The sequence below is a fragment of the Amblyomma maculatum genome, chromosome 4 (assembly GCF_055883805.1).
Source record: "Amblyomma maculatum isolate TAMU_Amacu chromosome 4, ASM5588380v1, whole genome shotgun sequence".
NCBI classification, from domain to species: Eukaryota; Metazoa; Arthropoda; class Arachnida; order Ixodida; family Ixodidae; genus Amblyomma; species Amblyomma maculatum.
Window position 1 is genome coordinate 56,043,286 of NC_139347.1, and position 72,089 is coordinate 56,115,374.

The 72,089-nt window shown below is 48.8% G+C and overlaps 2 protein-coding genes across 6 annotated transcripts in view; one reads left to right on the plus strand and one right to left on the minus strand.

Annotated features, from left to right (window-relative positions):
• The window catches only part of rk (G-protein coupled receptor rickets), a 162,421-nt gene extending 156,787 nt beyond the window's left edge, over nucleotides 1-5,634 (plus strand). The window contains exons 14-17 of the mRNA XM_084599881.1: nucleotides 1-297; nucleotides 1,581-1,757; nucleotides 2,289-2,527; nucleotides 3,430-5,634. The exon at nucleotides 1-297 is cut by the window's left edge and continues 2 nt beyond it. Coding sequence (XP_084456007.1) covers nucleotides 1-297; nucleotides 1,581-1,757; nucleotides 2,289-2,527; nucleotides 3,430-5,634 — 2,918 coding nt within the window. The remainder of the gene's footprint in view (nucleotides 298-1,580; nucleotides 1,758-2,288; nucleotides 2,528-3,429) is intronic.
• Nucleotides 5,635-34,907: 29,273 nt separating this feature from the next.
• LOC146191100 (uncharacterized) lies at nucleotides 34,908-59,106 on the minus strand. 5 transcript variants are annotated; one of them, XM_084601573.1, is made up of 3 exons: nucleotides 58,965-59,106; nucleotides 57,414-57,493; nucleotides 34,908-38,774 (listed from the first exon to the last, which is right to left on the minus strand). In XM_084601573.1, exon 3 carries the CDS (start codon nucleotides 38,738-38,740, stop codon nucleotides 37,361-37,363), a length of 1,380 nt encoding a protein of 459 aa, XP_084457699.1. In that variant the 5' UTR covers nucleotides 38,741-38,774; nucleotides 57,414-57,493; nucleotides 58,965-59,106; the 3' UTR covers nucleotides 34,908-37,360. The 5 variants fall into 5 exon arrangements, with proteins under 5 accessions (XP_084457699.1, XP_084457702.1, XP_084457701.1 ...); XM_084601576.1 differs by having other exon boundaries at nucleotides 57,414-57,457; nucleotides 58,965-59,055; XM_084601575.1 differs by lacking the exon at nucleotides 58,965-59,106 and adding an exon at nucleotides 58,729-58,878.
• Between the last annotated feature and the right edge of the window lie 12,983 nt (nucleotides 59,107-72,089).

Consider the following 72,089-nt stretch of genomic DNA (forward strand, 5'->3'; position numbering starts at 1 on the left):
ATCTGGCGGACAACGAGTTCCCGGCGATGCCGTATCGTGGTCTGCGCGGCCTACATCGGCTGGTCACGTCGGGGAATCGGCACCTGCGCAGCTTCCCGCCGCCCGAGGCGTTTCCACGAATCCAAAAACTGTACCTCTCTTACTCGTACCACTGCTGCGCCTACTTGCAGTCCACAGCGGGAGGGACGCCCGACGCTCCCGTCGCCAAGGACGCCGTGCTCTGGCTAAAGAAGGACGACATCGACATGGACAAGTGGACCAGCCTTAGCAACGCCTCAGGACTCGACGTGTTCCCCGGTGCGTACTTGGCATTTGTGTGTTCCAAAGCTATGGTAAATATGAGAGCGTAACGAATAAATAGCACATGACACACACACACACACACACACACACACACACACACACACACACACACACACACACACACACACACACACACACACACACACACACACACACACACACACACACACACACACACACACACACACACACACACACAGCGAGACTGTATTTCGTGTCAATGCTGCGTTTCTTTATTGCGCTCTTCAATTAGCACAAACCATCACATCTTTACGCATTTCTTGTGCTGTGTGGAGGGTTTCGATAGTTATTGTATACGTGTGCTTCAGGCCCAAAGTCAGGTAAAACGCAACCAAAAAATTTATAACCTCCAGCAGCACAGTGATGGGTATTGTCTTATCAGCGAGATATATAATCGCATGCAGCTTCTATGTAGTTGTTTCTCCAATGGTGTGGATATTGAAACGACATTCGCCATCTCTGCATTTGTTCCTTCGTTCTTTGTCTATGCTCCAACCTTGCCACACTTATGCTTACTTTCTATGAATTGGTTATGTTTTCGCAGCTTCAATTACTCTTCTTACAGCTCCTTTTAATATGAAAGTTTGTCAGGTGTCAGTGATGCTTTTTATTTGGTGCTCTGCCTTGTATTGCAATATGCTTTTTGTAGCCTTTCTTTATTTATGAGTTCAAATAGATTGAACATATATATATATATATATATTTCCTCCTCTCTCTGTAAACTTGTGTCGTCAACGTTTTGTCGTCAAGCGCTGTACCCTCACCTCAAGAAACCAAGCTGTACCCCTTCTAAACTATTTAAAGAATTAATTCCTATTGGATACATCATTACAAATAACAAAATTGGCACTGCAATGATTTTAGCTCTATGGCCACTCACTTTGTGTGAAACATGTAGGTACCTCATATTAATTTTTGTCACCCTTTCTCTGTGTAAATGGAGTAATCGGGTAAAACTCATAATGACATAAATGAGGCAAAACCTAATTATATACGCTTGCTTGCCATACAGGCTGGGACAAAGGAATGAATCGAAGAGGCTAACAGATTTAGTCACAAGAAAGAAATGGATGGGCAAGCTCATCTCAGTCCAAATATCGGACACCGCTTAATATTTTATGATATTGTGACGGTTTCTGGTTTCTCTGACCTCATCACTGACATACCTGCAAGGCCATATTGTCACCAAGTGTCAATGTACGATTATTTGAATGGTTACACTGCTATAATGCATCTCTTGTTATTCTCCTCCACAGATAACATTACATCGAAATTCCAAGAGTTCACTCACCAGCTCATCAAGGTCTTCGGCCAGGACTACATCATTCCGGACAACCTGGCCCAATACTACGGCGAATACTTGGAGGACTACAAGGCCCTCTACACGAGCGACGAAGAGTTCCAGTACCCCGTTCAGTGCATTCCACTACCAAGTGATTTTATTTCACTTCTTATAACTTTGTAGCAGTAAAGTGAAAATTTACTTCTTTTTTTTTCACTCATACTTTACTAAATGAAACATCATGCTGGCCTAAAGTTTCAAAACGATGGTTGCAATGATGAAAGAAAATTTTAAATGGTATGGTATGGTATGGTATGGTATTTTATGGTATGGTATGGCATAGTATGATACGGTACGGTATGTTTGGTATGGTATGTTGCTATGTTATGGTATGGTATGGTATGGTATGGTATGGTATGGTATGGTATGGTATGGTATGGTATGGTATGGTATGGTATGGTATGGTATGGTATGGTATGGTATGGTATGGTATGGTATGGTATGGTATGGTAAGGTATGGTATGGTATGATATGGTATATGGTATATGGTATGATACGATATGGTGCGGGATGACATGATCTGGTATGGGATTATACTATATGACATGACGTTGACAGATAAAATCTCAAAGAAGTCCATATGGCTAAATTTCACCAAGCGCCATCTGTCGACACGTCGCAGCCCCGTTCATGCCGTGCGAGGACCTGTTCGGCTGGTGGACTCTGCGTTGCGGCGTCTGGGTCGTGTTCCTGCTGGCCATGCTAGGAAACGGTCTCGTCGTTGTCGTGCTGTCGCTCGGTCGCTCCAAGATGGACGTGCCGCGGTTCCTGGTTTGCAACCTGGCCCTGGCGGACTTCTTTATGGGCGTCTACCTCGGGTTCCTCGCCGTCGTCGATGCCTCTACGCTCGGAGAGTTTCGGGTATGGGCCTTCTTACCCGGCATGCAAAGCAACCCTTTTCTGTTCCTGCTGGTAATCGTCTTTCTGTCGTTGGGTCTTATTCCGCTCATTTAAAACTGTGAAATTTAGGCTACCTCGCTTTAATTAGCATTATTTAAGTGGAACAAAAATAGAAAGATTTGCAAGGTGCACCCGTGCCACGAGGCAAGGAAAGATTGATATGTTAACTGCATGCGAAGAGGAAAAGCAAATATACGCACCTAAATTGCCAAGGCAGGTGCCAAATGCCTTACAGCCCGGGTGGCCTTGACAAATTATCGACACTCGGCAATTCTTGGCTCTTTATATTCACAGCTGCACTACGGTTAATATTCACAGCTGTACTACGATCCGAGTCTGGCATCTCTCACACATGAGGCTGGCGCTCAGATCTCAAAGCCATCGCTGCTGACATTGACGCTTTAGCACTCAAAGCATATCCTTATCTTGCAACCTTCGCAAATGATTCCTGAAAGTTACTTACAGAACGCCCTGACGTACGAGCAGAGCTTCACACAGCTACCCGCCTTGAAAAGAAACGCAAAGTGGCAGCCCTTGAAAATGAAAATTTATGAAAGCAAAAAAAGAAAGAAAAACCAAATACGGTGCTTTAGTGGAGGACTCCTGATAAATTTCCAACAGATAGGGTGCTCACCATGTCTCGCTTTCTTCTTGTATGCTGTAGGCAATCGTAGTCGTCAGATGAAATACAGCATCGTCGGACGTGTTTCCAAACTTACGGAAACGTTTTTTTTTTCTAGTTTTTTTTTTTATGCACGGTACACCTCATCTGTTCGCTTTTTACCTGTTTACCATCCCGATTTTCTGCTCTTTATTTTCTAGTTTCCGTTGTTGCACAGTATCGGCTCTCTGCTCTCATGCAGGTGTACGGCATAGGCTGGCAGATGTCCCCCGGTTGCCAGACGGCAGGGTTCCTTGGCGTGCTGAGCTCCGAGCTGTCCGTATACACGCTGTCGGTGATCACCATGGAGCGAAATTACGCCATTACGCACGCCATGCATCTTAACAAGCGGCTCTCACTCAAACATGCCGGCTACATCATGGGCTGCGGCTGGATCTTCGCGCTTGTCATGGCACTGTTACCTCTGCTAGGCATCAGCGACTATCGAAAGTTCGCCGTGTGCTTGCCCTTCGAGACCGAAGATTCTGCTACGTCATTGGCTTACGTCGTGTTTCTCATTCTCATCAATGGTGTCGCTTTCCTCATCCTCATGGGGTGCTACCTCAAGATGTATTGTGCCATCCGAGGCTCGCAGGCCTGGAACTCAAACGACTCGCGCATCGCAAAACGCATGGCGCTTCTGGTCTTCACGGACTTTCTCTGCTGGGCGCCGATCGCTTTCTTCTCGCTTACTGCGGTGGCAGGCCTACAGCTGGTCTCTCTCGAAGAGGCCAAGGTGTTCACCATCTTCGTGCTGCCTCTCAACAGCTGCGCCAACCCGTTCCTCTACGCCATATTCACCAAGCAGTTCAAGCGTGACTGCGTGCTCATCTGCAAGCGCATCGAGGAGTCCCGCGTCACGCGGGGCATCGGCCGCTGCCGCCACAGCTCCAACTTCTCAAACCGCCACACGCTGCTGGGTACCAACTCGGCCGGCGAGCGGCTCACGGACCAACCGGCGCCAGGGCCGTGCCAATGCACCCTGGCCAAGGCTACCTCGCGGGCGCCCAGCGGCTGGAAGGCGTTCGCGCTACGCTACCTCCTGTGCCGGGACCCGGAGAGCCTCCAGACGGACGTGGATGGCTACAACTACGCCCTGGCGCGCATCCAGCGCACCATGGAGCGCGGCGGCCAGAGGGCGTCCAGCATCTCGAGCGAGAACTTCTCCTCGCGCTCGGACAGCTGGCGCCAGGGCAGCATTCCGCTGCGGCTGCTAGGCCGCGGCGGCTCGTGGGCCGTCGTGGGCCGCAAGCCATCACAAGACTCGAGCCTGTCCTGCAGCAGGCCGGACTCTTCGACCTCCACCGTGCGCATGTCGCGTTCATCCGTCAGTAGCGATGGGACTGCTCGCGGTCCACCCGCAAGGGCCGGTGCCGATCCCGGTCGGCTTCTGAGGGCCTCGACGCGCGACAAGCCGCAGCTCTGCCGGCAGCTAGCCGTCGACGACTCGGCCAGGGCAGCACCGCCGCCCCGCTCGCCGCCGTACGCGCGACGGAGGAGCGACAACCTGTGTCCCGCTTGCTGCCGGAAGGAGGTGTCCCTTCCCTTCAAGAACAAGGAGTTCGAGGAGAAGTTCAACTGCTTCTACAATCGGCTAGCCGAGACGAGCCACGAGGACAGTAGTGAACTGTCCAAAGAGGAGCACGTGGTGCTCTCAACCGACCAGTCGGAGCAGCGTAACTCAGTCAAAGACGACACTACCAACACTTCCCTTCAAAGCGAGTCTGGCCCCAGTGGCGTCCAGCCGAGCACATCCAAGGCCGGTGCCGACAGCCAGCCGGAACACGAGCAGCTGCCGTCAGTCTCTGAGGAGCCCCGCAAGAAGAAGCGCACGCACGGCAAAAAGATGCACATCAGCGTGGACGACATCAGCAGCCAGGGCAAAAAGAGCACCCCGGGCTACTACCAAACAGGGCGCAAGGTGGTTTCGGACAACTCCCTAAAGAAGATGTCACTCAAGAACCTGCCACTGTTCCTGCGTTCGCTGTCTAGTCACAGCCCCAAGGGAAAAACGGAAACCAAGGAACGCAAGCTCAAGGTCAGAAGTCAGAGTCACCTGAGGCCCAAGTCCTCCGAGAGCCTGCCGTGCTCCAAAAGCGACACACGCATCCACAACCAGGAAGGAAGCAGCTTCCAGGAGTGGAGCCAGCTTGAGCCCATTCCTCACGACGGCAGCGACGCCGACCGCTCGGACTCGAACTCCGAGAACGATGAGGTATTCATCGAGTTCCGGGCGCGTAACTCCTGCTGCGAGCTGGGATCGAGGCAGGAATGTCGAGCGCTACTGGCTACAGAAGAACCGAAGACTGAGGATGGGAAATCCGAAGACGTGCCTCCAGCAGTGACTAGTAGTGAAGGTTCTCCCCTCCTTACCGGCGCTGTCACCGATGAGAAAAAGGAACATTGACTGCACGACTCTTTTTCATTGTGCTCGTTCCACGCGGTGTTTACCACATTCATTGTATACTTCGCTGTAGGTGAGTGTACTGCCTTCGTCTTAACAAGCGTAAAATGTGTCAGGGGTAAACAACAAAGCAATGAGTTATTTATCTTAGCTCTAACGCAGGAGTAGACAAGACGGATAGTGTGTAAAGGGAAGGAGCTGTCATGGTGGATAAACTCAAACTGCGTGATTCACATGGGATAAATACATTAGAGCAGTACATGAATCCAACTCAGGGTTCGCGATGTCGCAACGTGCCAATCACTTGCAGACTGTGAAGAGAATCAGCTAGCTAAGCTTGCAAGTGAAAAAACATTGTGGGAGGCGCTTAAGATCCCTTAAGAACGATAACGCGAAAGCCTCTGTGGCTAGTTCTAGTGTAGTATTTATTTGACAGTAGTGTTTCTTTCCTTTTTTTTAGGCACACTTAATCTTTCAACGCTGCTGCACAGAATGCCGAGCGAGAGTTATCTTTATATAAGGCACATGCTGGTTTCAATGTTTAGTTTGCTTTGTTTAACGTCCCAAAGCGACTCAGGCTAGGATAAACGCCGTAGTGGAGGACTCCGGAAATTTCGACTACCTATGGTTCTTTAACGTGCACTGACATCGCACAGAAAACCATCGAAACGCAGCCGCCAGCGGTTGGGATCGAGGCCAGGTACACCGGCACAATAGTCGGGCATCTTAACCACTGCACCATCGCGGCGGGGCATTTTAATATTTATCTCATTGATTTCTTTCATCTGTAACGATTGCAGTATTGTCAGAAACGATGCGGTATCTCCGTAGAACCATCGATGCACTCGGTCCAGCACCAGAATTAAAATTCATGACTATAGCTACGGTAGAGACAATGCGCCGCCATATAGTTACGCGCATCAAATGACATTGATCAAATACCGCGCTCCCACCACCCGATGCCCCATGATTAAGCGCCGCTGGTGCAGCGGCCCGCGCATGCGCGGGGTTGCAATTAGTGGCATTTTTAGCTTCCACCAGCCACACTAGTGTACCAAAAAACCATTGGAGGTATTGTAGTTTTGCTACACTGGTGTACCTGGTGTAGATTATTATAAATAGCCATATATCTTCTTTCTTACCTCTCCGCGGTGGCGTGCATACCTGGGATGCCTCCTTTCCTCATCTAACCCGATGACGGCGGCGGAGCATGCTCTGAATGAGCGCTTCCGTGCGTGCATGCGTGCGTGCGTGCGTGCGTGCGTGCGTGCGTTTGTGTGTGTGTGTGTGTGTGCGTGCGTGCGTGCGCGTGTGTGTGTGTGTGTGTGTGTGTGTGTGTGTGTGTGTGTGTGTGTGTGTGTGTGTGTGTGTGTGTGTGTGTGTGTGTGTGTGTGTGTGTGTGTGTGTGTGTGTGTGTGTGTGTGTGTGTGTGTGTGTGTGTGTGTGTGTGTGTGTGTGTGTGTGTGTGTGTGTGTGTGTGTGTGTGTGTGTGTGTGTGTGTGTGTGTGTGTGTGTGTGTGTGTGTGTGTGTGTGTGTGTGTGAGCGAGAGAGAGAGAGACGGGGAAGAGCGGGAAGAGAGAATAAAGGAATTACGCGGGTCTCAGTCGGGGAAACATTTGGCGAATACGGCTCTCCAGGCCTAACCGATCACCTGGCGCTGAAGGGGGAGCTCTATGTGAGCCAGCTTCGCCTCCCACTGCCCTTGGCTAAATTCCTGTAACCTGCACGTTTTGCTTTGTCTGGGCAGTTCTAAACCATGTGGACGGTGTCGGAAATATATCTGCGGGCCGGACAAAGACCTCGCTCGTCAGGAGCTCAATATATGGCGAAGCATGCAAGCCTGCACACTACCAAACCTAACTAGGCAAAACAAGATTTGGCCCGTGCAGTACCGGTATGTGAAGACTGGAACCACAAGCAAATATGCAAAAAGATAATTCATAAGTTACGAGGGGACTTGTATGATGTTCTTAATATGACTGAACAAAAATAATAGCCCAGCAAAACTCGCCTTTACGCGTGTTTTAGTGCTAGGATAACTGCATCTTATAACGGCTAGGGTACTGCCGCTACAACTCATTGCAGCTAATTGTTTACAGAAGCTAAAGCGCACCAAAAGACGGGGACGCTAGAAAGATGACAAAGCACTATGTCCCGTCTATTCTGTCGTCTCCACTTTCTTGCAAGCTTAAGCTTTTGACGAGGGCACCCAACTAGCCCAAAAATAGTCTTGTTGAATCAACTAACTTCATTATCTGTGATACTTTCTCTCGGTCCAGTGAATGAAATTAAGTTACTATACCTCTTATCACCCCTTGACCTTGCTCCCAAACCTAAACAATGCTTTCGCACTCTTTGTAATAGCGTAAAAAAAAAATATATTAATTTCTTATCTTTCTTCACCTCGAGAATGATTTTTGACAGCATCCTTGTTTTGTTATTTTTTCTTTTTCAGAGCGACATCTCCGCCACCATTCCATGCAAAGAAGCCATCAAGATGTAAATGTACTCGCGTGCAATGCGCACGCGAGTTATCATTGGGATCACGTAAACGTTCATAACTCATATCGACGGTGCGCGTTATTTATGCCTAAACACCCATCAAACATCTTTCGTAACTGTGGAGTGCATCGTTTTGACCATAAGAGAAAAAAGTTCGCGTGTTTTCAGTAACAGGGACCTTTTGGTGTCCGCTGACTGCCACGGAAAGGCCGCAGATGCGCGCCGGCCAATGCTTTTCACCTTATACGATGCAGTCGCCATAACAGTCTGTCTTTACCCATCTCATAAGCCCTACGTAGTCAAGCTGCATTACTTGAGCAGGGCGGTCGCCTTGGACCATCAGTTGGGGCCGCAGGCAGCATCAACCCCCTCCCCCCATGAAGTCAAGTGCTCTTTGACCAGAATAATGAACCGCATAGCTTTAAGACGGTTTTTAACAAACCAGTGGAAGGTCTCCAGCCGTCCCTAGGAGTAACTGTCATAGGCTAGCTAAAGTTGCAGACGAGCAACCATGACCAGAAGTCGCTGTATGACCGTCTAATGAAGCTGCAGTCTCGCCCGACCGGATCAACAAAAATATCCTGTACAGAGAGTATTCGACCCTCCAACAGAGGAAGTTTTTAATCACCTGATTAAACCAGATGGGGTTTGGACACCCTGTGGGACGAAAAGGTCAGATGCCCTTCAAAACATTTTGAGGGACTAGGCAGTACTAGACTAGGGGAAAGTACAGACTACCGTTCAGTCGTACAGTGGATTTAGCTTCTAACCATCCGACGAAGCCGAACGGTTCCGAGGTCGCCAATGCTCCTGTGACTCACACAAAACATGAATTTCCAGACGCCATCCGTGGAACCATGCCAGCCTATCCACGTCACCCCGCATGAACAGCAGCATTTGGCTATCCTTCCTTCGATTTTGACTTGTTCCCCACTGTTTCATTTTGCCTCTTGCTCAGAATAAAACCGCCGATAATGCACTGACAAATAGCTTTATCTGAAACACAATTTCAGTGATAAAAATTGTATGCCCTAATCTGAAATTTTGTTGCGTTCTTTTATTCACTTATTCACTTCGAACTTTTCAGTCTGTTATTCACCTATTAAACAGGGTAAAAAATGACGGCACGTAAACGACAGTGCATTGCTGTTGATGACAAGGCAGCGATCAGTCTGTTTGCTGCCTTTGCGGTGATGGATATATGACTGAGTGCACGCGACAGCAACTCCGAAAGCACGAAGACTTCCTCTCAGGCTTTCCGTTCATTTTTGTTTTTCGCTACTGTTCATGCATGCAGAAATTTTCGGCGTCACTGCCTTCGTGGTTATCCTCTTCCAATCGCGATATTTTTTTCCTGGCGTTGAAATGTCCGCAATGAACGCCTATCGTCCCGACTACCCAGGCTTGTTCAACGAAAAGCCGTCTTTTCCGGTACATTAAAAAATTCTGACGCAGGCATTGCCTCGCAATGAGATAGTAATTTGACACGCAAGGAAAATTCTGGCAGTTGAGAATACAATGTATCTTGAATTTGTGCATCTGCATTTCAAAATTGTAGCTGAAGGGGTGCGATCTATAGCTCGGAAAATGTCACATGGCTTTCATTTGCCGTTCAGTCGCTCTAACTGCAGTGTAATAGTAGCGATTATTTCTTTACAACCGCCCCCGCCTAACCTCCCAGATCGCACGCGCTGAGCGTTGCGCTTCGGTCAGCCGCCATTACTCGTGCATAATCCTCGCAAATAATGCTGAGCGCAGCCTGCAAGGTGCAAACGTTCGCAGCCATCAACGCTGTCAATTCTATATACCGTATACCATTTACTTCTCGGAAGGCATTGAGCAGTAAATAAGTAACCGATACAAACCTTGCACGTTTAATTTTACTCTTCAATGAGCCTGTGAGCATATGGACAATGGAATAGGCAGCGCTACGTAAGAGAAATTAATTTTCGGTTCAGACATGTCAAGTCCCTAAATGCTTTAACTCACAACTTCTACTCCGGAGTTATCCACAATTAATACTAACTAGGCGCGTTCAGACCTAGCGTGCTTGGCATTCTTTAGTGCATTAACTAAGCTTTGGGCGTGTGAAAAAGCAGTGCCATTTTAAACATCACTTACGACCATATATTAAGTAATATTTTTTTTTGTCGTTTGCTCTCTTTTTATCCTCACCACCTTCATTTTGCATATGTAATGAACTACTAAATTTATTGTTTAAAGATTCCATCTGTTGAAATTTATAATCGTTTAGAAGCCAAACCCAGACACGTGTGTACAGTATTATCTCCCTATATTCATTGGGAGAGGGAGAAAACAGCTTTAAGCGGATTTCGCCGAAACATTTAATGCGCCCATTGCTTTCTTTCTTGCGGACGGGCGAATCACTCAAAGTATGCAAATTCATCAGCACACAGTGCGAGGGCTTTAGGGACTTTGTCTTCAGACCGTAAAATGAGCAGTACTATGAACTATACGCGCCTCCAAAAATGTTTTTCTTTGTCTAGCAGAGAGTGGTCGAATGGCGCATATGTTGCACACTGTAGTTAGGTGCAGGCTCGCTTCTTTACAAGCGTGGCGTATAACAAGGTGCTAATAGTATAAGGACGACACTAACCAAGCTGGATTTCGTTCGCGCCAGTGACCCCTTCCTTCGCGATTGTGCATCGTGTCACTGATTTTCTCGTTATTTAAAAATAAAAAGGTGGCGGAGAGTTGAGAAAGACTGCCAAGTCGGGAATTTCTTTCGCTTCGCTGCCTATATCCCGACGCAAAACTTCAGTTGCCAAACTCACTGGTTATCGCATACAATGATAATTATCCTTGTGTTGCGGTTATACCAGCGAGAAATCTAATAGACGTATGCTGTTGATATCATGCTAAACTATGTCCTGCTTTTTTAACGACTGGCTGCATCGGGAGGAATATTGGTCCCTTTAACCTGGCTTTGCGACGCATGATGTTGGTACACGCTAAAGCGCGACATGAACAGGCGTGGGTGCAGTCTGGCGCACTTGGTGGTTCACTCATCTGCCTGTTCGTGACGGGCCGATGACCGAAGAGTCGCTCTGGTCCTCATCTGGGACTGCCTGACAATGAATCGTCGGCGTGTGTAATGGACTGTGATACATAGCGCACGACTCTTGCCATTCTATACACTGATGTATCATACGAACACTGCGTATTCAGTGCCATTTTGACGTGCTTCGATGTGGTTTTCTGTATACAAACCCACTTGTAAGATATACAGATGAAATAAACATCATTTTTGCCTCGGGCAAAACAAGGAGATATTGCCGTCGTTCGTGTAGTACTTCTATCGTTAAACGCCGTCACAAAGTTGCAGCTATCGACGACGGTGCATTCATTCGCTCGAGTGCTGGCCTTACACGAAGAGCGCAAATAGAAGCAGGCTTCTCTGTGTTGATTTACGAAGTACAATGAGAAGACATGCTGATAATTTAGCATCATCTGGTGTATTCTGCCGCACTCTTACACGCGGTGTAATGAAATCAAATGGGCTTTAGAGCTGCTACTCCCTGTCTGCCAAGTTAAAGTTTGCCGAGCGTTTGAACTTGAGCCAGTGAAGTGCAGGTGTGGCTGTGACATCATACCACGTGACTCACTATATACCATTGCATCGGACGAGGAGGAAGTCAAAACACCTCCTCTCTGGGCTGTTTCAAACCGGTTCCGCTGCCGCTTCCACCGCGTACTGACGTCAGGTGCACAGGGGGCTTTCTGATACCACGTGACCACACGAGAGGTATGACAGCTGCTTCGCTTCGCGTTCGCCTGCTTCGTCGCTGTAACTCCTCGTGACTAGAAGATGGTATAATAACAGCCATTTAACCGGTGGTTCCTCCTCCAGTTTCGCCATGGATTAGGCGTGCGCTGTACCGAGTGCGTCAACTCTTTGGTAGCGTCGTCAGGCCGCGTCCAATCATCCATCGGATAGCTCGCCGAAAAGGAGTACTGCAGAGGAAGCACCCTAAATAAGCCGCCGAAAATGATGAAGAACAAGGAACTCCTTTAGAGAAACAACGGCAGTATGCCCGTTAAAGACGACAGCAGAAAGTGATAGCGGAAACTGCGACTTTTCGCTCTGTGTAACTAGGTTTAGAGTCAAACCTCGCCATTTTTTTTAAATATTGCTCTGCTTTGCTTATGCTTTTAATACTGCAGCGCCACGCACCAGTCTCTTTTGAAAGCAAGCCTAGTTTGCTGGACTATGACCGTCATCTCGGGTTAATGGATAAATGGGTAATTAATCGCGCCAGTCGTAATATACGCAGGGACAGGAGCGGTGAAATTTTGTGAAGTGTTACAAAAGACGCAGTGGTATAAGCGTTTCTTCGATGGATGGATGGAAAAACTTTATTTTCGTCAGAGAGCATGTATGGATGAATCCGTGTTAGATGGCCATCAACCCATGGCTGACGGCGACCTGGGTGGCCCACTCCACGGCCCTGGTCTGGACGACCGGGTCTGAGCTGGCCAACACGGCCTCCCACTGCTCGAGGGAAGGATCACGCATAATATCCGCCGGTGGCGGTGCTATGCTACAGCTCCATAATATGTGGTCATAGGTTGCCAATTCCTGACACCATTTGCACTCCGGCTGAATGTCCGGGTAGATTTTGCTCAACACGTATGGGTTGAAGAAACATCTAGTCTGCAATCGTCGCCAGACGCATTCCTGCGCCTTCACCAATTGCTTGTCCGGGGGTGGGTAAATCCTCCGCTCAAGTTTGAAATGATTAGTAATGTCATGAAAGGATACCAGCCCATCTCTCGTGGACCTTCCCGGAACGTCCAGCTCACCTACTCGGCTGACGAAACCTCGAGCATTCATGTGAGCCGTCTCATTCCCAGGATTCCCAGAGTGTGCTGGTACCCATACAATTTCCGCCTCCGTAGTCCCTCGCCCCGTGGCCCGATTCAGCAATCGCGCCGCTGTGACAGATATTCTGCCCCTCGCCAAATTTCGGATGGCTGTTTTGGAATCACTGAAGATCAAGTCAGCATTACTACTAGTAATAGCTAGTGCTATCGCCGCTTCCTCTGCAGTTTCTGGGTAGCGGGTTTTGACTGATCCGGAGGCGATCAAGCGTCCCCGCCCGTCCACCACCGCAATTGCAAATGCGTCCTTGTCCTTATACTCGGCGACATCTACATAGACTGCCCCGTTGTACTTCCCGTACTTAACATGTAAAGCTTTGGCTCTTGCCTTCCTGCGGTCCTCGTGATGCATTGGATGCATGTTCTTGGGCAAAGGTTTTATGTACAAGCCCTTGTGCATTTCCCGCCTAATCTGAATTTTAGTGTCACCAGGTGGGGCGTCAACTCCAATGCCGATCCTTTCCAATATGTACGTCCCAGTGCTCTGTTCCGTCACAAATTTTCTTTCCATCTAGCGCAGCACAACCATTAGCCGAATGCTTTACAAATGTTGTTTTCATACATTTAGAGGGAGCTAAGTATCACGAAATCTTTCTCTTTTATAAACTTTAGTATCTTCTAACATTTATGGGCTTATCTTAAGATACCATTTGAGAACTATCAATTATTTACCGCTCTTTACGCTGTGTAGTTAGGGCGTATATATTGACCTTCCCATATATAACCTCGAGTAATAAATGCCACGCATCAAGAAAAAAGGCGTCTTCCGTGGCTCTATAGACCTCCTTCATGTTTGCAAACAAACAAGACGATCGAGGTGGCGCTGCTCTCGTTAGCGATCCCACGGTAGGCAAAAAGCACGACCGCGGCCGGTGTACAGTGGCTAGCCGGGGCACTGTGGCCGAGCTTGTCAAGGCCGTGTTATTGTGATTTGCAGGCGCCTTCTAGGCAGACGAAGTGACCATGAGCTAGTGTTTCTTGAGCCTCAGCGGTCAGAACAGAAGCGATACACTGAAAAACTCTACGTACACGGCGTGCAGCGTACGGACCCGCACGCCGTACCGATGGGGATTGGGTTCAAGGCGCACAAGAGAAGCGTTGCTGCCAGCCGAGGAAAATGAGCGACGTTTGCATCTATTTTCTGTTTTCCCCCAGAAAATTATGCATGGAACACATCGAGAATTACAAAGCTTCGGATGCTTACAACTACTTTGAGTCGAGTAAGCTGACGGCGATTTTTCTCGCTCATAAATAGCGCTCGCAAACCGCGTACGAATAGTCCGCTCGAAGCATCATAGCATAATCGGATGATTCTTCACACCGAGCGGCAAATGAGCGTTCTTGGTAAGCACGAAGCACCTCACTAGCGTCGAGCGGCTGTATGGTTAAGATGATTTAGGTCAGCGTGGCAACGGTAGCCTTGACACAGCACGGTTTGCGTATCATTGCGTTATTGGTTGAGATCACAACGCTGCGCATCTGTTATATTTGCTTTGTTCGTGGGCGGCTGTCGTCGTTAAAGGTAGCAATTTTATTACGGGTAGTCGTGCTGTTAGCTTGCATTACAATTACGAGCTGCAGCGGCCACTGTGGTTCCGTGGGTTCCGGTAAATACGTCCCAGGAAAAAATGGCCCCGGATAAAACCTCTCCAAACAGATGCAATGAACAACGTACTGCAAAGTCGAGCTTTCCCCTTGCCTGGTGCTTGGCTTATCAGCGATGAATTACGCTCATTGTAATCAACTTTCACTGTTTTTATCTTACATTGTGTTTATGGTTTTAGCGAACATTATGTATATTTTGAACCCCGCCGTTTATTTTTTTTATTTTTTTACGTTCTGTAGTTCTGTTTACTAAAAACGTAGACTGAGTTTCCTTGTGTCTAGCCGTCATAGTGTATGCTACAGTGCTTCTTTCTACCCGTCCGCTTGAAATTTGCAAAACATGGCACTGATGCTGTGTGTTCGCAATGAAAAAAAAAAAAACGTTATGGCGCCGAAATTTGTGCTGTCGAGGGCAAACACGTCTCTCGAATGTGTAATATTAGCCGGGTGATTAGACCTATATTAAAGAGCGATATTTCCCTGTTTGGAAACTGGGAACTATGCACTGTATAATACTCGCTGGATGCTTTAGTGGTGGGGTTCTTTTTTTTTTTCTTTTTTTTTTTTTTGCAATGCTTTCTCGCCAAGCCTTCTCCAGCTCCTGTAAACCTGTAAAACACCCAGAGGGCATACTGCCCAAACAGTGGTTACATCTATTCTAAAAAAAAAAAAAGAAAGGGCGTCCAATAAGATGTTCAATTTTTCGCGGAGTGAGTTCCGGGCAGATTTTCAGCCAATTTCTTCGGTGACATTTTTTCCTAGGGGCCGCTTCCTGATAGGACCTTTCTGGACGATTATTCCGGGGCTATATATTTCAGGTACCTTTTTTTCGGGACTGTATCTTCTGAGGAACTCTTTTCTGGGGCCGTTTTTACCTTCACCCGTGATTCCGTAGTTAGGGCGGCCCAGTTCGGTCTCGGCCACTGTGAGCGCGTTTCAATGTAGGATAAACCCCACAACTCGCATTCACAATCAGCCGCTGTGAATACAAATAAAAGCGCTCGGCATAAATACAAAATGCAGCTCCAATCCAAATCAGTAGCTGTCAACGTGAAGTGGCAATCTTCATCAGGAAGTAGATTAAAATAATTTGGCGTGAACGCGGCGAAGTTTAGCCATGCAATATGGTACATCACGGATCGAGGAGTGCTACACAGATCACTTGCGTAGCAGCTCACTGCGCTTACATACACAGCGAAAAAAAACGGGCTTGAGGAACAGTTTACAAAGGTAAAACATCTACGCATGCTCCAACAAAGAAACTCGCAGGTACATATGTTACCGCACCAGCACTAAAACAGTACCAAGATCCCATCACGCGTCGTAAAAAGGCCAAACTCGAAATATTCGCGACCATTGATCCGGTAGACCGCTCTGGCGTAAAGGTGAATAAGTTTCAGCTTAGCCGTGACGAAGCAGGCGTCGGTATCCAGCCTTGGCGCTGCACCGCGGCGGCCCACCACTGTTTACGGCGACCATTGTCGGCAAGAAACCTATGCAAGCTTACTAAACTTCCTCTTGTGTGTCTTTCAACACATGTCATAGCGACGCGATTAGTCGGCATGGTACTCTGCATTCCCCGGCAGCAGCAAGCCATCGCACAATCACGGTAGGCAAAGCGACTGAAGCGTGTTTTTGCCTACCACGCGAAAGTCACTAACGACGACAGCGCCACCGCATTTTCGTGACGTAGCCGGAGTGAAGGAGGGCCATCGGTTCAAATACCGCGTATAACTTAATATCCCTGAGCTTTTTTCCTTAAACAAACTTAATCGCTTTTTTAAATCATTTAGGCAATGCACGACCTTGAATTCAAATGACATGTCACGCTTAAAGCAATATAATTCCATGCGTGGCGTCACGCTTAACTTGAGCTTTAAGAAGTTGCTATTTCTTGTGTGACGCCATGACCTTTCTGACCAATCACGATTTTCCGCTTCCTGCCAGTAACGCCGACGCCGTCCTACGCATGCGCTGTTGTGCCGTAAAGTATGGCCCGTAGCTCACGTCACTCGTTTCGTGACCGAGAGTTGCCTGCTCCCTTGGCAGCGAAGAAGCCGAGTCAGCGTCGAAGAGATGAACAAAGACGTCTTTATACATATGTACATTGTAATCTAGCTAACGGTGATGTACGGGCTTCAAGGTAATGTACATTGTTAGCCACAAATTTTGGGAGTCCAAGACATAACCTAAGCGCTTCCCGCTCCAAAAGAAAGAACAGACGAATTTTGTTAGCAGGAGAACCAGAAAACAACAATGATCCAAAAAATTAGCCGGACGTACATAGCATAAATCATTAAAAGTGCATCTCGCCGCATTGCAGACCTGGGATTGCTTAACTTGCGCAACATACCCACAGCACGAGCCCCTTTCGCTAAAACATTGTGAATGTGAATCGCTCCATGTCAGATTATCATCATAAATGACACCCAGATACTTCAAAGACTTGACTTGAGGAATCGTTTTTTGCTGAAATGTTAGAGAAAGGTTTACCGGATCCGTAATTTGGAAAACAAGGACAGCGCACTTTTAATGGAGCTCAGGCATGATTGCAGGCGCACATTGAGGGTTTGAATGTCAGGTGCAGCCGTAAAGAACGTAATGTCATCCGCATAGACATATACGTACGAACTTCATGATGAGTGCGAAAGAGCTCAATAAAATGTTCAAGAGCACGGGCGAGAGAGCTGTACCTTGAGAGACACCTCTGGTTTGTTTATATCTGCCAGAATGCGCACCATTTAATGCACAATAAAATTGTTTGTTTTGTAGGAATGGTGATATCTACGCAATTAAATATCGCGGAAACTACAGAGTCTGTAATCTTTGCAATAAAATTCTGGGCTCTACAGTATCATGAGCCCTATATCCAGTGTCCCCAAAGCAGAATGCGTTTTCTGGCACCGCGCAAGGAGAATTCGACTCTCAAGGTCAGTATGCGCATTCCATATTGAACATTTTGAGCGAAAGCCTTTTTGACAGGGATGTAGAATATGTTTGCTTTTTCCCCCGCAAACCCTGTAACACGTAGGAGTACGACCTTTTGAATTAATTTTACTAAGTTAGATGTTAAAGATATTAGTCTAATATTGTTCAAAGTCTAACCACCACCATTATGTTTCAGTAAAGGAATCACTTAGCAACAAACAGCTTGACCCAAAGTGTTTTCCTTTGGCGTAGAGCCGTGCTGTTGCTTCTTTTTTTTTTTTTTTTTTTTTTTGCCTAAGGACGTCGTGATGACGGGTTAGACATCGGGGATCCACTGCGTTTTAGGATTCGAGTATCTGACTCCGCCATCTCTGCATCATGAGCCTCGCCAAGCTTATCAGAGTTTGCATAGGAGAAGCGGAAGGAGATTCATCTTGCGGGCTGGTCAGTCTTAAGGAGTGCTGCGATGTTAATGAAGGCACAAGTGCCGTGGGAGAGACCGTAGCAGTTTGCACAGCCTGAGTAATCTGCGCTGTCAGGACTTTGAATATACACTCTGTAAAGGTGGTTACAATCATATCAACCATTTTGGCCGTGGTTGCTTCCCAAGCAGATACTGTGGCTTTAGACAGCGAGGAATCTAATGTGGTTCCAGAACGGGCTGACACACCTGCATACCCGTCAGTTCTCTCTTTAATTTCTTGTATTGCCTCACGCCGCGAGCAGCGTTTTCGGTCAATTATGTCAAGAATTTGCATTTCATGAGCCCTAGAAGGACAGTTCAAAGAGTTCGCTGAGTGAATTCCGCCACAAAGACAGCATTTGACGTTTTGATCTGAGCGTAAATTCGATTTATGGGTATCGCCGCATTTACAAAATCGCCGAGGACTTACAACCACCAGCAGTATGGCCATAACGCCATTAATCGTTGCACCGTAGAGACTTTGATGGAAGAGGATCTACACGGAATATCAAAGGCCACGCTTTAATCTCTGATGGCCAAACAGTACCCGCAAAAGTGGCGATTACCGATTCTGTAGGCACTCGAACATTCATCTCCCGGCTGCAGCGATAGACAGCAACAACACCTGCCGCGGAGAGAAGGTCAGGGGTTTCTTCTGGATTAAGAAGGAATCTACACCTCGGACCAGACCTTTTGTGCAGGCCAGGTATGAAGGAATGAAACTGCCTACCGGATGAGATGCAAACGAAGAGCAGTTTAGTAGATACTTTACACATGCTAGGTCTGGTGAACGGCACAGAATCCACGACCAAATTGGCGTAACTCAGTTTATTCCTTCGTGGAAAGAAATGGCTTCCTGCAGAGCAGCTCGAACAGCCCCTGTGTGTTTCATTTTAGTGGTGCCACCATCCTTAGGAACGAGCGCCACAGGGATGCTGCGGACGCCGGAGCTCTGAAAATCTTTCAAAAGCAGATCATGACAGAAGGGAAGCAGACCAAAGGGAGCTCCCATGGCCGGGAGACTGCGTCGACATTACCTTAAATTGCCAATCTCACCTGTGTGCGTTAGCCACAGAAAACAAAAGATGCAAAGACGCAATGGGGAAAAACAAAACCAGGACCAGCAACCCAATACTTAGCCGATCGGCGTGTGAGCAGGCCGAGGAGCTCAACCAGTCCGGTACTCAGTGCCATAAACGATGTACCTTCTTTCTTCTGGCAGTCTTTTGAATTATTCTTCTTTTAACGGGCACCTTTCTTGACAGGTATGCAGGAGCAGGACATAAAGCCGACATCTTTCATCAATCGCGAATGCGACCGCTGTGGGCAGACATTTCCTTACATCTTCGTCGAAATTTGACGCTCCCACAGAAGGGGATGTAGCTACTGCCTCCTGCCGGCACGATGAAGAACAAGCTCTCACCTTTTGAACAGTTTGGTTTGGTTTGTGGGGTTTAACGTCCCAAAGCGACTCAGGCTATGAGAGACGCCGTAGTGATGGGGCTGGTACAGGTGGGTCACCGCCGCTTGCGGCGGGGGCTGGCCCGGCATCAAGTTTTTGTCTGTTGTGGGCCGTCATTGCACCCGCCGCCGCTGGTGGTGGACGGCGGCTGTTGTTGCGGCGCGCGTCTTTCTTTCCATCTTCCTTTTCTTTCTGCTCTATTTCTGTCTCACGAGGCAGCGGTGGTCGAAATTACTCCGTAGCCCTCCACTGCTGCCTCGTGAGGTGGTCGAAATTACTCCGTAGCCCTCCACTACGGCTCCTCTTTCTCTCTTTCCACTTTCACTCCCGCCTTCCTCCCTTCCCTTACGGCGCGGTTGCGGTGTCCACAGAAGTCAAGTGAGACAGTTACCTCGCCTTTCCCTTCCTATAAATAAATCAGTTAATCACGAGGCAGCGGAGGTGGCTCAGCTATAGAGCCAGTAGGCCCGTGCATTTTCTTTTCCTTCTTCCTACAGCCACAACAACAACAACAACGCCGTAGTGGAGGACTCGGGAAATTTCGACCACCTGGGGTTCTTTAACGTGCACTGACATCGCACAGCACACGGACGCCTTGCTTTTCGCCTCCATCGAAAAGCGCTCGTGGAACGAAATCCTATGCTCGAGAGTTGCGCGCGAGATCTGTCATATTCCTGGAGATGTGTTCTTTCTTGTCTAGCTTTCCTGCCATCTGCAAGCCCACAAACGTGTGCCATTGAAGCCACGCGACAAGAGCGATGGTGTACCGTCCAAACGAACACTTTCCGGAGAATGCGTGGCAGATACTACTACTTTCATTTCCTGTAAACCACTTAAGTTATATGTAGCACTGCAACGAACGCCGATAAGAGGCAAACGATGAGAAACATTGCAAATGATAGCAAAGGAAGGGTAGGCTTTCGCCATTCTCTTCTTAACAGACATCTAAGATATCCTCTCATTTTTTTTGTGTTCATTCTGATCATTCCTTAAAGAAAACGCAGCGCCAGCTTCGCTACGGGCCCCGCCGGGGTGGTGCAGTGGTAAGACGCCCGACTACTGTGCCGGAGCGCGGCGGCTGCGTTTCGATGGAGGCGAAACGAAGTGGCGTCCGTGTGCTGTGCGATGTCAGTGCACGTTAAAGATCCCCAGGTGGTCGAAATTACTCCGAAGCCCTCCACTACGGCTCCTCTTTCTTTCGTTCCACTTTAATTTCCATCTTCCTTCCCTTACGGCGCGGTTCGGGTGCCCACAGAGCAAGTGTGACAAATACTGCGCCTTTCCCTTCCTGTGAACCAATTTAACTTAACTTTAGCTTCGCTACGGCGCTTGCATGCGAATTATGACAGATGGAAAACAAACGGCAAAAAAAAGGTAACTTTCTCGTCTGTTTATTAAGGCGTCACAAGCACTCCAGTTCACCCTCCTCCCTCCCTTCCCTTGCGGATGTCCGCCCAGGAGTGTAACAAATACGGCGCCTTTCCTTTGCACCACCCTAAGAACGACGTTCGTATGGAGGCTCCGCTAGTAGCCTCCACTGCAACTGACACGCGGCGTAAGAATTAAGGTTGGTATCATGGTTTGGGATGACAAAGGTCGTCGATGCGAATCCCCAGCGTAAACTAGGCTCTGACTGGACTATAGTCTGATACAACTCAAGAACGGAGCGGTGGTGGCGGTGGTGGTGGTGGTGGTGGTGTACTCTTTTATTACGCCCAAAAACAGGGGACCAGTCAAAGGACCATTTGCGCTGGCTTAGAGGAGGTCGGCGGGGATCCCTTGGGATGTCGCGGCCTCCACCGCGCGCTGGATAAGCCGGCGTTGGTCTGCTGGCTCGGAAGTACGTAGGAGAGACACCCACGTCTCTGGGGTTGTTGTTGTGGCTGTAGGAAGAAGGAAAAGAAAAATTTGGAGGACGCTTAAGCTTCGCCTTCAAGAGTGGAACGCGATAGCGTTATTGCACCTCGTTCGCACCGTCCAGTGCTACCGGCACTGGTAGACGGCGCCGCTTCCATCACACGCGTCTCAAGAGCGAGCGCGCAAGCCCCTGCAATACAACACCCGTCGACCTGCCAAGCAGTGTAAGACAATGCGCTACCGCAGCAATCACTGATGAGGCGCCCCGCGTCGGACTTTGCACTCACGAATCACGCGGTGAGCGCCGAGCAACGCAGCGTTCGGCGCGGCAACGAAACGTGCGCCTGAGCAAGCGGAACGAACTAAAGAACTCGGTGTCTCGGAGGGATAAAGCCGGGCAGCGACGCGCCATGAAGGCGGACGCGATCATGGGGCTGACGCCTTGATGGGATCGTCCTCTATCTCGCTTGGGAGCACCACGCAGAAGCATGATTCCTCGGAAGCAGCTCGGCACACATCGCAGGGGACGCTTTCCCAGCAGAAGCGCTACGGTGCAGCGATCACACTAGGCGTCCGGCATCAGACGCTGCACCTAGCAATCGCGCTGTGAGCGGTAAGAGGAGCCGCGTCGCCTAAACACCACTGTTCGAGTGACGCACGCTGGATGTTGGAAGAGGAGAGAGCGAGAAAACTTATTAAACGCAAGGATATATTGGGGCATCCTCGCACCGGTACCTGCGCGGCCCGAAGGGGAGAAGTGGGTGAGCGAAGATAGTGATCTAAAGAAAGGAAAGACGCTTGATTCTACAACCCGAGAGGGTGCACGGCGAAACGTCAGGGGCGAGTGGCGCGCCACGTGTCGGGGCAGCGCCGCACATGGCGAGGAAGGGTTCTGTGCTTGCCGCAAGATGGCTCTGCATGTGCGCAGAGCGCAGAAGAAATGTAACGGAAACGTACTTCGCTACTCGTGTAACTGCGACTTCTGTAAGTAACATGCTCATAATTACCGATATACATCGCAGTTATAGTGATTCACTATAATCGCAGTATAACGTTCTACGGCACGTTTCTAAGGCAACACCGCATTCACTAGAAGCGCTTTTGTACTGCTTTCAAGCATCGAACTCGTGGCTGAGTGGTAGCGTCTCCGTCTCACACTCCGGAGACCCTGGTTCGATTCCCACCTAGCCCATCTTGGAAGTTGCTTTTTATTTATGAAGTGCATGCCGGGATTTATAGCTCACGGCCAACGCCGCCGACGCCGACGACACCGGCCTTTCTGCGACACGAGCTCCTTAACGCTACCGATTTAAAATGCACGGGCCTGCTACTGGCTCTGTAGATGAGCCACATCCGCTGCCTCGTGCGGACAGAAGAGAACTGAAACTGTCTCGCTTGTTTTCCGTGGACACCGCAACCGCGCCGTAAGGGAAGGGACGAAGATGGGAGTGAAAGTGGAAAGAGAGAAAGAGGAGCCGTAGTGGAGGCCACGGAGTAATTTCGACCACCTGGGGATCTTTAACGTGCGCTGACATCGCACCGCACTCGGACGCCTCTTCGTTTCGCCTCCATAGAAACGCAGCCGCCGAGGTCGGGCTCTGGCTCTGTAGCTGAGCCACCTCCGCTGCCTCGTGCAGATAGAAGAGAATATAGAGAAGAAAGAAGAGGAAAAGGGAAAGAGACGCGCGCCGCAACAACAGCCGTGGTCCACCACCAGCGGTGGCGTGTGCAATGACGGCCCACAACAGATAAAAATTCGGTTACAGTGAACTAGAAATGCTAGTTCACTGTAATTCGGTGCCAGGCTAGCCTCCGCCACAAGCGGCGGTGACCCACCTATACCAGCCCCCACGTGGTACTCCCATCAGGTGAGGGGAGTACCACGTCTCTGGGGTGTTTGAGCTGTCTGTGTTCTGGTGTGTACAAGTCCACGCCATGTGCATGAGAGTGGCCGGAGTTGATCAGTGTTTGCACATGGAGGGATGGAGGCTATCTGTTGCGGAAAGATCCTGTCGTATAAGAGGGGGTGGTGGAAGCTGCCGGTTTGTAGCTTGCGCCATTGAACGGCCTCGCGTCTTGTTAGATCGCGGTGTGCGGGAGGATATATGTGCATCTTTGGAATCGATAGTGCTGGAGTATGTCCGTGTGAGTGTCCGGTGAGTAGAGAAGCGCGTGAGATATTAGTGTCAGGGGAAGCAGGGTGACTGATCATTTAGCTCGGCAGCTGAGATCTCGAGCGAGTGTGCGCGCCTGGGCGTTTCCGCTGAGCGCCTCGTGGGCTGGAGCGCTGGTGAAGGGTGGCTGTTCCTGGCCCTACGCGGCTGAGACAGTAGGTCAACGCCGCTTGCGGCGGGGGCTAGCCAGCCACCAAATTTTTATATTTTGTAGGCCGTCATTGCACCCGCCACCGCTTAGGTGGTAGACGACGGTTGCTGCGGCGCGCGTCTTTCTCTCCCTCTTCTTTTTTTTTCTCTACTTTATCTCTGCTGTCTGCACGATGCAGCGGAGGTGACTCAGCCACCGAAGCGTGAATCCGTTCTCTCAACAGTAGGGTCCTCTGAGCAGTGTCACCTGGCGACAGATAGCGGAAATATTGTAAACATTAATAAAAGCACATTTAAAGCCTTTTCTCTACTTTATCTCTGCTGTCTGCACGATGCAGCGGAGGTGTCTCAGCCACCGAAGCGTGAATCTGTTCTCTCAACAGTAGGGTCCTCTGAGCAGTGTCACCTGGCGACAGATAGCGGAAATATTGTAAACATTAATAAGAGCACATTTAAAGCCTGCCGTACTCGTTGCCTCAGTGGCGCAGTGGATTAACATTACCTGAGCACTTAGCGAATAAAATATATGTTCGAGCACCGAATCAGTAGCAGGCCCATGCATTTTCTTTTCCTTCTTCCTACAGCCACAACAACAACAACAACATAGAAGTAAGCGAGATGTGGAATAGGGTGCAGTAGAACGAAGAATGTGTAACGCCTGGCAAGAGATACGGCAGACACCCATCAAAGGAGGCCCTCCTTCAAATGGCGTCGATCGAGCGCGATCGTTGCGATTTAATATCGCAGGCAACCTATTCTGCGGCGCTACAGAAAGCTAAAAGAAAAGGGAAGGAGACAGGCCTTTTTTACCATGCCGTGGCGCGCATTATTCGGAGTCGCGGTGCGTTGGTGTGAAGTTGGGGAGTTGGAGAGACGATCAATAGGGCCCCTTCTCCAAGGGACGGGGACAAAAGCCTGTCACCTCTCTCCTGCCGAGCCTTCTCAACAGAACCTCGAATACAGTATTCATTAACATTTCACGCTACGTGGTTAACCACCACGTCACGGGAACCCGCCTATATGGATAGAGAGCCTCCTTTGATGGGTATTTGTCGCTCCATTCTTGAGTTGCATCCGAATATACATTTGGACACAGGTAAAGAAAAAAGCGACAAACAGCCCTCAAAAGACCCCCCTCCACTGTGGCATCGCTCCAAATGTGTGACGTCGCGGCACACACAGGAAAAGAAAAAAAGTACAGAAAAAATGTGTTCTTCCGCGCTCACGGTAGACCGAGAGTTTTAGAATAAGGGGACCCAACCGGTTAGGGGAATAGGGTATTAGCGTGACCATTGGAGAAACCGGTTTGACTGGGCTGTTAAGGGGGGAAGTCATCAACACTTTTCTGTGCTACGATAACAACCCAGATCCTCAATATGACAAACACCATTCACCACTTTTTAAAATCGTCTTGCATGAAGCGATGCATGCTGGGTAATCTGCCATGATGATGTCACTAGCAGCAGTTGGCGGGAAGCGCAGCCAGGCTGAATGGAGCGTATGCCTTGTCGTTTTAGACGGTCCATCGAGCAAACAAACGGCTTTTCGTGAGCTGCCCTTACGTGCGTGCAAGATCTTGCAAGATATCAGTGAGGAACGTACGTGTCGACGCTGTGCCCGAAAAATCGGGCTGCGCTATGAAGAAATTGGCACAGCAGTGCGGGGCGGACCTGTTCACGCTAGGCGCAGACGACTGCATGGCTGTACTATGCGTTTGGACCTGTGGCCGCCCGTCGACATCGCCGACATTCATGACTCCTAGTTCTGGTGAGTAGTTTGATACTTTTCGGATTGGCGTCGATCTCCGTGTGTTGGCCCGTGCGAGCCAATCGCGTCGGCGACGCTAGAGGGATCCTTTGCCTTTCCGCACTCATGCAGACGTATTTGTGACGAACCCGCAGTCGGCCTTTCTGATCGCGCCAGCATCGTTCGTCTGCGCTCACTACGCGACCATGCAGACGAGGCTATAGTGTGAGTGACGTGCTGCTTCGTCTGGTCTGGTGCCAGCGGCATCTTCATGGCGGATTACTCAGCATACATCGTTTCATGCAGGGAACCAGCGGTGTCACCGGTGTCACCTCGTAGGGCTCTATAGGGGAGAAAACCTGGGCCAGGGGGCGCTGCGCCGCTCTGTGCGTCAGCGCCCTCCATGGAGACCCCGTCAAAATCTACGCGCAGCCCGGCCGCGTCGTCTGCTAGCCGCCGCATAGAAAAGCATGTTGTCGTCTGCTCCGCGCTGCTTTCTAGCACGTGTTTGCGCGCGCGCGCTCGGTTGTTTCTCTCCTCCTCCGACCGCATTGTGGCCACCGTCGCGCTCTAACAATGAAGAAGAAAGAAAGAAAAGAACTAGAATGAAAAAATGACGGCGCACTTTTTTCGCGAAGCTTGTGTGGAAACGGTAACGGGATGGTTGTGGGCATTTCTTTCTTTTTTTTTTTTGGGGGGGGGGGGGATATCTCGTACTGTTCGTGTGTCGTAATTCTCTAACTGGCGGTGCCGAAGCAGCCATCGTGGAACCGAGTCGGCCTGAAGAAACAGATCATCATCATCATCATCATCATCATCATCATCATCAGCCTGATTATACCCACTGCAGGGCGAAGGCCTCTCCCATATCTCTCCACTTAACCCGGTTCTGTGCTAGCTGCATCCACTTGACCCCTGCGAACTTCTTAATCTCATCCGCCCACCTAACTTTCTGCCGCCCTCTGCTACGCTTTCCTTCCCTTGGAATCCAGTTTGTTACCCTCAGCGACCATCGGTTATCCTCTCTTCGCACTACATGTCCTGCCCATGTCCATTTCTTCTTCTTAATTTCCACTAGAATGTCGTTAACTTGAGTTATTTCTCTGACCCACTCTGCACGCTTTCTATCTCTTAATGTTACCCCTACCATTTTTCGTTCCATAGCCCTCTGGGTTGTCCTCAACTTAAGTAGAACTCTCTTGGTTAGCCTCCACGTTTCAGCCCCATAGGTGAGTACAGGTAAGATGCAACTGTTGTATACTTTCCTCTTGAGCGATACCGGTAAGCTGCTAGTCATAATCTGCGAGTGCTTGCCAAATGCGCTCCATCCCAATCTTATTCTTCTTGTTATTTCCTTTTCATGGTCCGGATCTGCGGTTACTACCTGTCCTAAGTAGATATATTCGCCTACTACTTCCAGTATTTCGCTACCTAATGTAAACTCCTGTTCCTTCCCGAGGCTGTTGAACATTACCTTAGTCTTCTGCATATTGATTTTCAAGCCTACCTTTCTACTTTTCCTGTCTAGGTCATCAATCATTATTTGCAGTTCATCTCCCGAGTTGCTTAGCAAGGCAATGTCATCAGCAAATCGTAGATTACTGAGGTATTCTCCATCTAGCTTTATCCCTAACTGCTCCCATTCCAAGTCTCTGAATACTTCCTCTAAACAAGCTGTGAATAGTACTGGGGAGATTGTGTCTCCTTGCCTAACACCTTTCTTTATAGGAATTTTGTTACTTTCTTTATGCAGAACTATGGTTGCTGTGCAGCCACTATATATATCTTCCAGCACTTTCACGTACGGCTCGTCTACCCCCTGATTTCGCAATGCCTGCATCACCGCCGAGGTTTCAACTGAGTCAAATGCTTTTTCGTAATCAATGAATGCTATGTATAAGGGCTGGTTATATTCCGCGCATTTTTCTATCACCTGATTGATGGTATGGATATGATCGATAGTAGAGTACCGTTTCCGAAACCCTGCTTGATCCTTTGCTTGATTGCAGTCTGAGGTTGTCCTGATTCTATTAGCGATTACCTTAGTAAATACCTTATACGTAACAGACAGTAAGCTGATTGGTCTGTAATTTTTAAGGTCCTTAGAGTCCCCTTTCTTGTGAATGAGGATAATGTTTGCATTCTTCCATGCTTCCGGTACCGTCGATGACACCAGGCACTGCGTATACAGGGTGGCCAATTTTTCTAGCACGATATCCCCCCCGTCCTTCAGCAAATCTGTAGTTATCTGATCCTCTCCAGCTGATTTCCCCCTTTTCATAGTTTCTAGTGCTTTCTTGACCTCGTCCTTCGTCACTGGTGGAACGTCTGACTGTTTTTCCCTACCGCCAATCTCATTACGGTCCTGACTACTTTGGCTACTGTAGAGATCTGTATAGAACTCCTCGGCTACTTTGACTATCTTGTCCATATTAGTGATGACGTTGCCCGCCTTGTCCCTTATCGCATACATCTGGTTTTTGCCTATGCCCAATTTCTTCTTTACCGCTTTAAGGCTTCCCCCGTTCTTTACAGCATGCTCAATTTTCTCCATGTTATACTTCCTTATATCGGCCACCTTGCGCTTATTGATTAGCTTTGATATCTCGGCCAATTCGATCTGGTTTGTTGGATTGGAAGCTTTCATACTCTGCCGTTTCTTAATCAAATCTTTCGTCTCCTTAGACAGCTTACCGGTATCCTCTCTAACTATCCTACCGCCTACTTCTACCGCGCACTCAGTAATGATATCTCTGAAATTATTGTTCCTTGCCTCTAGGGTAACGTCGCCATCCTCAGTTAGAGCTGAATACCTATTCTGTAGCGAGATCCTGAACTCTTCTGCCCTCCCCCTCACCGCTAATTCGTTGATGGGTTTCTTTCTTACTAATCTATTGCGTTCTTTCTTCAGATTTAGGCTAATTCGGGACCTCACCATCCTGTGGTCACTACATCGAACTTTCCCGATTACCTCTACATCCTGCACAATGGCGGGGGTTGAACACATTATGAAGTCGATTTCATTTTTAGTCTCTCCGTTAGGACTTTTCCATGTCCATTTTCGGTTCTTACGTTTGCTGAAGAAGGTATTCATGATTCGTAAGTTATTGCGCTCTGCAAACTCAACTAGTAACTCCCCCCTGCTATTCCTAGAACCAATGCCATAGTCACCTACTGCCTGTTTTTTCCCTACCTTGGCATTGAAGTCGCCCATTAGTACAGTATACTGCGTCTTTACTTTTCGCATTGCCGATTCTACATCTTCATAGAAGCTTTCAACGGCCTGGTCATCATAACTACATGTAGGTGCATAGGCCTGTACAACCTTCAGTTTATACCGCTTATTAAGCCTAATTACGATGCCTGCAACCCTCTCATTATTACTATAGAATTCATCTATATTACCCGCTATATACTTATTGACAAGGAAACCTACTCCTAGTTGTCGCCTCTCTGGTAAACCTCTAATTCGTCATTAATGCGATCACTTTACGTCAATCATCCTATCCTCATATGCGATCCTGCTTCGGGAGCTGAAAACTGCGCGTTCGCTATAGGAGATAACTGAACTAGGAATTGCGCAGCGTAACAGTGGAATTAAGAAGACAAAGGTTTCTGTGGAGAGATGTCCCCGTCTGCATGGAAAGTCGTCAGACATTTCCTCGCTGTTCGTCTCGTGGAGAGGAAACTGCCGCAAAAATGGCATGCCTCGGCTTCTGGGGAATGACCCAAGGCGTTAGGAACCCCTCATCGTTAAAGGTAGATAGGTCATTGATTTCGAACGGCAGCGCCGCAGCAGCGAACTTCCCCTGGCCGGTGTCGGCAGGAACCAAAGGGTAAGGTGGCATGCTTTGTGCCTTTGTAGGGAACGCATCCTAAACGCGCCGAAAACAGGCCCCACGGCGCCGGCAGCACTGCCTAAAACGTTTGTCCCCAAAGAGCTGAATAGGCCCCTTTCAAGTGACCAGTCACAAAGGGAAAGGAAGGAGCACTCGTCTCTGTGTACAAGCCTATCGGTTATTCTCAACCAGAAGGCTGGACCCTTCATTCTGTGAACATGAACACAGGCATCAAGAGGTGCCGCCTCAAGTCCTTCAAGATACCTGTCGTTTGCCTCCCGCCTTCAAGTAGCGAATTCGCGTTCATTTTTTTTTTTCTTTTTTTGTCTGAGCCTGCCAACAAGCGCTCTTTGAAAACAATGTCCGGCGATCAATTAATCATAATTTCTTGCTTTCGAAAGCACCGATAAAAAACATGCCTCCAGCCAGCCTCTATGTCAGCCGGGGCACAGAAAAAAGCAAAATTAAGAAATCGCACTGGCAAAGAGCGCCGGCTTTGCGCGCGAAGACGCGCCCCCAACCCCCCTCGTCCTCACTCTCCTTCTCCCGCTCCGCGTGCACGCGCGGCTGAACGTAGCACGCGCTCCCGAGCGAGCAGGCTGCGCAGACTCCGCAGACAGCCGCGCGCAGCGCGGGCGCGAATGCGCGTAGGTTTTGTAGTTCCTCTCCGCTCCGCTGGAAACCGAGCACTGGCGTCGCGGAGCAAACTCCAGCCACAGCCGGTCTCGAGGGAGAGGGCGCGCGAGAAGCGCTCTCTCCCTCGAGATCGGCCGTGCTCCAGCTTTGGTTCCCTATGGCGAAAAAGAGATGCAGTGAAGCGCAGAACAACGAAGTGGTTTCGTCAAAACTCGTTTTACTTGTTGTACTTAGCATGATGAGCAAACGACGATAGTATCGATTCAATTGAGTAAAGCTATATATTTTTGCTCGAACCAGCGAAGCATTTAGGAACTATTTGCCAGCACGGACGCACTCGAAGAAACCACGTTCCAAGCGCTACTTGTAGGTGCATTGTTGTTGTTGTTGTTGTTGAAAACTTTTATTGTCCAACAGAGAAGGACCATACCGCCTGGGCCGCTCTGTCTCACCCCCCTTTAAGGGAGAGGGGACTTAGCGGCCCAGCCGCACGGGATGGTCGCATTAGATGCTGGCCGGTTTGGTTTCGCCGGCGGCCTCTGTTGCCAGTTGGACGGCGGTGAGTTGGAGCTCAGGGTACGAGCTTCGCAATAAGGTTTCCCAGGCCTCCCTACTGCTAACGTTTTGCGCCCTGCCAGGGGAGTAAGCGCACTCCCAAATTATATGGTCGAGGGTTCCTCTCGCCCCACACTTTTTACATTTATCGTCCTCGCAGTCCGATCGGATATGTTTATTTAGTACTGGGTTTGGGTATACTCCAGTCTGCAGGCGTCTCCACGCCATTGCCTGACCTCTATTTAACGCCGTGTTCGGTGGGGGAAAACGCCTCCGGCATTGCCTGTAGTGTTCTGTAATGTCTTGATACGAGATTAATCGCCCTTCTCTATTATGTTCTGCCTGAGCCGAGCCATCCTGTACAGCTCGGGGGTAGAGATCTCGAGCTGCACTGTGGGCCGCCTCGTTACCGCTGACAGATTCGTGCGCCGGGGTCCAGATGATGTTGATCGTCCTATCAATCACTCCTTGTGTTAAAATTTTGGTGGTGAGGGGGTTTACCTTCCCCCTACTGAAATTTTGGATTGCAGTTTTACTGTCGCTAATAATATATCTAGCTTTGGTGCCAACGCAAGCGATCGCCGCAGCTTCCTCCGTTATCTCGGTTTCTTTCCCTAGTATGGTAGCCACCGTGATGAGGGTGCCTCCCCCATCTACCGCCGCTATGGTCATGTATCGACTGTGTCTGTTTCCTGTCGCATCTGCGTAGGCAACTTCATTTGGGGGTTTGCTCCGATAGATTGTTTCTATCGCTTCCGCCCAGTCAGTCGGCCGTGACGTCATGGTATAGCTCGACAGGTATTGGCTGGAGGGTGGTCCTTTGATAGTTGGATGCCGCTTTTTTTCTTGACCTGTATCCAACTGTGATAACTTTGCGCTCCGCGACACACTGAATCGAATTGATACCATTCCGAACCTTCTGCATCAAATAGGCGGTCCACAAATATTTATACGAATGGTGGTTCACAAACCGTAGTAAATATAGCGGAACGAAAGAATGCGTATAAAGTTGTGTTGCAGCAACCGAGTATCGCATATGTATTATAATTAAGTAGAGCGATTTGGGCGAGTTGGTAACGATGCATCGCATCGAACAGCGCGAGTAAACACGGGAATTGAAGACAGAAAGACACAGAACGAGCGCGACCTTGAGTGATGCGAGCATTAACTAACGCTCTAAAAAAATGCAGAGAATTTCGGCTAAACTTCATTAAAGCGGAAGCTTAATTGGCTGTTTGCGAAAACGTGTCCGCAAAACGTGGATACAAAATGTAACGTGTGGTGTGACGTCACATTAAGATGAGAGTGGACAGGTCATCCGCCTGGCGGAAGAAGCCGCGAAGAACCAAGACCTCTTTGTCTGCTTCTGATCGTGGAGGTCCCGGCTCCCGTCCCTTAGTCCTGCGTGCCGGGGGCGCGGACTACAAGGCCTCCTTATCTGGTGAAGAATAAAGTTATCACAACTAAACTCTGCTCTTATTGGTTGGTTGCACAACTACCACACCATGCTGTGGGCCTTGCAAACCATTACACGGCTGTTCCACAAGCTAAATAAGATTTTTTTCAGTACAGCAGGCTTTGGATTAGTGCTTTCATGCGAACATTTTCTTGCTTTTTTGACTACTTTCCTCACTGTTCGAGAAGCTACAAAGCTCTCTCTACCTTCTCAGCATGCAAGATTCTTATCAAGGTGATAGGGAGATTTTGCAAAGTACAGTCGTGAGCAAAAGTGGTATACAACACTCAGCCGGTGGCGGAGCTCGCGAAAACTGCATGCCAACTTCATCTAGCAACAGCTATCTGTGATCGGAACAATAGTGGCAGTGCCCCATTTTATCCACATGCATGTGTCGCTGTCTAGTGCAATGTCGCTAGGCGGCATTTTTATGCAATTTCCCCGAGCTCTGTCACTGGCTGAGTGTTGTATACCACTTTTGCTCACGACTGTACATCTGTTGTGCAGCGAAATGTTCTAAAGACAGCATTTAATGTCTATTCCAACTATGCACTAAGTTGCACTAACACAAATACCAATGTTTTTAGTGTCAGCATCAACAAATACTTTAGGGCAGCGGCACCAGTTCAGTTCATTGCTGTTCTGCTTCCAGTCATGGAAACACTTGACCAAAGGGCTGGGCAAACGCTAACCCTGAAATATCTGTTTTATTACTTTAGACCAATGGTTAAGAGGCAATAGGACAAGCCACAAGGGGCAGTACTCTCCTCGCTTATTTAACCTAGCCTTACACTGTACCTGCTGGTTCGACTCATCATAGAAGGCATACGCCATGCTCTGTATGCAGATAACACCATTTCGGCAACAAGAGGCAACACAGGACAGACTGAAGATGCACACCAGGAAGTCATGGATATGATGCTGAGCTATATCACCAACTGCGGCCTCACATGTTCTACCAAGGTAGAGCTCCTAGTCATGCATCCCAGCAGCAGGCAAAAACAGATCCAAATTAAATTCACAACTTGCCCAATCCTAAAGCAGGCACCATTTGCATTCTAGGCCCGCATATCAACAGCAAAGCAGTTTACGCAACAGCTATCAGAGAGCTTCGCATGTGTGAACAAGTCAGCAGAAATATCACACACGTGACTAAGAGCAATATGAGAGAGAACGACACCCTCACACTGAAGTCTTGATCGTAAACCACATAACCTACATAACCCTGTACCTAAAGTTATGGAAGAGCAACCTCAAGATTCTTGACATCATACTGAGCATCGCCTATAAGTGGGCACTAGTGTGATCCCTCACTGAGTCTACCAACACCACTGATGAACTCATAGTGGCTCACCTTCCAGCACAAACTTTCCGCCTCTCTGGTACTGCCACTGGACAGCAAATACCTTAAGAGCTCCGCCTTATCCTGCTCAGTACCCTGTGAGGGCATCACAACAGTAGCCGTCACTATCCTAGGTCATAAGGTAGTGGGGCTAGTGGTTAGAAATTTAGAAATCACATGCATGGAGGAGGCAGCGATCACGTTAGCTGCAACACACACCGAACCAACAAACACACATCGCCTACAGAAACTACATGCGAGGCCAGGTGTACCCCCTGGTCTGCAAAACCTTAAACCCAAGCCAGACCCCAGGCCTCAGAAATTTAAGCGATATGGATGCCTGGTAATCAAGGAGTAGAAGGAAATGAGCATGCACACACTGCAACCCAAGCATTCCTCTCCCAGGATACCTCACTACTCCACCCCCCTGACCACCTTGACCCTTCACTACATACCACGAGATAATCCATGTCCATTTAGTTATCAAATACTCCCAGGCCCCATTCAAGGACTGCATAAACCAGAGGAATGTCACCTCAGATGATTACAAACCCTGTCCTACAACAGCCCAGCTAAACTGCACGTGTTTAGCTCAGATTCCTTTCAAGCTCAGTGCAAGTCTTGCAATGAGAATAAGGACCTTTATCATAAGGTATGGGCTTGCCAAGGAAACTAAGCCATTCCCCATAATGAAAACACAACATAAGCAGATTGGGAGGTGATGCTGTACATCTCCAACCTCGTGGCTTCAGCCAACAGAGTCCGGATTGAGGACAAGACCACCATGCCCCTGACCCGCTAAACCAGGTTTTAAATAAATGTTTTCTAGCTATTTACATGCTAAATGCTTCAGTGTTACAGCACTTGTACAACAGCCATGATCACACTCCCCTAGGGGCAGCTCTTTACATGGCCTCTCACAAATCTTCATTTCCAGATTGTTTGCACCAAAGATTGTTTGAGCCATCCACTTCATTACAGCCCTAGCCAGGATTAGGCACAACACGGAGGAATAGCTTTAAAAATCGACAGCACATAGTGAAAACAATTTCAAGAAGAAAGTAACAACTTGGTAACAACATGGATTGAATTCTCTATAAGTTTCCCTAATGAAAAACTTGCAGTTTCTAGTAATTATGTCAGAAACCAAATGCACCATACACCCTTGGGCATTATTTTTCTACCAAAAAAATGTACGCTCGTTTGTGCCAATTTTAAATAGCATGGAATACTCCTCTGCACTCTGCAAGGGTTTGCTCCTCACACTGTTACTTTTGGTACGAAACCAAGAAAGCAATTTTTTTTTTGTTAGTTTACCCTCATATACCTCCCTTAGACTCCAGAACTGCATTTTACAATGATGCATCATCACAACATGTGCTACTGCAGCAAAGAGATGGCCAGATATCAGTGCTGCAAGCATTCCTTGCGACATAAAAGAAGACACATTGTGTGCCTGCTCGTGGTGTTGAGAACAGCCATACTGGAGAAGCCATTTAGGAGACAACCGGCTAAGTTGTATTTAATAACAGGCACCTTTTGGCCAGGAACACAGCAACACTGAACCGCATGGTGCCACGTTGCAAAAGGCGTTACTATATTCGTGACTAAGAAAGCATTGTGCATGAACACAAAAATGTAAAAAACACAAACTCAAGTCAAAGGTACAAATGGAGACTTTATATGCCAAGAAAACTGGTTACACTTGTGGTTCGGTAAAAGAGAAAAATAGGGAGCTACTCTCCAGTCACAGACATACCAGGAACCTGTGTCATTACAATGCTCCCTATAGGGAGTGCACCACGGTGAAAGGAGTACCTTCAGAAAGTACGAAGACTTTCAATTTGCAGTCTCATAAGGCACAGTGGCATTGTGGCAACAGTCCAAGACAGAACAAATCTTAAATGCATTTCATGATTTTTAACCATGCAGTAAGGCACTGACAAGCAATACAAAAGGCTGTCGTGAGGATTCAAAATCAAACTTCACACCCAAACAAAGCACAACACCCACCTTCAGCTACCATACAAGTAACAGGGCAGGCTCAAGTGTCCCAACGGCTATGCCGTCTTCTTATTGTCAAGCAACAAAAGATGAACAACAGACTTACATGCATAAGCAAACGAAAAAAAACTGCTGCACAAAGAATTAAGGATCCCAACACCATATTGCACACACAGCTTTTGAAATGACAGCACCTTGCTGGGAGAAGAAGCAAGCTCTAACCTGCACAACCATACACAGCACACTACATATATTGCATTTTTCAAGTTGCATATCTGCAACTTGATACACCGGTATAGAAGCAGAAATCAAAACCATGCATGCAAGCCAGCACAGCAGTGATCGCCGCAAAAAAAAAAAAAAAAAAAAAAAAAAAAACAAACAAATGAGGCAGAGATAGTATGTTCAACACACCATGTCACGCAACAATCACAAAGATAAGCACAATAGACATCTAGCAGCAGTAGGTCAGTGAAAGCATATATATCCAAAGTGAGCTTCTGTAGGCTTTGTAACCTGAATCAATTTTGGTGATGAATGTAGAAAGGCCCATGGTAAAAAGCACCATCATTGTAGGAATGTATAAACTCTGCCATAACAAGGCACGTGGTATACATGATGCAAAAAAAAAAAAAAAAAAAGACTGCACTTGCATATTTACTCAGTGCCCAAGTGAAGTGAAACCATGAAACTAATGTTAGTATAGCTACTGAAGATACATGGCGAATATCCAAATCAAATGTGTCACAACATATTCCGAGACCACAGGTGTACATCCCAAGCACTCTTTAGATGCAACAGCCTTTGAAGAGCACACACATGGCTAAAACCACATGGGTACAAACTTACAGTCCATTTTCCTGGGATGCACAGGTGGAGTTTGGCTAGACAACTTTTCAGGGTGACATTTCTACACTAAACATTAACCAAGGCAATCTGTCTTCTGCACACACTGCTGCTCAAAAAGCAACTTTTGAAGCTCTCTGCACAGCACAAAATGCACTCTCCCCAAACTATAGTCAAATATCTAGCAAACAAGCAAAAACAAAATGCTTGTGACCTGGGCACTGCTCATGTTGCGAGATTATGCATTCATTGCTGTATTGCCATTATCGTGTCACATTATTTGCCAGTGCACTGTATTACAAACTGTGGTGCTAAAACCAAACATTCAAACTTTCAACGGAACTAAACTCATTGCTATTTAACTCTTACTCAGTTGAATTACCAGTAGTGGTTTGCAGTAACATGCATATAACATGAGTGTATATTCTATAAAAAAAAACTGCATTTCAAAAATTCTTATATAATGCATAGCATACATTCAAGCTGTAAAAAATTTACAAAGGCCTATGGCCATGAGCTAGAAAGGTTAAAACTGAGATTCGCCCTAATACGGGGAGAACAGGTTCAGTTTACCTTTAGCATAACAAGGCACTTTGGTGGTGCATATGAGAAAATGGTGAATGGTTAGTTAACATTGAGAGCAACAGCACTCCAGCAACACTATTATGCTGCAACACAATACCACATAAAAAATAAAGTATCCATGTAAGGCCTGGACATAGAGTACAATCAACTGTGAGTAGAAAGGAGCCAGGTGACTCTTGTAACATGCACAATAAAAACTGCAATTATGCTTTGTTTCTAGAGTGATTAAGGCACATGGTTAAAGGTAAAGGTGTTCAGAATGCTTGTAGGATGGTTTCCCTTGTCTCGCTACAAAATCTTATGTTTCTTTCACAAACGCAAGACAACTGGACCACTTGTATCTTAAAGGAACAGCTGTGGCTTGCCGCATCCAAAACAAAAAGATTACAGGGATACGTGTTTGCTCAGATGCAACTCGGTTATGCACCGAGTCTTCACCGGTTGATCGCTGCTTCAGACCTGTCTTTCACGCCAGTTCGTTCGCCAAGCACATTAAACGAACACAAGACCAAAATGGCCTCAAAGTCGAGAGCTCTTAAAAATAGTGACGCACTGTCCTTGGCGTTGCAGTGGCAACACCCATGCCAACTAAAGAGTTGACAACAAAAATGCAATGTGTGCGGACCTCATCTCACATCTGATGTGGCACCCCACAGTGATCAACCGGCACGCGTTGTCAGATGTGCGGGTGAGCAACCAAGTGGCTGGCGAAATCATACCTATGCTTGCACTGATGACCACAAAGGTTGCACCTCCACGGCTTGCGGAAAGAGTGAGCTCCACGATGAAGTAGGTAAAGAGTGCGGTCGTAGAAGACGACGTCACAGTACTGGCAGGCAAGAGGGCTCGGGTAGCGCATGTCAACGCCACTGTCTCCATCGGCAGTAGATGTCTCGGGTGTACTGCGCATCTGCTTCTCGTCACCTTTGTCCCCGGCAGAAGTGGATCCAAAGGCTCCAGTTGGGGGTGGTGAAATAACTATGCCAAGGTCATGGTTTCCATGCACAGAAGTCGCACTCCACTGCCCGCCTGTCCCGAGAGAGCAGTGCTCCTGTGACGATGAAGAGGGCATGGTCCAGTTTCCTGTATCCGATGTAATGAACCCATGGTCTTCGGTGGTCTGGTTGTGAGTAGAATCCCTGCTCTCATCAGCTCCTGCTGCTCCCGTGTCGGCGTTGGCAGCAGTGCTGTTGTTGTTGCTGGTGCTCGTGTTGTTGTTGCTGTCACCATGGCTGGCCCCAAGTGCATCGGCCATCCCGTCTTGTATCTCCGATTTAACCACTACAATGCCGTCGTCATCATCGTCATCTCCAATCTTTTCAGCGGAGTCACGCTGTGAGGTGACGCTAGTGATTCGAGGTGATATCTCCGAGAAGTCACCTTCAATGTGGTGCACTTCAATGGCATTCACACCATCCTCGGAGGATTCATTGCGGTATATGTCCATAGAACCCATTCCACCCGGACCCAAGGTGCAGACTTCACCATTCGGACCCTGGTATGGAGAGGAAAGCAAGGAAGCGAGACCTGGTGAATCCGCAGTGGGAGATGATGAACGCAGGGCTCTTCGGACATGGTATGTCATGTAATGGATCTTTGCGCCACCAGCAGAGGTAGCAACAAAGCCACAGATGTTGCAGATGTTACTGCGTGGGCTGTAGCCAGATGAGTGGGCATTCGACAAATGACACTTAAGCATGGGAACTGAGGGAAACGTCTTTGCACAGAAGGGGCAGCGCAGTGGTCTTTGCTTCGAGTGCTTGCGAACAGTGTGCTCGACAAGGTGGTCTTTGCGGAAGAAGCGCCGAAGGCACAAGCGGCACTCAAAGGGACGGATGCCAGAGTGGCTGAGCTTGTGTCGGCGCATGTTGGCAAACTGTGTGAAGCGCATAAAGCAGACATCGCACTCGTATGAGCGATTGTCTCGCTCTCGCTCTTCACCAGACTTGGTGTTGCCTGTGCTGCTGCTGTTACTATTGTTGTTGTTGTTCACCTCCCGCACTGCCACAGCCATGGTCTCGTTGCTTGGTGTTGTTGCCTCTCCTTCCAAGTCCATCTTTTGTGACTCCAAACGGTTATGTAGAGTTTACCTGCAAAAGGATTAAGCAGGTTATAGACTTGGCGAGAAACAATCCTCCAGACAAACATTTGCACTTGCAAATGCTTAGATGGGAGCATTTTGAACTGTAGTAGCCCAACGCCACAGGGGATGCTTTTTTTTATTTATATGTTTAAAGCCCCAAGAGACTCTGTCTATGATGGGTAGCGCTACAGGTGAAGCAGGAAATTTAGACTACCTGTGGTTTTTTACTAAAGCATTGCGCTGCACATGTGGGTTCTTTACTTTCACCCTCTATCAAAAGCGGCCACTGCAGCTGGGATTGGACCCACATCCTTGGGTTCAGCAAATGAGCGCCTGAACCACTGAGACACCACAGTTCACTTTGTTGGGACTAAAGGAAGGCATAGCTATTAGAACGAGTTGCCTCATTTTCTACATCACTATGAAAGGAGGGCAAAGCTGCTCTTGAGCCATAAGCAATGCTTGTGCAGGGCCCAGACACAGTTCTCCACATGGCAGCAAATGAATGCGGCTGTTTCTAACAAATTACAATGACTGCCTCAAAATAGGGATTGACAGACTTTTTTCTTTAAAGGGACTATGAAATGCCTAAAATGAGGTAAAGCAAATCGGTCGAGAGATAGGTGCTCCCTTACACGTCAATTCATCGCAAGAGCTTTTCAGCTAGCCTCATTAACACCGGAGATATCGGCAATTAAAATGATGCTCCTCCTCTCCCCCCCCCCCTCAACTCAACACTCCAAGACACCAGAAAAAAAAGAAAGAACAAAGTAAACAAAGTAAACAGCTCAGGAACTCCGCCCCGCCCATGAAGCATCATCGGGCGACTCTCGGTTTGCCGACTTCCGGTAGTCGTGCCTGTTTTCCTGAGCGTCGCCTATGCATTCATCGGTCTCTGCCTTTCCCTTCCAGTCTGCGCTTGCATAGCTTTCAACCTTGTCTCATGTCTTCCTCGGCCGCCAGTTTCTGCGTCTCTTGATCTCTCGAAATTGTGTGCGACAGCAGCCCGAACGGCCCAGGTCGTTCGCAAGCGCATGCCTGTAGGTGGGCAGGCCGCTGTCCGTACACACCGGCGGCCGCCGAGGAGAAGCACTTCCCTTCATAGTCCTGTCCCATTGAGCGCAAATTAGCGTGCACTCTTGCGGAGTACGGCTTTCTACAAGGCCCCTTTCTTCTCTCTCCCTGCCAGTCAGACTGCAGTGTCAGTAACTTTGGTACCGCCTCGCGAATTGACACGATAGCAATGACTCTGCATGAACGCTAGCAGATGAGCGAGCGAGTCGCACGTGTGCAAACATGTCGTCGTCGTTTTTTGCAAGGAGCACTGTCATGATAGTCGGCGAGAGGTATCTGTGGTGGATAACAAATGTAATGCATACGTATCATCGGCGTGATCACAGACTAATAATTTCAGGAGATCGCTACAAAGTTTGGATATCGGATTACAGGTGAGCACAAATTACTCGTCCGCGAATCTTAAGAACTGAGATTAACAAAAAGGGTAGTATAGTGTACATTTTTTTTAAATCCTTTCACACATCGTTTAGGTAGTGCCAATATGCATAACGTGCACGCGTGCTTTGTCTCATGTGTACGCATCGTCCGAGCCAGAAATGATGCCGCAAAACATCAGCAAAGCAGCTCGGCACATGCAGTTCGGCTGGTAGGCTGTCATCGATTTTCGCAGCTACATGCAAGAACCACGCACAGGAGCGTGCTAGCAGCTACGCTAGAGAGGTAGCGATGCGGCCGATTTCAAAACGCCATCCACCGTAGCTTCAATGCCAAAACAAACAAGGCCTAGCGAAGACCAGGAAACAGCGCACGACCGGAGTGCCATTGGCCGCAGCGATCGCGGACGGCATCTCTGCGGTAACCTGGAGCCATCCGGTGCTGCACATAACCAGTGCGAATTTGTGTACTTTCGCGATGCAGCTGAGGGCAGACCTTTTTTGATGAATGTTCCATTTAATTACCGACACGCCGCATGAATGATCGATGCTGCAAAGACGAGACGGGACTACAGTACGCTCTTGCTGCGTCATCGGTCGGTACACGAAGGTTGATGCCACCTATTTTATGTGCTTCTCCTAAAATACGATCTGAAGCACAAGAGTACAATCGGTACAGTGTTGAATCGGACCAGCTCATGCTCTTTTCGCACTCCACGCCAATGCACACTTTCAGTCAGACACCATCACATTCTCGGTTAACATCGCGAACCGAAGTGCCAAACTCAGGGGTTCACGCATGCAATGCATACAGCACTTGAGCAGACAACTTTTGCAGCTACTGGAAGTGTGTCCATAGTGGCTGTCGCGGCTGCAGCCAATGGCAGCTTGCCGCTCTCTGTAGTTGTGATATATGTACTCACGGCAGAATAGTTTCCAAATCTCACCGCCACGTAAGAACTGAGCAGCCTGCGAATTTCAAAAACCGCAGTTTTTAAAAATTAATAATAAATTGCTGCCTTTGTTCCAAGTTTGGGGGAATGCTATACAGCTCATGTGGTCGAAAAACCACCAGCACAGTAGTAGTCGGCACTGTTATGCCTGAGCAATTTGCCATAAATTGTTCCAGCACGTCCGCGCATGCGGATAGGGCTGCTAGAGAGCAGGCTGTGGTCGATAGGGGACCAGGACGTGTTGGCAGCGGACATCAGCACAAAAGAGCACGGATCCTTATCTGCTCGATATGGAGAGGCGCGTCTTCGACAAGATAATTAAAGTCAAACGCTTTTTTCTGCAAATGGAACGGGCGTCCTCTCTTCCCCCTCATCACTCTTCTGAACAACGGACCGAGATGGCGGTGCAAACCAGAGCAGCCGCATGCCGTTATGTTACGACTGCACTACGGGAGACTGTTTCCTTAATCATTCTCGGGGAGGCACCTATGGATCCCGAGAAGCTGCTGCACGTGTTGCTCGATGGTCAATACGGCGTACTGGCTTGAACCAGCGTTTGTGCTGCTTGGATGTGTGCCATATCGGCTGGAACAAGAGGGGACATCCCTGCTTCGTAGAAGACAACAGGGGCAGCCTAGCTATTCTGCAGTGATCTGCAGTCTTCCCCGGTCAAGTGCAAACAGGTGTGTGTGCGTATGTGCACGTGCATTTGTGTGTTATATGCTGACAGATGGGCAGAGCCAAAGAAACTGGGCAGAGCCAAAAGCAGTAGCTCAGCGCCCACTGGACGATTAAGAAGCTGTGGATTCCACAGCTATAGGGATCTTCGACTGAAAAAGGGACTTAAACAGCCTACGAGGGCTGCTTTGAGTGTGACTCACCTGTGCTCAAAGTTGATTAAAAGTGAACTTGCTCCCTTTAACATACTTGCATGTTTACATATGTGCTGTATATATGTAAAATAAACCTTCAGTTCACTCTTCTCCTGAATGACTACTGCCTCGCCTGCCTTCCTCAAAGCTTTGCGGTGATGTCCTAGGCCCCAGCCTTCCGATCATATCAGCACCGCATGTCAGAAATAATCACAGGGCTGCAAGAAAACAGTGTCATGGTAATTTGTGGTTCTAGTGATTGATGTTTGACTGATGTGTGATAGGTGATGACGAGTTAATGAAACCGTTGTAACTAAGTATTGATAAACTAATTTAAATTTAAAAATTGCAGCATGGGGGTTCAAAGGTGTCAAAAGGCTGAGAATGAAAAGCCAATGCTTGACGATTCTAAGAAAATTTAGTGTGTGTAAATTGATAAACTGAAATAATTGAAAAAAAAATTAAAACACATTCAAAGGTGCCAAATGCAACTGCTCAGAATGGAAAGCCAATGTTTGTTGGTGCTAAGGTATCTGTGTATTTTAAAAAAATTGTAATAATAAAAAGAGAAATAAAAATAACAAGTGGAAAAAAAGACTCATCTGTGTGTATTTTAGCTCTCATTTCCAGATGCTCCTTATGGTGTTCAGGATGCATGGTTTTTGGCAGCGGGGGTATCCATAGCCTGTCCCGTATACTTATTGACTGGAAGATTGTTCTTTTATAGCGCTGCGCTCCGAACTACATCTTCAGGAGCGCTTATCCACCCTGCAGGGCGCTTATGAACGACTGCAGCAATGTAGAAAGCACTTCTTTCCAGTGAGCACATAATTATGCTGTTCTTGCCATGCTCAAATGTACAAAACATTGAAGATAGTGAATCAAGGTACTAGTCTGGAGTTGCAGTCGAAAGGAACATACGAATTGGTCCTTAGACCTCGACATTCCTCAGACAGCTGAGCTGAACCAGGAATTGGTGTTGGTGACAAAAAGTCATTAAACAGCTCTTTCTCCGAAGAGGAAAGCTACCATAGGAGGCCCATGTGGTGCTGTCTCCATAGCTGCTCGAGATGGCGCGTCTCTGCTTTATGAAATTAAGTGATTTCAACAGTAAGTTGTAAGAAAGCTCCTACTTGCATCTTGACAACATTTAGATAAATATAAAACAGGAATCTTTGCTTTTTGCAAAGTTTTACTGCTGACAGAGGCCACGAAATTTCATTCCGTGTGCCACTGCCCTGTAGCAAGGCAAGCAGAATTGGCGGAGGTAAAAAGCATAGCACGCTAAAAAATGTTCTCAGCGTACCCTAGTGGCCGCTATCTCGCCGCAGCGCGGGCACGCCGACAGAGAACTTTTCTTTCTTCCACCATTACCTTGAACACAATGGTCGGCAATCCTTGAATCTCTGCGCCCATGATCGGGAATGGATAATGTAGAAGGCTATGGCTTAACTGACAGACTACCCTTCACGAAAGTGCATTCATAGTGCATATGTCTCGGCATTAATGAGAAAATTGGAAATGAAATGCCTTATTTCGTTCCCCAAATGCACACTCATGAAAAGCGCAAACTGTTATGCCATTCTTATGACATCCAAGCCCCAAAGCCTTCGGGAAATCAGAGATACTACACCCATCTGACCAGCCAAAAACACTAGCCTTTCATTACACTCTCTTTACATCATGGTACCATACAATTTGCGGGCAATTCATACCACACGATGGAAGGAACCAATGACAAATAGTAGTACTCGGCGAGAGGCTAACTGTACGGTAGGAGCTCACAAGCATCAGCCCACGAGTCCAGAAAAACCTACAGCAAACGGAAAAAAATTCTCGAAACTGTTCTCTGATCTTTTCACGGTGAAGGCGATTCAAGAGTGGTCAACATGAAGGTCATGAGAAAATTATGGCTTGCTGTACAATATGCTGCAGATGTCACACTGGTAGGTCTGGAAGCAATATCATATTGACAGAGGCATGGTGTTCAGTTAGTCATGGCTAATCAGGGTCAAAATTCACTTGATGGAGGTAGTGCTGTTTGGTTTGTTTGGTTTGTTTTGTGGGGTTTAACGTCCCAAAGCGACTCAGGCTATGAGAGACGCCGTAGTGGAGGACTCCGGAAATTTCGACCACCTGGGGTTCTTTAACGTGCACTGACATCGCACAGCACACGGGCGCATTGCTTTTCGCCTCCATCGAAAAGCGGCCGCCGAGGCCGGGATTCGATCCCGCGTCCTTGGGAACAGTAGTCAAGCGCCGTAACCACTGCGCCACCCCGGCGGGGTGGAGGTAGTGCTGTAATTAATTACATAAATAATGTATCTTCAGTTTTATGCACATACTTATCCAGCCTATCCAGATCTTGCTCTATGCACACAATTTTTCAACATAAAATGCTTAGACTAAAGCGATCATACAAATGACACAAAAAGTACGCATTAGAAGAGGAAGACATTACAATGCACCTATGCATAGAGCAGATGTACTCTGCACTGATAGACTACCTCAAGTATGATATCGCAGGATGTGAATACAACGAAAGGGAAGCCCCACTGTTACCCAGAACTGCCAAGCACCATGCTTTAGGCTGCCAGCAGCATTTATAGTCGTTGCTTGCAGATAACAGGCCATTTCAGTTAACATGAACGGTATTCGAACAAACTTCTGGATAAAGTAATTATATGCAGTGTCGATCACATTAGAGAAAGTAGGCAGAATCAGACAGAAGCGCTGGTGCTTGTAAAGCCAGCAACCTGACTATTGAGCGTTTCCCAGGCAGGCGATCGCATCAGCACTTCCGAAAACTATCACACTGTGCAAACAAGCAAGGGGCTGCAATCGGCATGAGAGAGAAGAGCTTGCATTTTATGTAATGCAAAAGAGTAAAGAGGCAAAAAGAACGAAAAAATTTTCATGCTCCGAAATGCTGATGTGTGCTATTTGTCGCCTGTTCCGCGGATGGGACCGCACATACCAGCATGGCGGTTGTTCTCAACTTGGCCGCTAGATGACACCACATACACAAGATGGCAGAGCCCATAATAAAATGGTATACAGGAAGCGAAGGCCCCCTTCCCTGTTCCAGCATTCAAACATGTGACGTAAAGTTGAAGGAGATGGCGATATCCCTCCACCAGACAAACTGCCTCGTAATAAAAATGAGGTAATTCCAATGCTTAAAATGGCAACTCACACCACGGGGCGCCACCTGAAAAACTGAGAAATCTGCGACTATACCACACCAGAAAAGGCTCGCATCACTCCTTAAAGTCACCCTAAAGCAGCTGGGGAAATTTGTTTCCAGTCATTCCAGGATGAGCAGAGTCAGCAAACAAAGCTAAACGGAAAAATAAATCCAGCACAGTTGTGAAGTTTTTGTGTTCATCCTTTTCAAGCCAGCACTGCTCATCCCACAACCTAACTTATTGATTAATCGCCGACCAATAAATCGGACGCTGATAATTCGGACATGCTCGTTTATTCAGACAGCTCTGCGGCACCGCCACTGGCCCCATAAACATGATGCATAAGGACGACCGATACGTCGGACAGCCTCCAGCTCTATATTCGATAATCCGGACTATGAGCAGCGCTTTTCTTGGTGACTGCTTGTAACGCGCAGGCTGCGCGGCTGCGGTGTGTGCAAAATTTTTTAATTCGCCTTCGACCACTGGCTTGTGCGGTCACTTCCACGCAACTCCTGGTAAAAAATTTGGAGGACGCTTAAGCTCCGCCTTTAAGAATGGAACGTGATAGCACAAGAGACACCGTAGTGCGCCCGGTACTGGTAGATGCAACCGCTTTCATACACGTCTCTAAAGAGCGAGCTCATGTTCCAACGCTTCATGCCCTAGCGGTGACGTCATCGCTTCCCCTAGCGGCCTCTGCGAGAGAACCTTTCGGCCCCAGTTCACGCGTACAAGCATTCCTTCGCTTACAATGCGGCTGAGGCGTGCACTGAGAAGGGCGGCTCTGTTTCGAATTCCTACATAGAGCAACTTGCTATACTCATTTTTATTTATTAATCCTTCCGGGACGTAGAAGTGCTGCCAGCCACCTTGCCGAAACGCGCGGGCCTCAAGTTGCAGTCGTAGTTTGTCGGCAACATCGTTGCCGATCCGAGGCGGCGCGATAAAGATCTGAGGCTCTGCCCTGTCTATCTTATTCCGTGCGCCATACGCATGATGGCGTTACGTGTACGCCAAGCGAAGAGGAAGTACAGCGGAAAAGTAATTTGCCACTTGCTTAACTGCGTGTTCTGTAATTCTGTAATTTACATGCTCATAATTATTATTATTATACGCCACAATACACTTCTCTAAGGGACATTTCTGAGACAACACCGCAATCAATAGACGCGCCTTTGTCCATTTCAAATCATCTAGCTGGTGTGGCCGAGTGGTTAGCGTGCTTGTTTCGCACCCCGGAGGCCCACGTTCAGATTCCTCAGGTCAGTGATTTTTCCTACTCGTTTTTATTTATTAATGCTTCTGGGATTTTTCGCTCACAGCCAACGCCGGACACGACATTAACTTTTATGCGACACGGGGCCCTTAACACTACTGCGTTAAAACAGGGTGCCTCAGTGCACGCGCTTCTCCCGCTGCCATTCCTAGTAAAAAAAAAAAAAGAAGACGAGTGCCATCCTTTGGCGCCTACTCGCGATAAGCGACTGTGGCCTCCGCGATCGGCGAACGACGCGCCGTCGACATTGTCGGAGCTAATCGCGAAGGCAACGGTGCGACAGGACAGTTGTGATGGCAGAACAGCAGGCAGCGCTCCACTACTGCTTGCTTTGTCTTGCTTGCCCCTCGGGAGTGTTTGGCCTCCTCGCGTCCTCACCACCAGTTCGTGCTCGTTTGTTCAATGCCTTGTGCGTGAGTAGCGTTGTGCTAGGTTCTTTCAAGTGGTCATATGACAATTTTTCGCTTGAGTATGACGACAGGCCACGGCAAATGGCGCCAACGGTGCCTTCGCAGTCCGTGCCGACGAACCGGCGAAACGTGGGAAATACACGACGCTGACAATGGCGAACAAAGCAGCCATAATACAGCAAGTGCTGAGCGGCCGTTCACAAGTCGAAGTTTCCCGTGAGTTCAGCGTCTCTAAGCAAACAATATCGGACTATATAAAGAATAGGTCCAAGATTCTTGAGGCCACGGAGAAGACATCAACAGCTGAATAGAAAAGGCTATGACAAGGCCTTTACCTAAAGTTGGAAGAAGTGTTGAACATCTGCCTTAACGCTACTGTCGCTCAGCTTGTTCCTGTTTCTGGCCACCTTTTGAAGCACACGGCTGAGAGCCTCGCACTGCGGCTTGGCATCGAAGGATTTCAGTTCAGCGACGGTTGGCTCAGAAATTTCAAAAAGCGGTTCGGCCTCGCCTTCAAAAAAATGTGCGGTGAAAGTGGTGCAGTGAGCAGCACATTGGTCGCAAACTACCGCAGTGAAAAACTTGAAGCGCTGCTTAGCCGCTACTCGGCAGACAACACTTTTAACGTCGATGAGACGGGTCTCTTCTATAGGCTGCTTCCAGACAAAACACTTGCCCTGTCCGGAGAACCTTGTCAGGGCTGCACGCTTAGTAAGGAAGGCCTCACTGTTGTTGTTGGAAGCAACGCTTTGGGAACAAAAAAATTGCCGCTGCTGGTGATCGGCAAGTCAAAAAAACCCTAGATGCTTCAAAGGAACAAGGTCTCTGCCTGTCTGGTACAAGGTGAACTGTAAGGCACGGATCACTCAACAGTTGTTTGAACGGTACCTACGCAAGCTGGACCAAAAGTTTGAGTCGCAGAAGCGCAAAGTGCTGCTGCTTTTAGAAAACTGCAGTGCCCATGCCTCGATCAGCAATCTGAAAGCGATTGAGATTGAATTCTTGCCGCCCAACACTACCAGTGTACTATAGCCCATGAATCAAGGTATGATCAAGAATTTAAAAGTGCTCTATCGTTCCTGCCTGCTGCACCGCATGATGCTATGCTTGGACAATCAGAAAAAATACAATGTGGACTTGTTGTTGGCCATAAGCATCCTTGCCAATGCGTGGAAGGCAGTGTCGGCGGACACAATCAGTAGCTGTTTTCGTCATGCAGAATTTGCCTTCGGTGCTGGGCTCGATGCCGCAATCACAGAATCCCCGCTTGATCTGCCGCCTCCTACAACGAGCTGCAATGCAGAAACCATTGAGGACCTACGCAGCTGTGGCTTGCCCATTCCTGCCGCCGTTACATTTGAAGACTTCGCAGATGTCGACAAAACGGTGTCGTCGTGTGCCGAACTGAGCGACGACGCAATAATTGATCAAGTGCTCCCTCCGTTGGACAGTGACTCTGACTCTGATGAGGACGTTGTGTGCTGTGGAGCCCTCGCACGCAGATCTGACTCGAGCTTTTGCAGTCCTCGCATCAGCGTACAGTGACAGCATGACACTAGTGGACATACAGACAGATTTGGTTGCACGTAAGCGGAAGTGCGTGCAGCAACGCATGACAAATTCTTCCCGAAACAGGCGCCCTAAAATGTAAATAAAGAGGTATTTTTTGCTTCATTCATTTTTTCGGACTTGTTTACATTCCCCGTGGAGTCCGGATTATCGGTTGTTTATTGTAATTCTATCTTTCTATGCAGAACAGCAAGCATGGCTCCTACAGGATCCTACATACACCTACAAATAATGAGTCCAATGCTCTGAAGCGACAATGGGCTACGAATGAGGGATGCAGAAATGGCGGGCTCCAGAGTTAGACCAGTTGGGACGCTTTAATTGGTGCTGAAACTGCACAGAACACAGGCTTTCTTGCATTCTGCCTCTATCGAAGTACAGCCATGGTAGCCAAGATCAAACCACTAACCCTGGCAGCCTGAAATCACATCCCGCTTGGGCAAGATGGCATTTTTTTCACATTATTTACATGTGGTGAGTGCACTGGATTTAGCTGAAATGCACCTACCCACGATGGGATTCGACACTTACAGACCCTAATCAGTGGGCTGAAATTAGCCGTATTAGCTGAAGTATGCGGACCTACCAGCTATCCCAGCAAATGTTGCCTAACAAAGAAAGCAGTGTGCGACAGTAATGGTAATATGTGTCGAGTGATCGTGCTTCCATTCTGTGGCAATCTTGGTACTTGCAGATGATCTACTTGCTGCTTAAGGCAGGAAGACTACTGATGCGTGTAGAGATTGTCACAGGTAGTTGGTGCTCCGTGCGACGCCAGTGCCAGTGGGAGACCATAGAGGAGTCCGGTGAGACGCAAAAATATAACTGCCAACAACATATTCTGACAACCATTGTAGGGATTGTACTCCACAAGTGGCATGAGCACGCAGCCGCACTGCGAGACAAAGGAACCCTTCCGAAAACACTCTTATATTATCCTCCTTTCCTTTCTGCCCGTTTGGCCTTGCATCCCTAGTAGGTCACTCCAAGCGACGTACTGGACTGTTGCCTTGATTTGAAATCACACGTGAGAAGAAAACAGGGAGGCCGCCACCAACATGAGCGGCAGCGAGGTGCGTGGGCTTCTCGTTTCCCTGGCATTTGCCAGAGGATGATGAGCACGAGTTGTAAACGCGCGCACCTTGTAAGTTTGCTCAAGTCCAGGTCCAAATGGAATCCTGCACCCACCTGTGCAGCGTTGACACTCTAGAGTTTGGAGGGCTTGATTTGGCACGGTTCTCGGCCGCTACCAGCTAGTGCCAGGGGCAACATATGTCAAGGTGTGCTCCGCGCCACATGCAATTTATCCATTTGTTGACTGTGCAGTATGTGAGCAATCTTAGTTCAGTTGCAAATGTGCGAGTAGTTTTCGCTTAACATGACCCCACTTACGGATACTGTGGCAGGGAAATCAATAGTAATGAGGCCTGGGGATCTGCAGTGGAGCTCAATGTGTAATTAAAACTTGTGCTCTGAATCAAATGTGCCTTCCTTCCTTCCTTCAGAGCGAGACAACAAGCCAGTGGTGAACGTTGGATGCGCCCTTCAGCCAAACCCGCAATATGTAGGCGAAGAACCGCCTTATAACACACACCTTCAAAGGTAACATGACATCTTTCCACGAGGAGAGGTCAGAGCACAACTGCAGTAGTTCAGGGAGGACTACCCATATCAAGCCCAAACACTGTAGGTTGCAGAGAAGACAATTCACAAGCAGTATGTGAACGAGGTGATGGTGACGAAAACCCAACAACCCGTACAGCGCTGGGCAGTGAGCAGAGCTGAAAGAGCACACAGAGAGAAAGGAATGAAACTGAGCAGGGCAAACTGCCAAAGGCAGCAGCCAACAATCTGATTAGAGACAGGATGTGTGAGAATCGAAACAGCAAGCACAGGTATGTACGCCCTCAGTTCTGAGCATGAGCAGGGCTGTGCTGACATACCAGATACATCCGACCCAAGAGCAACTTACGAATATCAAGCAGTGGCCGCCGAAAAAAACAAGAGAGCAAGATGACAAACACAAGAAGGGTGAGGCATGCTGCAAAGCCCCATGAGGAAGAAGCGGAAAAACTGGACTTGTAATGAGAAAGCACCAAAACTAAGGTGAGCAGAGCCAAACAGAAAGCTGAATGGAAAAGGAAATGTGGAAGTGGACATCCATGGGCTGTTTCTGGTGAGGAGATAGCAATGGCTTCAGGATGAAGCAGGATGTGCTTGTCATAACTAGCAGAGGCCATCGCCTTGTTTTGGATACAGCAGCATGTGCTAAACAGAGATGCCACGAGCAAGGTCAGGATCCTCCAAGAGGTACAGCACAGACTGTGATCTATGTAGGAGTGAATGATCTGGAGGCAGAGCCCAAAAGCAAAGCAGATACTTGAAGGGAGGGGTGCAGGAGTGGCTTGGACAGTCTCTTTCCAACTACTACTTGATTTCTGCTGTCCCAGTAGTTAGAAAACCGGAATGAGATCGTGCATGACAAATGCATGAAATAGAATGTCCCGTTACACAAGGCATATGTCGACAGCGGGGCCCAAAGGTACAATTTGTGCAAACGACCGACATAAGCCTCGAGCCACCCCTTGCGGCTGCACGGGATTCCATAGTTACTAGCCCTTTTTGTTTCCATGATGGCCTCCTGTACAAGGCTTACTCAAATACCAGCGCAAAATTTCTACTCGTGGTTCCCGAGAGCCTCCGCTCGTACGTCCTGCGTGCCATGCACAACAACCCCCCTTCCGGTCACCTGGGCTCTGCACTAACGCTCCACCGTGCCCGCGACCGGTTTTATTGGCCGAAGATGCGCTAAACGACTGAGCGATATGTGGCGAGCGGCACAAACACCCTACGTCCATGTCACAGGGCCTGCTCCATCCTGTGACTCCACCACGTGGTGCATTTGAGAAAGTTGGAATTGACCTTACGGGTCCCTTCCTGTGTTCCGAAAGAAATCGTTGGATCGTGGTCTGTGCAGAGTACCTCACGAGCTATTGTGACGGCCACTCTTCCTTCAGCCACCGCTCACCACATGTCCCTGTTCCTCCTCCGTTCTGTCATCCTGGACCATGGACCTCAGCGAGTAATAATCATTGACAGAGGTTGCCGGTTTATGGAAGTTGTTGTGAAAGGGCTTCTCCATTTGTGCTCATCCCATTTTTGACACCCCACACCATATCACCCTCAAACCAAAAGTTTGACGGAACGCACAAACCAAACACTCGTCAACATGCGCTCTCTGTACATTGCACCAGACCACAAGAACTGTGTTACCATATTGCCGTTTATAACGTTTGCCTTCAGCACTGCAACACATGAGACATCTGGCTACAGCTCGTTCTTTCTTCTCTATGCCATGCTCCTTGGGGTTCTATCCACAGCATTCTTCCCTATTCCGTCCATGATGAACCGTGCATCGCCGAAACTCTTTGTCGGGCTGAAGAACCTCACCATCTGACACATTTGTGGATTCTCACTTCGCAAGAGCATTCTAAAGCTCGGTACGACAGCCGGCATTGCCATGTGTCTTACTCACCTGGAGACTTAGTGTGGCTTTGGCGACCTCCCCAGAAAATGTTGGCGTATTACACTGGCCCTTACATTGTCATCGACCACGTCATCAAGCGTGTCAGCAACCTGAACTCCTAAATAGCGTGCATAACCACAAGTCGCTGTCACTCAGCCACAACAGAAGTCGGCCATGTCTCTCAGATGAAGCCGTGTCACTCCCGTGGGAACGACTAGTCCCTCTCCCAGGAGGACTTCGGTTGCTCAGGGGGGGAAATGTAGCAATCTTGAAGTGGAAAAAAATTAGCTGGGGTTTAGCTTTAGTTAAACCCAATAGGTTGTGTAAGCAAAGCCGACGTAGCTTCTTCTTCTTCATCATCACCTAAGGCGCACCGTGGCTACCGGCCGCGGGCGCCCGACGGCTTGAGCTGGGAGCCCAACGGCAGCCGCTCATGGCGACGGCAGCGCCCCCACTCGCAGCGGCGCTGCTCCATCTGCGGCGCACCGTAGCTACCGGCCGCGGCCACGCGACAACTTGAGCTGGGAGCCCAGCGGTAGCTGCTCCTGTTGTCATGGCGATGGCAGCGACCACCTGACGGCTTGAGCTGGGAGCCCATCTGCAGCTGCTCCAAAGGTCACAATGGCTACCGGCCACGGCTACGCGAAGGGGCTGAGACCTGGAGTAGTATTGCTTACGCAATAAAACATAGCAGAAGACGAGGATAAAAACGTTGAGAAAAGGGTCTCGTGCCGGACGCGCAGCCATTGACCAGCTGAGCTCCCTGCCTTCTCGGCCTGTTCAGCGCTCAGACGTCAAACCCCGTCGTAACAACATTTTAATCTAATGCTCGTTTCGAGGCAATGGTGTCAGGATGCAGCAGTGATTTATGGAACGAGATGGAAGCCAGACTGGGCATTGCTTTTCTGACTGGTTGGGCCTCCAGGTTTAACTATGTTTCTTTGTAGTTGAGAAATGAACCTAAAATATATGTGTGAGTGCTGTAAATGTTTCGCAAGAGACAAAATCAGAAGCGAAGGCATGAAAACGAGCGAAAATTAATAAGAACGAGGTCAAAGTGACACTTCACACTTAACTTCAAACTTTCAAGAAAGCGAACGATGCAATATGTTCAAACCGCACCGAGACGGCAGTGACGAAAAGGAAAACCTAGTCGACACACCTTGGCCAAAAAGTGTGATAATGCTGAACAAGAGGCGAGGCTGAAGGGAACTGATGTGACTTGTAATTTAACCAACAAAGTAGGAAACTTTGTTGAGTTCTCAGGTCACTTGTCCCGTCTCAGACACCTGCCCCATCTACAGATGGGCTGCAGATGGACAACTTCATAAAATGTGTGGCTGTGGCCTGTCCTGGCGAGGCAACAATTGCAAACAAGCTTCAGCAATGCATGTGAAAGGCATGGGTCTGAGTCGTCGGACTGGTAACGCCCAATCTCAGCACCGGGTGGGTGAAAAGCATTCCTAAGTGTAACAACTTTTGTTTCATGCTCTTATTTCAGTAATTATTTTTGCACTGGTGTTCAGAATGCTGATGTTCTGGTGTTCATTTAACCAGAATAATCAGCAGTAATAAGAATGTCGCAGTGCACCTTTAAGCAGGAGAACTGGCAACTCGAAAGAAACTCTCTGCCAAGGACCAGATGTCGAAATGGTCAAGAGTCCAACTACTTGCAGTTGCCGACAGTGTGGCAGCAGCTGAAGATCCAAGGATCGGAGAACAGAACACCATAAGACACCAAAGACAGCTCATTCATCCAGGGAATTATAGCAACAGCTGAAGGTTGAGCTGCATCGGCCACAAACAAAGGAACAGTTGAAGAGAGTACAAGTAGGGTCAGTAATGGAATGTGACATCTCAATCAGGCTAACTGAGGCACTATACCCCTGGACAACTTTTTATAGCTATGCAGGCAAAGCTACAGAGCCAAAATGCATCAGCCCACTGGGCAATAGAATATATAGTGCCTTCAGAAATTTTGCGGATTATATTCTGAAATTACGGAAATATTCACCTTACTATTACAATTAGAACGTACACTACGCCGAGAGGGTCACCATAGTGAAGAGACCCAGTAATTTTGACCACCTTCGGTTCTTTAATGAGCACTAACATCACACAGTGCATAGGCGCCTTGCTATTTCCTTTTATCAAAACATAGCTACCACAGCGAGGACCAAACCTGCATACTTATAGGGGTATAGTAGCCAGCTCGCTAGCCAAGCATAGTCTAATGCGCAGGCAGCTTGAATCGTAAATGAGTAACTATCCAAGCAATGTTGAAGCTACTATATGCACCTGTGTCTTCAAATGATACTTAGCAGCCATCGTTTTGATAACAGACTAAAACAGCTGCTAGGAACCTGCGTGACGAAAGCATGAATCGACTGTAAAGGTCAAAGATTAACCAGCACTGATAAACCACAATAAGCTCACTTCCCAGCAGCCACCATGATAACAGAATTCCACTCCTCTGAGAAGATTTCAAAAGCAATCATCGTTATCAGCCTGACCACACCCACTTCAAGGCAAGAGCCTCTCATATCTCTAGAATTAACAGGGATCTGTGCTGGCCGTGGCCACCCAATCACAGCAAACTTCTTAATCTCATCCAACCACCTGACTTTCTGCTGCCGGCACCCTACTATATATGTTTGCCTTCTCTGAAAATATAAACTGTTCCCCTAGGCATTCGCGAGGGTGAAAACCTGAAATTTCGCCGAAATTTGCACGGTTATATTTTTCACAGTATTCTGGTTTTGCACAAAATTTTCCAGTAGGGCATTTTGTAGCAGCACAAATCATTTTCAAAATTTCTGTTTCTGTGGCCTCAATTGGGGCGATTTCTGCGGGCAACCTTGCCTGTGTATCACTGGTTGAAAAGCCGTCAATTCGTTCTGCTTTTGCAAAAGGATGCAACTATGAGCTTGCTCTTGGTCATTTCAGACTAAAAGTGATCCAGCTGTCGCCAAGTCATCAGTTTAACCAAACAATGTGCACACAACAGGTTTTTTGACAGTACCTCTAACGTCGTCATTGGATGCTGTGTTGTGGCATCCTCACTTGTTTGAAACACTGTTTTGGTTTCGGGTTCCTGCTTTGTTAAAATACTTTAGCTAAGTATATTGGAAACCTGTTTTTTTGTATTAGGGAAAGGAGACTATCAAGAAATGTGATCCTTTCCCTTACGGCACGGTTCAGGTGTCCACAAAGTGAGACGGATACTACACCTCTCATTACCCTAGGAGTTGGCTTTTAATGATGATCGGTCACCTTGCATTACATGAGCACATGAAAAGCATTCAATCCCACGCTGGCAGTAACGGTTTAATGATTATGACAATAGTTTTGATGCAAGGGCATACTTGGCCAGAGCCAAAGACACGACGACCGGTCATCACTGGTCTCTTGGTAACTATAATGGGGCATACAACAAGATAGGCAGTGAGAATGCAACTATTATATGCCACAACTGAGCTCGAGTCTCATTCAGAACACTGCTTGACTACCACCACATAAGAATGCATAAATATATGCCATCTCCCTCAGTGAAACACCAACCTATTAAATGCACATTTCCAAAAAAAAAATCACAAATTATGGCACTATGCATGTTGGCCAATCAACCAGCTTTGTTCTAGCCTTACCATACCAAAGATGTGTTTTCACAAGAATTCAGACAGCAGAATATGCGTGTGCTGTCAGCAGTGAACTGTGCACCAAGTGGCAATGAAAGGGCAAGGCATAGCAAAGCCACAATATCACACCCCCTCTTACATCACCAGCAGAAGTTTTCATCTGCAGTTTCAGGTTAAAACTGCCAACAATCCAACGTCAACGCTCATGGACCGGAATGGAATGCAGAACGTAAGGTATAAAAATTTAAGGGGACGAAATTGCTAGCCTTTTCACGGTAATCAAGACAAGTGACTTTCTAGCCGACTTCCCGAGTTAAGGCTGAGCTCCATGTATGCTAAAACTCATAAGAATGAGAAGGCGACGGTGGCAAGCAACGAGCGGCATCACCGCGTGAACCATTTTGCTTGTGCTGGTTGCCTCATCACTCAAGATATGCAGCCACAGAAAATTTCACTCATCGCCCAGGAGTACCCCAATAATTGGCCAATCAGACTCTTGCTGGCAATTTCGATTTATCACGTAGCTGGTCCTCCGAGTTCTGTCGTAACACCATTTCAGAGATCACCACTGTGGTTGCACAACTGCCGTAAATATTTTGCATCAACTGCGAGGTAGCTGCAAAATTGAAATAAAGGGAACATACTGCTTAACTGGGCTTAACAAATGGAATGGGCTACAAGCAAGCGCACTGCGGTGGTGTGCAAGCCAAGCCAGATGCTCACTTTCCAGTGTAGCTGCGGTTCAGCTGCAGGTGCAAAATCACTCGCCACGCATATTCTCACTTGCATAGTTGGCTCTCTCACAACCAGATCAAAGAACAGTTTCAGGGAACAAGAAATAGGGAACAGTTTCAAGAACAAGAAACAAGCTGGGGTGCACTGGCACCACCTTATAGAGCACCTCCCTCATGATGTCTTCGCTTATACTAGTGCGCCGGTTATGCCATCGCTGCTTTAAGCTACAGCACTGCCATAAAGAAAGTATTCCTTTTTTCCCTGGCCGAAAGGAAGGCCCGTAAACTTTTAAAGGAGAGAACAAAAAGCAGGTTGCGTGCGTGTTTACATAGTTGCAGAGCGGGGCTGACATCAAAATCGTAGCATATGTACGTCACTGTCGCCTTCACCTGCATGAGGGTTGCTCACTAATGAATGGAGCGAGCAGCAGCCGCCTTCGTCACGCTGCCTCGTTTCATCGCTCTCTTTTTTGCACACATGGCACTCACTCTTTACTGCTTAGTTCTGCAACCTCAGGTAAGAACAGCTTTGTATAACCACGCTTAGCAACCTCATGACACTCAGTTCACAATCCAGACCTTGCAGCAAGAGCTTTACTTGTAACCTAATAAAATGCACAGAACTGAGCTTCTGTCACACAGGGCAATCCCATTTGAATCAGCAGCTGTTCCTTTGCTTATAATCCCCAAATACTACTTGCCTGGTCGTGACCCACACAGTTCATTCTTGGTACATCACCACATTTCCATTACACCACGCCTATTGTAGTTTTACGACTAGTACTTCAACCAAACAATGGCAACATAACAGCATAGCATAATATAACAGCAGTAGTAAACACAGTTCGGAAAGCAATACAAAGTTGTGACACCAATTACTTTTTCCATGGAATCGCAGACTGTTTCTAAATGTGAAATGGCACGACAAGGAAAGTTTCAGACGTCCTAACAGGAACGAACCTGGATGCAATGCCAGCAAAGAGACCACACAGTTATTAAATCAGAGTACATGATCTGCACACTTACAGTCACTTGCATTTGTTGCTTTCACTGCCCATGGAGCACACCATCTGCAGGAAGAGGCCTTTAAGAACAGCGGTAGGTTTCTGGGAACAGGATGAGGGAACAGGTGTTACTAGATCATCAACGTATTATAATTATTATTAACAGATATAGAGAGAGGGGGGTGGCGGGTCACGCTATTTTGAATTCCTGAAATGCACGGCAATGAAACATACACAAGCTCGAACGCCTTTCGTGCAATGCAAAAAAAAAAAAAAAAAAACACGCATGCAACAGACCAAAATCCGGATTGTCACGTCGACGTGAGAGTACAAAACTCCTGAACTGGGAAAGCTAGGCTACAGTATCAGGCAGAGAAAATTAAAAGAATACAAAAAGAATGAAGGGAAGAATTTCGAACGCGCGCTAGCGTTCGACTGGTCGAAACTCAAAACTGGCGAAGATGCGATGTCATGCTGGGCCGCTGGAACGCAATAAAAACTATAGATTCATCGCTTCCATTGTCTATCCTCGTTTTCCAATTAAGCGTGAGGCGGTAAGCGGAAGCCTTTTTAGCCGCGACACGTGACTGGCGAACCGCGTTTAAAATTTCACACTGCCCAGCAAATAGCGATGAAAAGGCGAGGGACTCACTTATTCGAAGTTCCAATCGCTCCAAAATCGGAAAGCGGCTAGTCGAGGTCGGCCACAACGCTTATCGACGGCTGCACGACGACAAACGATAAAGGGAGCATCCCATGCGATAGGGAGACGAAGGAAGCCTAGCGTGCACCTGCCGTCGCATGTGCCAAACAGCGGATAAAAGATGTCCGAGTCAATCACCCACAAACGCACGTAAATTCGAGTAATAAAAAAACACCTTCAAAGCGCGCATAAAGGAAAAAAAAGAGCGAGAGAGAAAGGGGACCCCCCCCTGCTTTGAAAGCAACAACCCCGCCCTCTCCCTTCCGCGACAGTCCTCAGAACCGGCCTGGGACAACAATAGACGTTCCACGTCCCAAGAACGAAGGCGTCGTCCAGCCGACGGGATTTAGGTCAGGTTTGTAAAACTGAAAGCTCGGCACTGAAAACAGACGAAACCGTTACGGAGTGGTGATTGATCGCTCCCGATAGGCGGTACATTCGTTGTAGGACTGAAATGAGTCACAATTTCGAGCGCAACGCAAGTGAAAACCAGTTGCCTCCCCACTTTCCCGTGAAAAGCGCAGCCGTGCATTCCTCCATGATTGGTGGGAGCCGGAGCGGGATCGAGCTCACCCGAAACGAACAAATGCAACACTCGCTGCATAACTTCGTTACATTAAAACGACCGTCGGACCTGAAATCGCGTTCATTCGCGGCGCATGGCTTTGTCAGCGCGCCCGCAAAACAGGAGAGCTTGTTCGGTTGGCGATCCGGTGGCAATGCGTCCCCCCACTCCTGTTCGGGGATGTCATCAAGTGGCACTGGCCCAACACAAGCACCTGTCGCAGTATCGCCGTGCCCAGGGCCCACTTCAGCACGATTTAAGGACTCTGGGGATCTGCGTGAGGTATCAAATAAACAAGGACTTACCAGCAGGTTGGAATAACGCCTCATTAGCCTTCCCTCAGCGTCCCGAACAGTTTACATTTCCTTGTTTACGTTTTAATTGGTTCAGTTTCGTATCTTCAGGATAATTATGTACAAAAATACTGACAAAGCTAAACTTTTTGTTCGTAAATTATAAAAACTACGTTATTTTATTGTACAACTTATGGTGTTGCTATTACAATTGTAGGTTTTAGAAACACAATGCGAAAGTTCGCCTTTAGTGTCTAGAAAAAGTCGAGAAGCTAGAAAGCGGTGTCGTTCCTCGCGCACACACTACGCGCCGCTAGTTGTTCATTGAAAGCATGGAAAGAAAGTGTAATGCAAGGTTTGAAAAAGTATGGCGCGCTGCGCTGAAACTTAACCTTTCTAAAGTGAGCCTGCCATGTTGTGTAAGTTTTTTAACAACTCCCTTAGTACATTCATTCGTGCTGTTCACTGCTCGCAAGGTTTTTCTTTCTATTCATGCATCTTGTGTGTGTTGTGGCATGCGGTTTAGAACCTTAGAACGCTTACTTGAATGCATTGTTTCAGTATTGTAAACAAGAACTAAGAAAGAAAAGAAGTTGAAGGAAACTACGACACCTGCTCATTGCTGAGGGCCGCAACAAATAACTAGGATCTCCGGCAGATGTGGAGTCGACCGATTATGCGTTGAGATTAAACCGCAGCTCCACATATGATGTGTTCAAGGTTGGCTCTGGCCGGGCAGAAATGACAAGCTGAGGACGGATAGGTATATGGGTGAATGAGGTGGCGGAGAGCAGGTGTGTGAATTGTACGAGTCTGAAGCTGGCGCCAGAGAATCGCGATAACAAGAAGTTTAATTTGTAGTGGGCCGGGGGTTACACGAGGCGGTAATGGAGGGGTGGCGGTCCCTCGCAGTAGGCGGGGCCACGAACGTGGTCGAAGGAAAGGCTGTTTTACGAGGAGAGACAGGGATGGACTGGATGATTTAGAATCGCTAACGATGGCGGTAATATGGGGAGTGGTCAGAGTGAGGGTTGCTTAATTAACCCTTTTTCTCTGTTCTGAGGCCAGTGTTGCGTTCCGTCATATAGGACATCAGCTGTCGGCCGTACGTGGTGCTATGGGCCACATTATTGACCTCGGAGACGCACGGTTCCTTCCTGCTGCTGTGCTTGCCTTTCCGCTACCAATTCCACTTCGGTTTTTCTTTTTTTTTTTTTTGACTTCCCAGCCCCCTCGGATTTGAAGTGGTTGAGACCATTTCAGAAGAAACGCTTGGCGTCCTGCTATTCTCTTCGTCTAGAATATCCTCACTTCGAAAGTTCGTGACGAGTTCCAGAGGGAATGGGAGCAACGAAAGGGTTTTCTCGCCTGGGGTCATACTCTTGGTCATCCGGATTGCTGCCGATGTCCATATCAACTTCTTCTCAGGCAAAAAAATCTGGATCTCCTCGTCCGTGAGTGGATGCCGATGTTTCCATCTCTCTATCAGAATATAGAGGAATTTCATCCGTTCATCTCATTTTAGCATACCAGCATGGAAATCCTAAGAAATTCTCCACTGTGTAAGCAGCTTATCAATTGTGGTGGCTTTCCGCCTCTACCATCTCTGGTGTTAGCACCGACAGGTGCCCGATGTTGCTCCTGAGCAACATCACAGTTTGAACGCCGCGCGTCAGAAGGCTATAGATGTTTTTCAAAATTTTGCTACGCATGTATGTTTCGCGTCTACTAATTAAAAGTTATCACACGGTGTCCCGTTCGTAAATAGCTTCCAGATATACATACGAGACAAAATATCCCCCCTTGTGAAGCGGCGTGCACGTGGCTCCAAGGAGCCAGAAAATTGATCTGTTTCTGAGCAATTATAGAATAGTGCTGCAATCTGGATTTGATTGCATAGGTAGAGGTTTCTTAATAGTTACAGCAGGTGGTACTGCCGAATTAAAAAAAATATATAGTATTTGAGTTGCTGCTCCAGAGTGCTCCAGAGCAACACGGAATCAAAGGGTTAAATCCTCCTCTGGGGAGAAGGCGTATACGCCGTTCGAGTTGTCGGTTGAAAGGGCATAGGAAGGCAGGAGGAATATTCCGCCACATCGACCTAGACCACGTCCTTGGATTTGAAAAGTCGTCTTTGAAAGGCTATAGCCTCCGCCTGTTTTTGGCGTCGTCGTGGGTTGTGAAGAGGGTGCATGTCCTTATGTAAAATCGGAATGTGTAAGTGTCGATGAATATGATAAGGGATAGTGTGCTTGGATTTGATTACCGAATTAAAATTTATGGGTAGGGATTGAAGTATATGATTGCGGCAAGCTCTCCAAGAGATGGGAGTTCCAATTCACCTCATCTGTCTCCTCAGAAACCGGCATGAAGGGCAAGAGGCCACAGTCAGAACTGGGCATGATCTTACTCATTGGTTTCCGATTGAGAAAGGAGTGAGGCAAGGTTGCGTACTGTCGCCCTGCCTATTTAACCTATATGCTGAGTGCATCATGAGGAAGGCCGGTCTGGACGAGTCTTCAGCTGGAGTGAAGATTGCTGGGAAACATATCAACAACCTTAGATATGCTGATGATACCACTTTAATGGCAGAAAGTGAAGTGGAACTCGAGACATCTGGTGCGCGTACAAGAAGAGAGAAGTTTGGGCTTAAACTGAACATTAAAAAGACAAAGATCATGGCGTCTTGCCCTATCAAGTCCTGGAGCATCAAGGGACAAGAAGTGGAAGCTGTGACAGATTTTATCTTCTTGGGCTCCAAGATTACCCCGGAAGGAGAGTGCAGCCATGAAATTAGGAGACGCCTGCTTCTGGTAAAGAGAGCCATGGCTAGCCTTAACCGCCTAGTAAAGAGCAGAGACATTACACTGCCAACCAAGATCCGTATAACTCATGCTATGGTCTTTCCAGTTGTGATGCATGGATGCGAGAGTTGGACTGTGAAGAAGGCTGACCGCCGAAGAATTGACGCGTTTGAATTGTGGTGCTGGCGGAGACTGCTGAGAGTTCTTTAACTGCCAGAAGATCAAATCAGTCGTTATTGTCGACCATAAACCTTGACTGCTCATTGGAGGGTCAAATTCTAAAGTTAAAGCTCAGCTACTTTGGTCATCTGATGAGAAAAGAGGAGTCGCTGAAGAAAGATTTGATGTTGGAAAAGGTTGAGGGTTACCGGAGAAGGGGTAGGCAGCGAACGCGATGGTTAGATGGCATCCTCGAGGCGCTGCAGATGAAGTTATGTGATGTTAGGAAAATAGAGACCGGAAAGCGTGGCGTGACATGGTCCATAGGGTCACGAAGAGTCGGACACGACTGAACTGAACTGACTGATTGAAGTATATGCCGACCAGTGGTGGCCCGGGCAAGCCGAGCGTGCTATGAGGTGAAATGCTTCTACTGTCTCAGGAAGGGTGTTGAGGATGCCGGTTTGAGGAAGGCGTTCGGTTGAGACATGAGAAGAAAAAATTCTAGAAGGAACTTTGGACCACTAAAGTGCGATGAGGCGAAAGCCATGATAGCGCGGTGGATTGTAGCGCTCCACTACGGGACCTCTATCTCCCTCTCTTCTTTCACTCCCACCTTCCTTTATGGCGTGGTACATGTGACAGATGCTGCCGGAGTACCCGGGTTCGAACCCGACCTCGGCGGCTGCGTTTCGATGGAGGCGAAACGAAGAGGCGTCCGTGTGCTGTGCTGTCAGCGCACGTTAAAGATCCCCACGTGGTCGAAATTACTCCGTAGCCCTCCACTACAGCTCCTCTCTCTCTTTCCACTTTCATTCCCACCTTCCTGCCTTCCCATACGGCGCGGTTGAGGTGTCCACAAGAAACAAGTGAGACAGTTACCGCGCCTTTCCTTTCCTATAAATCAATCAGATGCTGCGCCTTTTCTATCCTGTAAATCAATTTGAAATTCCGCTGATGCTTGCTGTACTAACGCCTCCTAGACATCTGGGTCTGCTTCTGTTTGCTGTGTGGTGCGGCGTTCGAGGAAGCGGCAAATGAAAGGCGCCGCACGGATGCCTGGATCGGACGCCCAGCGGGGTCATCTTCGTCTATGCATTGGTTGGCTGCACAACTTTAATTTCTATCGGAAACGGGCGTCCTCTATCCCGCTCCCGGCACGTGTGCCGGAGAAGACGGGGAGTCGTGCGCCCGCGGATTAGAGGCTGGCAGGTAGCCCTTGGCTTGTTGCGGCCTCTTCCGCCAGATGGATGGTGCGGTGCTGGATCGCAGGGTCCTGAATCGCCTGGTGACGTCATGATTTTTCGTGACGGTACACGGCGCACCCCTTGTCGAACACGACCAACATTCCATTGAACGCGTCAAAGTTCACCGGCCTTCTATAATTCGTTTGCAGGAAATTAAAGGCGCAGTATCTGTCACTGGTGGAATCCCGCTATCCTCACTGTAGTAGACAAGATGAACGTTTCGCGAGCTCCTCTCGTGTTTCTTATGGCGACGTTAACGCGAGATGCAATCTTGTGCGTATGTGTGTGTGTGTGTGTGTGTGTGTGTGTGTGTGTGTGTGTGTGTGTGTGTGTGTGTGTGTGTGTGTGTGTGTGTGTGTGTGTGTGTGTGTGTGTGTGTGTGTGTGTGTGTGTGTGTTTGTGTGTGTGTGTGTGTGTGTGTGTGTGTGTGTGTGTGTGTGTGTGTGTGTGTGTGTGTGTGTGTGTGTGTGTGTGTGTGTGTGTTGTTACTGGAAAAAAGATTCAGGGCGTGGCACCGTTGGTAAAGCGCTCGGCTGGTGATCCAAGGAATGGAGGTTAGATTCCCGGTGGAGACAAGGCTTATTTATTTATTTTTAACTATCTCCATCGAAAGTGTGACAACCCCTGACGACAGCTCCCGCGACAATGATGAGGCATTAAAGGTTTTCGCCTTATTACCAACGGCGTGGATTTGCGAACCCGGCGAAGGAGAACATTCACAGCGTCTGTTTCTGCACGGGAGAGGTGAAGGTACGGTAGTAAGTACGTCAGTCTGCTAATTACGAATGCCTGGACAAGACGAAGGAGTTTTGATTCACGGAGGCCTCCATGCTTGTTAGACACGCGTTCTATGCTCTGGAGGGTGTAATCGAGAGCAGTACGAAGGGTTTGTAGGGTATGAGTGTTCAATTCGTTTGGCTTGAATAAAAAGCCCAATACTCTAGTGTAAAGAACATGTTGGATGTTCAGTTCAGTTCAGGCGTTCAGTCGTGTCCGACTCTTCGTGACCCCATGGACCATGTCACGCCACGCTTTCCGGTCTCTCACTATCTTCTTAACATCACATAGCTTCATCTGCAATGCCTCGAGAATGCCATCTAACCATCGCGTTCGCTGCCTACCCCTTCTCAGCGTGCTCTGAAGGCAGTTCAATGAAAAAAACACGGAGCCCAGGTGAAACGCGTCAACTGCCAGATTTTTTGAGTCGCACCTTAATGAAAGTGCGTCGACCGGATGCATGAAGTTGTGTGGACCACCGGGAACTCGAATTCCGAGGTAGGGGACCGCTTTTGCCAAATTTAAAGGACTTTTGTGTGCCGAGAGGAGCGCCCGCAGCTGGGCCTAACGTCGACTCCGGCCTTGGCCGGAGGAGCGGTAGGCACAGCCCGAGCCTCGGTGAGGCCGCCAGCGGAACATCGATTCATCGGTGATTACGCAAGTGAGCATTGACCTAAGATAACTACAGCTATGCGAGTAGAGGTGGACGGCGTCGAAATTCCGCCGGACCAGTGCACAAGATCGCAAGGCTGGAAAACTGCCGGCGAGAGGGTCAGGCACTAAGGCATGGGCAAGTTAGGCCTAAATGCCGTACTTCAAACGAACCAAGATGGCGCCAAGGCCATGGCTGCCACTGGCAGCGATACACGTCACTCAAGGGCGAAACGTATAAACAAGGGCAAATTGTTGAAGGGCGCGCGCATGCCAGACTTGCCGCGCGGCGACATAAAGATCGTATTACGACCACGAGGCGGGCTCCACGTGAGCGACGTGACCCACGTTGAACTAAGTCGTGCAATTGTGGCGGCGGCACAGATCCCCGGCAATGAAGCAAGTGAAGATGTCGTGTGCCCCAACCTCCAGCAGAATATCGTTGTGGTGAGCACCTCCAAGAGAGAGAACGCCGACCTATACACTGCAGTCGGAAGGATCGACATACGCGGCACGGCACACGAAGTAAGTACCTACGAAACGGCCCCCCACGGCACGGTGAAGGGCGTCATAAGGGGCATCCCGCTCGAGGATACGGCCCAGGATATTCAGGACAATGTTGTGCACAAGCATAACCCAACGGCGCTACAGGCAAACCGGATCGGTAAGACCCGATCAGTCGTCATTGCTTTCGAAGGGCATAAAGTACCCAAATACGTGAGATACGGCAACCTGCTCATGGAGTGCACGTTACATAGAAAACAAATCGACGTATGCTATGCGTGCGGAAGAGTGGGCCACAGAATGGACGTGTGCCCGGATCATTCGAACACGATCTGTCGAGGGTGCGGAATCTCCAACCCCGCCGAAGATCACGAATGTGTCCCGAACTGTGGCCTGTGCGGAGGCAAACACCTGACAGCGGACAAGGCCTGCAAAGCCCGCTTCAAGACACCCTACGTCGTCCGCCGGCGGCGCTGGGAACGGCGCCGAGCAGAGGAAGAAGACATCGAGAGAAGGAACCAAGACAAGAGAGGTCCTGCAGGCGGACCCCACCGCAGCTCCTCCAAACAACGGGGCCGGTCACACACGCCGGGCCGCAACAGCAACAACAGTGGCTGTCAACAACAGTCGCCAGAGTCAACCGGACACCGAGGGATCGCCGAGAAAAAGGTGGGCCGGACCAACAGGTCTCCCGTCGCTCTAACCAGCGACACCGAATTCCCACCCCTCACCCCCTCCCAACCCCTTAACTCACAAGCGAATCCGCAAAAGGACAGTAGCGAAGTGATAGAGCTTAAGAGGATCATAGAGCGCCAAAACGCTCAGATCCAGGAACAGAACGCCCAAATACAGGCGCTTATGAGTAAGATCGAAACGCTAGCGAGTAACGGCAGCTTGGCAAATTCAGGACCCCAAGACAACACGGCGACAAGCAACGCCGCAGGCTTGCGCAAGGTGCCGCGGAGGGCCCCCCCCTCGCCCCGCCAAGGGCGGACAGCTGGAGAGGCTGAGGCCATGCAACGTGCAGCAAATAACCTAGAGGCGATGGACGCCGAAGAGAGCCCCGCGAGCGGAGAGGAAACTGCGAACGCAGAGACCGCGACCACGGTAACGACACAGATCCCGCGAGAAGGAGAGCTTATGGCCATTTTGGCCGCAATTTCCCAAATTAACGAAAGGCTCAGCAAAATAGACGACCGACTTAAAGCTGCCGAGAGTCAGCCTCAGACGCCATCGGCGAAGCACAAACGTCAAGCGCTAAAAGTAGCCTCAACATCGGTGAGGAACCACTTCGCGTCCCTGAAAAAGGAGCGGGCCGAAAAAATAAAAAACGCGATCGCGAAAAGGCGCAATCGACTCGAGACAGCCGGAAAGGATGATGCAGAAGCCAAGTAAGAAGCACAAGAAGACCGGGGGGGAAACCACCGTGATTTACCAATGGAACTGCCGTGGGATTCGCAACAAAGAAGCGGAACTAATGTTATACATTGACGGGCAAGACAACAAGCCTGATGTAATTGCTCTACAGGAGACGAACGGGAAACCAAGACTTCCGGGGTACGTCACTTACACGGACCCCACGGAGAACGGAACGGCGGTGCTCGTTCGCAGCAACGTGGCGGCAACTCAACATGTTACGGCGCAGGGCGGGTGCGAGCACACGCTGGTCGAAATTCATGCAAGAGAAATTGGCAGCGCGGGCAATTTATTTGTAATGAGCGCGTACTGTCGGCCGTCACAACGGCAGTACGAATTTGACCGCATCGTGAATCAGGCGAAAGGGTTGGCGGGGACCAGGCCGCTCCTGATCCTCGGCGACTTTAACGCCCCTCACACAACATGGGGCTATAAGTTCCAGTCAAAAAGAGGAAAAGCATTGGCCAAAGCAATGGAGGATCACGAGATTGCCCTCCTGAACGAGCCTGACGTAACTACCAGAAGAGGCAACAGTGCCGCGAGGGACACTACGCCAGACCTTTCGTGGTTATCGGGAACGCTAGACGTCTCCTGGAGAAGCGAAGAAGTGGACCTGGGTTCTGACCACAGCGTGATCGGCATCACGATCCGAGGTTCCCGATATCGGGCTGTGTTGGGGACAGCGCGGATCACGGATTGGGACAAGATGAGAAAGTTCACCCAGGAACAAGAAGAGGCGTCTGAGGAAGAATCGGGACGAGCTGAAACACAACAGACCTACACCGAATGGTCGAGGGACCAGAAGAAGACCCTCCAAAAATTTACCCAAGAAATCGCAACGACTTCGCAGACACCGTACGTGGACGCCAGACTGACGCACATGTGGGCGGCCCGGCACTCGTTAACGCGGCGATGGAAACGTCAGCGGCACAACAGAAAACTGGCCAAGCGCATAGCAGCCTTGAACAAGCAGATCGTCGAGCACGCGGCCAAACTATGCAGGGAGAATTGGCTGAAGACCTGCGACGGCTTGCAGGGCAAGCTCTCGACGTGGAAGACGTGGTGCCTCTTGAGGCATCTGATCGACCCGCTGAGTAGCAAAACTGCGACCAATCGCAACCTTACCAAAGTATTGAACATGTACAAGGGAGACGGCCGCAGGCTCCTGGAAGACCTGAAGGCGAAGTACCTAAAGACAGAGAAGGGACAGTACCCGGAGCCAGAGAGATACGAAGGACCCGACAACGAAGACCTGGACCGGCCGTTTTCCATGACGGAATTGTGGACAGCGATAGATCAAAGTAACAAGAAAAGTGCACCCGGCAGGGATGCCATAACATACAAACTACTCAGTAACATGAGCAGTAAAGCGGCCCGCGGCCTCCTAGGGCACATCAACGAAGCCTGGGAGAGCTCGCGGTTGCCGAAGGAATGGAAGGACGCCGAGGTCTGCTTCATTCCAAAGCCCGGCAAAGCCCTCACGATAGACAACATGCGGCCCATCTCCCTCACGTCCTGCGCGGGGAAGGTGATGGAGCGTATGGTCCTTCGCCGGCTGCAGAAGCACCTCGAAGAAACAGATCAGATGCCGGAGACGATGTACGGCTTCAGGCAACATCTCAGCACCCAAGACGTGATGATCCAACTTCACGAACTGGTCGTCAAGCCGGCAACGAGGCACACGCCGCGCAGGATACTCGCCCTCGACCTGAAGGGAGCGTTTGATAACGTGTCCCACGCGAGCGTGTTGCGGAATCTGAATATGACCAGGTGTGGCCGAAAGACATTCGACTACATCAAAGAATTTCTGTCAAACCGAACAGCGACCATCAGAATAGGGGAGGAGAAGTCAGACCCTGTCGAGCTGGGTGATAGGGGCACCCCACAGGGATCGGTCTTGTCGCCCCTGCTCTTCAATCTGGCCCTCCTGCCCCTGCCCGGTCTACTCAAGCAAATCGAAGGCGTGGACCATGCGTTCTACGCCGACGATATTACGGTGTGGACAGCTCGAGCCGGTTCTGATGCCTGGATGGAGGAAGCCTTGCAGAAGGCGGCAACAACCGTGCACGAGTACGCAAAGTCATGCGGACTGAGCTGCGCTTCCCAGAAATCAGAGTTGCTTATTATCCAACCGGGAAAATCCAAGAAAGAGCTGCCGCCGAACGTGATCGTCACCATCGACGGAACGGCTATCAAGCCAACACAGCAGATTAGGATCCTCGGCCTACTACTTCAGGCCGACGGGAAGGCACACGCCGCCGTCACAAAGATCAAAACTACAACCGAACAGATACTCAGTATGATCAGAAGGGTATCTAATAGAAACCGAGGCCTCAAAGAGGACGATGTCATGCGCCTGATACGCGCATTCGTCGTGTCACGGGTTACCTACTCCGCCCCCTATCTCCAGCTGACGAAGGCGAATAGGGACACCCTAAACACGATGCTTCGTAAGGCAACGAAGCAAGCACTGGGCATTCCCATATACTCGTCCACACAAAGACTGCTGGACATGGGCGCCCACAACACGGTGGAGGAGCTCATTGAAGCCCACCTCTCTAATCAGAGAATCCGGCTCAGTCATACGAAACACGGACGAGCCGTCTTACGCAAGATAGGATGGCAGATTGAGCCAGTACCCCTCAAGGAAGCCCTTCCGGAAGACTGGAAGACGGCCATTCAGACCAAACCCCTTCCCCGGAACATGACGCCGGGCAAGGACGACGAGAGGCGCACCGCGCGGGCCAAAGCCATAGCCCGAAAGCTGGAAGAGAACCCCAGGGTCCTCTACGCGGACGCCTCGCTCCGAAAACACAGTGACCGTGCAGCAGTGGTGGTTACGTCAAAAGACAGGCTGATCGTCAGCGCGTCCATAAAGACAACAGACGCCGCAGTTGCAGAAGAAGCGGCCATGGCCCTCGCACTCGCACAGCCGAGCGTGGACACCGTGGTTACTGACTCAAAGACAGCCTACAGAAGCTTCCGCAGAGGGGTAATATCCTCCGCGGCCCGAGCCATTCTATCCAAGTGCAAGCCTCCGGGAAGAGCTATAGAGCTCGTGTGGGTCCCGGCTCACTCGCGGGTAGCAGGCAACATCATCGCAGACTACCATGCCCGAGAAATGTCAATCCGGGGCGAGAACGAGCCGGAAGAGCTACCGCATCCGGTTACCAGCTTTCGGGAAATTACAAGTATGTACCGAGAGGAAAGGTGCAGACTGCCAGAACCGCACCCCAAGCTCACCAGGCAACAACAGACGATCCTGCGCCGAGCGCAGGCGGGATCGCTTGCGCATCCCGTATTGATGAGCCGCATGTACCCTGCGGAACACGACATGCTCTGTCCTTTTTGTAAAAAAGAAAAGGGCACCCTGCCGCACGTTTTGGCAGAATGCAAACAACTCAAAACCCCCCCTCCTCCCCTTCCCGCCAACACCCCCAATCCCCAACCCCTTGAGCGATGGGAGACCTTGTTGTCCAGCCCCGCCCTATCGATCCAGCTCGCACTGACAGACAGGGGCCAGGAGCTGCTGGAAACATATGGGTCCCGCAACTAGGGAACCACCCCGTCTGGTGCAAGCATGCACCACCGAATTATTTCGGGCTTAATAAATGTTGATTCCTCCTCCTCCGGCGACCCTCAACCTTTCCCAACATCAAATCTTTCTCCAGCGACTCCTCTCTTCTCATCAGATGACCAAAGTAGCTGAGCTTTAACTTGGATGTTGGATGTTGGATGACTTGATCATTAACGTGAACAGATATAGAAGGAGAGTGTCGATAACGGCAGTGTGAGGGAAGAAGCTGGAGTTCACTATTTTTTTTTTTTTTAGCTGCACAGCGTAGGTTCATAGCGGCAGCACATTCTACTATGTTTGTTGCTGTTTATAAGATGTTTTCGATATTGCAATCAGAGCCATCGGTTATCCAGAGAATAATGTCATCGACATAGAGAGAGAAATTGAGGGAGGGGATAAAACGTGAAGTACGTATAGATAACATAGCCAAGTTGGAGAGGAAAGGAGAAAGGACAGGGCCTTGGGGAGGGCCGAAACTTCCCAGGGTGTAGGAGGGGGAGTGCTCAGAACCATATACGAGGGTATACAGTACGAGACGAGAGGAAGCTGCTGATGTAGGAGTTTGTTTTGATGCCACATGAAATGTGGTCAAGGCTAGCATATACGGCGACATGGGCCACGTTATTAAAAGCGCCGTGTAGGTCGAGACCTAGTATAGTTTGTGTATTCATGCTGCCGTTAGGGACAAGAATGTCGTGCTTAAGTCGGAGCATTACGTCTTGACATGAGACTGGCGGATACTAACCATTCCAGGGGGATATAAGCGATTGTCCTCCATATATTTGGCAAGACGCGTGAATATAACGTGCTCAAGGGTGTTACCGATATAAGAGGTGACAGAAATAGACCGAGAATTGTCAAGATGGAGGGGTTTGTGAGGTTTGGGGATGAATATGACCTTGGCATCCCTCATGTGGGTGGAAGGGTTCCGGTGTCGAAGCAGTGGTGGAAATATTACCTAGGTTTCAGAGGATTTTATCAGTAACCTGCTCCGGGCCGGGCGAAGATGTATGTTTGAGGAATGTGGAACCTCCGCCTCTGTGATGGGGGCATCAAGAAGCTCGTTAGGGCTGCTGAGTAGAGTCTAGGGAAAGACAGGAATATGGTTGGGTGAGGGTAGTGAAAAGATGATCGATCAGATTAGTGTACTGTTGAAGAAGTTTAGAGATATGGTTATGCTATGTACAAGAAGAGGTGGGGTCAATAAGATGGCGATGGAGTTTCCATGTGCGTCAGATGCCGAGTTGACCATGTATCCCTTCGCAGACTTGACCCATTGTTGAGTACATTTGAATTGTGTATTATGTAAGCTGTTCGTCAAGTTTGGCCAATTTATGCCGGTGCTTTTGATTGTGCGTTGCCGCTCCCAACACCGGAGGAGTGACTACTTGGTTTCCCACGTGTGAATAAATTTAGAGTCAATAGTGGTTAGATGAGTGATCCGGGGCATGTAGTCCATGCCCCGGATCGCTCATCTAACCACTATTGACTCTAAATTTATTCACACGTGGGAAACCAAGCCCGTGCATCATCCTGGAGTTGCTAGACCCAGGCGAAGAGATAATCGATCATCCCAAGTCTTGAAATTTGTCCCAATTGGTGATCCTAAGAGGCTTCGTGGCAAGTGGTTTGTGTCGGAGGTGTAATGTTGGAGTGGTCACTGCCTAGATTTATGTGTGTATTAGACCATATGGCGTGTGAAATTCTGTGCGTCAGCGTTAGATTGAGGGATGTGTCCCGGGCGCCGCTAGTATACATAGCCGGGTCGGGATCTCAGGGCCGTTATGTAGGGTAAAGCGATGGGCTTGTATCTGGTTCCGCAGGGCCCTGTCGTTCGTACTGGGCGTGAGGTAAACCCAGACCGAGTGGGGAGCATTGAACTCGCCCACTACAAGCAAAGGATGTGTACCGGCAGCAGAAAGGGCGCGTGTAAAATGAATCAAAACGATGGTGGAGTTTTTGAGGGCGACTATATACATTAAGAGTGAACAGGAGGGGTGAG

Coding starts and splice junctions, on each gene's coding strand:
- LOC146191100 (XM_084601573.1), bottom strand. CDS start 38,740: ATGGACTTGGAAGGAGAGGCAACAACACCAAGCAACGAGACCATGGCT.